The sequence below is a fragment of the Dromiciops gliroides genome, chromosome 4, assembly GCF_019393635.1.
Source record: "Dromiciops gliroides isolate mDroGli1 chromosome 4, mDroGli1.pri, whole genome shotgun sequence".
Classification (NCBI taxonomy): domain Eukaryota; kingdom Metazoa; phylum Chordata; class Mammalia; order Microbiotheria; family Microbiotheriidae; genus Dromiciops; species Dromiciops gliroides.
In genome coordinates this window covers 108,741,545-108,813,633 of record NC_057864.1, presented here as the reverse complement: position 1 = coordinate 108,813,633, position 72,089 = coordinate 108,741,545, and the positions used below count along the sequence as shown (strand labels likewise).

At 40.7% G+C, this 72,089-nt stretch overlaps 3 pseudogenes; all 3 read right to left on the bottom strand.

Moving 5' to 3' along the window:
* Nucleotides 1-25,092: 25,092 nt before the first annotated feature.
* LOC122754672 lies at nucleotides 25,093-25,612 on the bottom strand (annotated as a pseudogene).
* Nucleotides 25,613-30,770: 5,158 nt separating this feature from the next.
* LOC122726004 lies at nucleotides 30,771-31,180 on the bottom strand (annotated as a pseudogene).
* A 32,915-nt stretch (nucleotides 31,181-64,095) lies between these two features.
* Nucleotides 64,096-64,542, bottom strand: LOC122725819 (annotated as a pseudogene).
* Nucleotides 64,543-72,089: the final 7,547 nt, after the last annotated feature.

Sequence of the window (72,089 nt, the reverse complement as noted above, 5' to 3'; positions counted from 1 at the left end):
AGGAAGCCCTGTTATTATTGTGGAGAGGCTGAGGTTCTTGCCCTTCACCTTCAAAGGCCATCCCAGCTTTTGTTTCAGCCACAAAAGGGAAATGGCTATGTCCAAATGTTTTTCACAGGACAAAACTACTTGATTATTTTCCTGGTTCATCCACTGAGACTTTTCTTTGCTCACGTAACAGTTGCAAATAATATTTTTATAGCTCCCCTCTTCTCAGAGGGCCTCTATGCCCAGAAAATGTTCACATACTTAAATTAAATGGCTGACATCTATGATATTTGGCTTGTTTCCATTCAGTATGGGAGGGTGCAGTCCCTCTCAAAAAGTGTTAAATGTCTGGGTCATCTCCACTGAGAACAGAATGACCCAAATCAAATGAAGGAGAAGGGTTCTCATGTAGATATGAACAATGATGAAAATATGGCAGAGTTCACTGATTGGTATCATTCAATCTTATTCATTAAATATTTGTCTGTTTCCTTTGTCAGGCTTTTCAAAGATTTTTGTTGTTGTCATTGTTGTGATTGGTTTTTTTTTGTTGTTTATTTTTTTGTTTATGCCATGTCAATGCAGTCACAGCAGATCCATTATCTGGTAATAAGGCTTAATATCTCAGGGATCTGAGAAGCCATTTGGTCCAATCTGTATTTGGGTAGGATTCTTCTCTATCCATCAACATTGTGGGATCAACACTGCTACCTGAAGACCTCTAGTGAGTGGGAGATCTCATAAAATAATCCAATCTACTTTGCAGTGGCTTTGTTAGTATTTTTTCCCTAGCATGTTGAGCTGAAATTTGATCTTCTGCAATTAACACAGAGTTTCTGCTTCTGCCTTCTGGGCTAGACAGAGCAGGTCTAATCTATCTTCTCTATAATGATCCTTCAATACTTCTAGTCAGCTATCACATGCCCATTGAGTCTTTTCTAGGATAAAAAAATATTTAGTGCCTTCAAACAATAGAGTATGGTTTTCAATCCTCTCACTATCTTGCCTGCCTTCTTATGTACCTGCCCCAGTTTATCCTAAATTAAGTTGACTAGAACTGAACACAAATAGGATAAAAGACTATAGAACTTTTGGGGGGGAGCATGATTCTTTTAATGCAGTCTAGGATCACATTGGCTTTTTGGCTTCAATGGGGTTCATAGAGACCTGTAAGTTTACTAAATCCCTTAGCTCCCCTTGGGATCACTTGTTCAGCCACATCTTCAGGGTTGTCAAGTAACAACAAGCCACTTGGTATGATACGATGAGCAGATAAAACGAGCACTAACTAGGCTGATGTTAATTTATACTTCCACCAGCCAGCAGGAGGGGTTAAGCCTAAAGCTTAACCTAAAGAATACTAATCAGTTCTTCTTTTCTCTCCATTGGTTGACTGTGGCTCCAGGAAACAATCTGAAGACTTCAAATGTGAGAAACTGCTTCTAAAATACTTGAGAAAAAAGGAATTACCAGATCTTCAGACTGCTGCTTAGTATCTCCCTAGCCACCTTATAAATAACCATAATCTTCATAATCTTCAAATGAGACAATGCCTACAAATAACTCATGAGCATTGTGGAACTTCTTTATTATCATTGTAATCATGATTACTGTAACCAATGAATGATGTGGAGAACTGGCACTGATTCAGACTGAGAATTGGAAAGTAATGATAGACTTGTAGATCATCTCACTTAACAATAAAATGGAAAGAATACCCAGCAAGGATATAATATAGGTTCAGGTGGATATGGCACCACCCCACTCCCTATCTTCATATAGTACAGGTCAAATGGATATGGTAAATAGGATAATAATAGGACACCCAGAACTTTCTTTTTATCTCTATGTGACTATGAAGATGCATTAATGGTTAGAACCCTGGTCCCCTGGACAAATGATGTCTTAGGGATAGTTTCTCAGATGTGTTTTTTTTTTTGCAGGGCAATTGGGGTTAAGTGACTTGCCCAGGGTCACACAGCTAGTAAGTGTTAAGTGTCTGAGGTTGGATTTGAACTCAGGTACTCCTGAATCCAGGGCTGGTGCTCTATCCACTGCGCCATCTAGCTGCCCCTCTCTGACCTGTTTTTAATGGAATATGGTAGGTAGGGGAAACTAGTCTATATGGCAGGGCCATAGGTAAAACTTGTCTAGCCTAATTGGAAAGAACCTTAGTAGATATTATTAACATGAATCCCCAGTTCCTTTTCTTCCAACAGAACCTTCCGGAGCATCTGGGACATGTTTGCTAGTACCCTTTTTCGTTCCTAGCCTTAGTAATTCTATTTTCAAATAGTACCTTGAGGACACTATTATATCACATTATATTATACATGGAAATTTTTATATCATACACATGCATTTATTTACATTACACAAATACATGTATGTATGCATATCTGTATACATACATTTGTGTGTACATACGTGCTAATTATAGATATGGATATAGATGTAGATGTAGATAATAGAGATAAGGTAGAAAGAGATAAAGATATAAATACAGATATAGATGATACAGATATAGATATAGATGTAGATATAGATGTAGATGTAGATGTAGATGTAGATGTAGATGTAGATGTAGATATAGATATAGATATAGATATAGATATAGATATAGATATAGATATAGATATAGATATAGATATAGATATAGATATAGATATAGATATAGATATAGATATAGATATAGATATAGATATAGATATAGATATAGATATAAAAGTAGTATAGTATGTTCATTCTCTTTTTCTTGTCCGAGAAATCCCAAGTATCTGTCAAGGTGTGAGGATAGTAAGACGTATAACTTTGTTACAAGAGAGTTGGTATGTTATAGTAGATAGAGTGATCAACTTGAAGTTAGAAAGAAAAAGGTTTATATCCCTCTTCCAACACAATGGCCATGTGACCACAGGCAAGTCAACTCATCTCATTTAGTCTGGATTTCCCTGTCTGCAAAATGTAAACAACCATGAACTTAGTTCCCCAGGAAAAAAAGGTTTTTAGTTCATTCTGATTGTGCCTCACAGCCTCTTGCCATGCCAGTGAACTGTCTCCAAAATGACTATTTAACTATAACTTACCAGGATTTCAGTCACTCTTGAAGAGAAAGTAAAAGTATCCATAATAAGCTCTGTAAGAAGGGTTCTTGAAGCTGGTGTTACAGCATATATAAGATGTTTTGCAATCTGTAAATTCTAAGGTTTACTGTCTCAACAGAACTCTCTTACCTCCAAATCATTAATTTTCTTTTTGCAGGGCAATGAGGGTTAGGTGACTTGCCCAGGGACACACAGCTATTAAGTGTCAAGTGTCTGAGGCCAGATTTGAACTCAGGTCCTCCTCCGGGGCTGGTGCTTTATCCACTGCATCACCTAGTTGCTCCCCCCTCCAAATCATTTTTTTTTTTAGGCAATGGGGGTTAAGTGACTTGCCCAGGGTCACACAGCTAGTAAGTGTCAAGTGTCTGAGGCCGGATTTGAACTCAGGTACTCCTGAATCCAGGGCCAGTGCTTTAACCACTGCGCCATCTAGCTACCCCCCTCCAAATCATTTTTAACCCTGAATCCATCCCTCTAGGTCAAAGTCATTATCCAATTGAATACTCAACCTTGTCTCAACTCCTGTTATTTTCCAAAGTCTTGAATAAGAAAAGAAGATTATAATCCTATGGACATTTGTAAGGAAAGGGTACATTATTTTGGTTCTTATCCTGTGTGATGTTTAAAATCTATATTGTGTGATTGCCTTAAATTAGAAGCTTCAGCACCAGTCTTTGGGCATTAAACATTTATTAAAGCATACAGGTATTAACATGGAGTTCAGAAAGTTAAGAAAAGGTCTATCTAGCCTAGAGTTCCAGCCTGGTTGGGTTCTTCCTCAAGTCCTCCTCCATGAGCCTGCTTTAATCAGGAACTCCCCAGCAAGCTGATTGTGGAAGCTTTTTATAGGTCTGGAACAGAGGCAGTCCTTACACACTGCTTCAAGCTGATTGGTTGGTGTCATTCAAATCCATTGGTTTTGAAGGTGTTCTCAAGTTGAGTTCCCAGTCTAGCTTCTGAGAACAATACCTTCTTAAGGGCTAGCCAGGTGTGATTACAATCCAGTTAACTTGAAGTAGGCTAATCAGCAGTCAATCATTCTCACTTGATTCAATCAGTCTAGATTAATCTCCAGGTGGGTCCTTGAGTATCTGCTAAATCCCATTATTTCATCAAAGCTGAGAGAAGATATTTCCAAATTCTAGTTGTATAATGGTGTGGTGTCTTACAGTTCTCTGAGTAGTCCTTGAAGACAATATTGAAGGGGTGACCAGGTTGCCAAGCTGTGATGAATAGCTAACATGAAGGGCTATAGAATGAAGATCCAAAGTGATCTTGACAGGATAGAGCAATGAACCTATCTAATAAAATGAAATTTAATAGAGATAAATCTAGAGTCCAATCTTTGGAACAAAAACTCAATTGTACAAGTAAAAGATGGGAGAAACATGTCTAGACAACAGTTCACATGGAAAATATATGAGAGTTTTAGTAGATTTTAAGCTTGATATGAATTAGCAGTTTGACAATGAAGCCCCCAAAGCAAACCTGATTTGAGTGTATTAATTGGAAAATAATGTCTAAATCCTATCTAGAATATTGTATTGAGAAGAGCCCTTCACAAATTTGAACACATATAAAGGAGAACAGCCAGGATAGTGAGAAAAGTAGATGCCATATGATTATCAGTTTAAGAAACTAAATATTTTGGTCCTGGATAAGATTAATGAGGAATAGGCTACCTGCCCTTGAGGAGGTGGTGTGGTAATCTGAGCATTTTTACTGGCTGTCTCCCATGCCTAGAATTCACAACCACAGAATTATTCTTACCCCTTCCTTCTCCCTCACCTATCCAAATATAGTCAGTTGCCAAATCTTTATTCTGCTTACTCATCATATCATTTGTCCCCTTTGTTCCATTCTTACAAATTCTACCTTAATTCAAATTCTCAATTTTTCTTGTTTAAACTATTGCCATAGCCTCCCCATTGGTCCATTTGTATATAGCCTCTCATCTTTAATCCATCCTTTACTCAGCTGTCAAAATTATATTCCCCAAACAGGTATGAGTGTGTAACCCTTGCCCTACTCACTGAAAAATCTTCAGTCACTCCAGACTGCTACTAATAAAAAAATCAAACATCTTTACCTGATATTTAAAAACTTCTATGTTCTAGCTCCCACCTGCTTTCCTGGTCTTTGCATATTCATGCACTTCACATCCTAGAAAAACTAGAATGCTAGCTGTTCTTTACACAGAATTGCATATCTCACTTCTGTGGTTGATTCCAACATCTGGGATGCACTCTAAAATTTCTGTTGCTGTTCAGTCATTTTGGTCATGTCTAACTCTTTGTGACTCCATTTGGGGTTTTCTTGGCAAAGATACTGGAATGGTTTTCTATTTACTTCCCGGAGTCATTTTACAGATGAAGAAACTGAGGCTAACAGGGTAAGTGACTTGCCCAGGATCACACAGCTACTAAGTGTCTGAGGCCATATTTGAACTAATGAAGATGAATGTTCCTGACTCCAGTCCCAAAACTCTATCCACTGTGCCAAGAAGCCGGCTTTCTTCAAAGCAAAGATCAGTCATAAACTATCATTCAAGAACTTTTGTAATCACCCCTACCCCAGTTACTAATATTATATGAAGTTACTCAGTATGGCATCATATATACTTTGAAATTATATATATATATATATATATACACACACACACACACACACACACACACACACACACACATATATATATATATATATATATATACATGTATTCTCTATCCAGTAGAAAGAAAGCAACTTATGGGTAAGGGCTAAGTTTTTTTTTTCTTTTTATTCCCAGAAGTGAGCACAGGTACTTTCACATAGTAGGTACTTTTAAAATTATTTAATTTTTTGTTGAATTCTTTTTGTTTTGTTTTTTCTCTTCTTAGAGTCTGCTTCCATTGCTCAAGATTTTCTATTCCTCTTTAAGTGTTTTCTACAATACTCCTGCTGCTTCTTCCCTTGTGTTAGGTCCATGAACACCTCCCCATCCTCATGTCATACTCACTCTCTGGTTCTCAGGATCAGTGTTCCTTTCATCAAATTCAATGACTTTTTCACGGTCACAGAAAAAGTATGTGGTAGAAAGCAGGATGAAAATTTAGGTTTCTTTATTCCCAGTGTAATGCTCTTTTCACCATTATGTGATGTCTTCAATGCAGAATCAGGAATGATATCCTGAATACCAGATCACATACTCTTTCCATGACAACATAATACTTTTCATTCCTATATGTCTTTTTTTTTAGTGAGGCAATTGGGGTTAAGTGACTTGCCCAGGGGCAAGTTTCCTTTATTCTGTAACTCCATGGTAATAACCAGATAGGCGGATGAGGCAATATGGTATTTTAAAAAGAGTTCTGAATAGAGGAATCTAAAGATTTGAGTTTAAATCATGGCTTTGCTACTTATTAGCTTAGGTGCATTTTGGCAAGTTTCCTAATACCTATGGACAACAGTTTTTTCACCTATAAAATGAAGGAATTAGATTAGATACTCTTTAATCATTCTCTCACTTCTAAAAGCCTGTGATTTCCCTGACTTAGGTGAAAGTTCTTCAGAGTTCTTCATTTTCTTGGGGCCTACAGAAATGGAATTTTGTCCCTGTCCTGTCCACAAAAATGTCAGACAAATGATTGAAAGAAAATCATATTCTAATACAATTGATGTCACTATAATTTACTCTTATCCCTTCTCAATATGTTTTCCATAAAATGAACTATAAATATGTAAAAACAGTGGGGCTGGTTTGGTCACCACAACTTAGGGTGAATTTTATCAGACTTTTTTGTGCAACTTTGAGGACTTCATTATTTTCTGATCCACTATAGAATTTGTAATGGAGAAAAGGAAATATAAGCATAACTGGATGCACATCCCAGGTTGGGAGTAAGCATAGGAAGTCAATTGAAAAAGGTTTGGGGAAAGGATTGATAGGATAATAGGCCTAAAATTCTAAAGGAGAAGCCAGTTCAAGTGTGATCTAATTCCCTCATGAATGAAATTCCTAAGGTCCAGAATTAGTTGTATGCACATGAATCAACTTGGGCAGAAGTGATTCTGATTAGTTAGAAAAGAAGGAACTGTCAGCAGAGACTGATGTGTCTCCACTGGGAATTTATTGATCAACTCCAATGTTTTAAAGATAAGTATAGAGGATGGAAGTAAGGGCAGGTAACTAAGGATGAATACAGAAGCATGGCTTGATCCTAAAAAATAGTAACATGAATGATAAAGCTAAATAGCTGAGTCTAGTGAGAAAAGCTAAGGACAAAAAGTGGGGATTGTTAAGCCATGTTGAAAGCAGGGGAATCTTACAGAAGAGATAGGATTGCTGCTTAATGTAGATGGTGAGAGGTGGCTTTGACTATGGATTATATTGAGCAAGAAGAACCATTCAACTCAAATTTTGTTCAAGTTTTCTGTTCCAAAAAGAAAGATCTTCTAAGAAGTCTAGACTGAAAATAGTTAACAGAGAAGTGAAGCCCCAAATATATGCTATTCAAAATGACCAGACCAAGATACATCATAGCACAATTACCATCATACAGTAGGTGCTTACTAAATGCCTGTAGGTTGGTTAGCAGATCCTAGGATATTGAAAGAACTGGGAGATAAAATTGCTGAAACAATTTTAAAAGATCTTAGAAAATAAGAGAGGTATGAGTAATGGAAGAAGACAAATGTTGTAATATTCAAAATAAAAAGGGGTGGAATTAGCACATTATAATTTGATGAGTTTGACTTTGATTTCAGGGAAAATATCTAAAATGTATTATTAATGAGATGATGCATGAACATTTTGAAAGGGAAGCAGACTTTAAGAACCAACATGTTTTTCATAAAGAACAGATCATTTCAGATTAACCTCATTTCCTTTTTTTCAAAAAGTGAATTAGGCTAGTAGATCAAGGGAACAGAATACATATTTCAAATGAATATTTAGCAAATAATTTGGTAATTTTTTCATGTTATTCTTGTGGACAAGATGGAAAGATGTGGGTTGAAAATTAAAATAGGGGTGGAGCCAAGATGGAAATGTATAGACAGCAAACCAGCTAAACTCTCTCAACATTCCCCTCCAAACAACTTTCAAATTACACCACAAATTAAATTTTTGAGAGGCAGAGCCAATAAAAGTTCAGAGTGAGACATTTTTTCCAGGCTTAGACAACTTATGAGGACAGCAGGAGAGTTTTATGACATTGGAATGCATGCCTGTTCAGCACCCACAAAAAAAAACAAAAAACCATTAGTCACAGGCCTTGGAGGCAGGAGCAGCAAGAGCTTCAGTATTTCTCAGTCCAGGGATAGTAAGGGGGTTAGATAACTGGTCAGAAACAGATTTGGGGTGACTCTTTGCCTTCTTATTAGCTGGCAATGATTAGCAACTATATTGCTCATAAGCAGTTCTGAGTCAAAAGTCTAGAGCAGAGAGGAGACCTTGTGGTGAATCACCACCAGGGTACCTAGTCAGTTTCAAGGCATAAAGAAACAATAGCACTTGTGGCTGCAGGAGAATAGTCATATTTTCAGAGTCAGGAAGAGTGTTATTTTTGTGGCTGCCAGAGAAAAGGAGTCCTTCTTGGGTAAAGACCAAAGTATAGACCAGGAGAGCAGTGACCACACTTTTCCCCATATGACACTACTTTGAATGCACCAAAACCTTGCAGACCCCTAGAACTAGCTCTGAACATAGTAGCACAAAAAGCTTGAATCTTGGGACAATGCCTCCTTGCCCCTAGGTGAACAGAGCCCAAGTTTAACATAAAATACAAAGTTAAGAAATAAGCTGGAAATGAATAAATGAGAGAGAGAGAGAGAGAGAGAGAGAGCTTGACCATAAAAAGATAATACTTTCACAGGGAAGACCAAGACACAAACTCAGAAGAGAACAACAATGTGAAAACAGCTACAGCCAAAGTCTCAAAAATAGTAAAAATACAGCACATTTCTCTGATAAAGGCCTCATTTCTCAAATATGTAGGAAACTAAGTCAAAGTTATAAAAATAAGAGCCATTCCCCTATTGATAAATGGTCAAAGAATATGAGTAGGCAAATTTCCAAAGAAGAAATCCAAGTTATCTATAGTCATATGGAAAAATACTCTAAATAACTACTGATTAGACAAGTGCAAATTAAAACAACTCTGGGATACCACCTCACATTTAACAAAAATGATATGTCCTGGAAGAGTTTGAGGGAAAATAGCTACACACTAATAAACTGTTGGTGGAGTTCTCAACTACTCCAACAATTCTGGAGAACAATTCAGAATTATACCCAAAGGGCTCTAAAACTGTGATACTCCTTGACCTAGCAACTTCACTACTAGGTCTGTATTCCAAAGAGATCAAAGAAAAATTTTAAAAGACCATACGCACAAAAATGTGTATCGCAGCTTTTTTTTGTGTGTGGTAGCAAAGAATTCGATAATGAGGGGAGGTTCGGGAATTTATGAACAGCCAAAGAAGTCAAGGCATATGTTTGTGATGAAGTATTATTATGCTATAATTAATGATGGGGGGTGATAGAAAAAAAATAACATGGGAAGACCTATGTAAACTGATACAAAGTGAACAGAACCAGGAAATCACTGTGCACAGTAACATCAATTTTGTAATGATGATCAACTGTGAAAGACACTGATAAATACAATGATCCAAGACAATCCCAAAAGACTCATGATGAAAAAAAAATGCTATCCATCTCCAGAGAAAGAATGGATAAACTCTGAGTGCAAACTAACAAACTTAAGTATAACTTTCTCATTTTCTTTATATATTTTTTCTTTTTGCAATATGGTAAAACTGAAAATATGTTTTGCATGATTTCACATGTATAATTGATATCATCTTGCTTGCCTTCTTAGTGGGTGAGGGAGTAGTGGAAGGGAAAAAGAGAATTTGGAACTCAAATTTTAAACAGAAAAAATGTTAAAAAAAAGAAAAAAAGAAAAAGAAAAAGCAACTTAACAATAGAGGTATCTGCTATCTTCCCTGAATATATTACTTGAATATGATAGGGAACCTCCCAACATGTGTCAAATCTACTTTCAGTGATTTACACATTCATAAATGATACTGCTAGAAGGAATCAAGAAACTATTGCTATGACTTGTTAGTGTTAAACAAGAAATTGAAGACCATGGGGTCTAAGTTAGAATTTTCATTGTTGTGTGAAATGAAAACAAAGGCTTCAAAAGAGAAAGGTTAATCCAGGAAGTGAATAGTTGGTTAAGGATGGGTTTCTGAATTGATAAGACTTGACTCAAAATGAAGAAATTATGGTCTCTTCAATGGGAATGGAGCATACATAAAAAAGAGTTTATTCAGGGGGCAGCTAGGTGGCACAGTGGATAAAGCATCAGCCCTGGATTCAGGAGGACCTGAGTTCAAATCTGGCCTCAGACACTTGACACTTACCAGCTATGTGACCCTGGACAAGTCACTTAATCTTCATTGCCCCACCAAAAAAGGAAGAAAAAAAAAAGGGGGGGAAAATAGTTTATTCAAATGTACTTGCCTTGAATCTTACAAATTGAATCAAAAGGGTTTTAAACTTAAAAAGTAAGTGAGAGGGAGAACACCTACCAATATGATGATGATGATGACGACAACAACAATAAATCTTAATAAAAAGGAACCTACAATGAAATCTATGGTCTCAAATATCCACTCACAAATGAAAAAGAGAAATATGAGAAGACAAATATGACCTCAAATTCCAGCATTGAAACTTGGTGGGACAGAAGCCATGAGATAGCTAGGTGTCACAGTGAATAGATCACTGGGCTTGGAGTCAGGAAGACCTGGTTCAAATCCAATCTCAGACACTTAGCTGCCGTCTGATCATAGGGAAGTTACTAAAGCACTGTTTACTTCAATTTCCTCAACTGGGTATAATAACAGCACCTACCTCTCAGGATTGCTGTGAGGATAAAATGAAATAATACGTATAATTTTTTTTTCATAATGCCTAGGGCATAGTAAATGCTGTATAAATATTTATTTCCTCCCTCATCCATGATTAACATTTGGCTCTGGAAAAGTAGTTCTTATTTAAAGAAGGTTTATTTAAAGGAGTTTAATTGTGTAGAATTGTACATTAATGTGACATAATATTAAAGCAGAGGCAAGAAAATGAGGTAGAGACATTTTAGGTGACATTCTGCACAGAGAAAAATGGAATCAATGAGGAAAGCAGACATTTTTAGAACTGATTCCTATCAACAAGGACAAATTGGTTTCTGGGGTAGAAACAATGGGTACCTTGAGGGGAAGTGATCACTTCATCTTCTAATCAATGTTAGAGAGAAAAATGGGAAATCTAGGTGTAATTTATAAGATACTCTCAATTTTGGACAAGTAAATTTCAAAGGGTTCAATAGTAAGATGGAGATTCTTCCATGGCCTACTATTCTACAGGGATACTGGTAGTTCAGGAAAAAAAAGAAAAGAAAAAGAAAAAGAAAAAAAAAACTCTGGTATTTTGGGCATATCTTTTCTGGATCTAGCCATTTCTACCTTTGATAAGAGGGGCATCTAGGTAGTTCAATGGATAGAACACAAGGCCTAGAATTAAGAAGACTCATCTTCCTGAGTTCAAATCTGGCCTCAGACACTTAATAGCTGTATGACCTGGGCAAGTCACGCTTTTCTCCTGTCTAAAATGAGCTGGAGAAGGAAATGGCAAACAACTCTAGTATCTTTAATAAGAAAATCCTAAATGGTTTTGCAAAGTCAGATGTGCCTGGAAAATGACTGACTAAGGAACAACTTTTGATATGTGTCCCTTCCTCTTTCCTGATACTCTCTCTCTTTCCAGATTTGGACTTTTTCCAGAACCCTTGCACCCCTGTATCTAAAAATTTCCAGCTTCCTAAGTAATTAACATCTTTTTGCCTATGACATCAGAGGTGGGAAACCAATCATTAATCAATAAGTATGTAAGTATTAGTATATGATTATTACTATATAAGTATATAAGATCCTTTCCCTTTCTATGAAAATGAAACACCCAACTTTATGCTCCATTATAAAATGACCCTGTTCTTTGTAACTGACCTGGATGGGCCTATAGGGGAACTTGTTTCTTGACTCCAGGGCTGGCACTCTATCCACTGCACCACCTAGCTGCCTATTTCTTGAAAAATTATTGATTTTGATCTGAAGACTTGAGTCGTTTTGTTTTTTTTTAAATATCAAAGTGTTTTCCTTCACTGAAGACCTAGCAGAAGATGATAATGATGACAGCTAGTATTTATATAGTACTTTAAGGTTTGCCAAGTGTCTATAACAATTATCTCATTTTATTCCCACAACAACATTGGATATTAGATGCCATTATTATTCCAATTTTACAGATGATAAAATTGAAGCAGAGAGGTTAAATGAGTTACCCAGAATAACACAATATCTGAGACCATATCTAAACTCTAGTGCCCAGCTGCCTTACTTATATACTTGCTTCTTGTATATTCTCCCCCTGTCTTTTGTTATGCTCTACCTTCATGTCTGAAGTTAAGTACTTTTCATTGTGTGAAGTAAAATACACCCATAATAAAGGCCCATTTCTTTTAGTATTATTAACTGGTTTCCTTTTTCTATAATTACAATGGACTGAAACAAGAATTCATCCTAGAAGAGATGGGAAACTCTCCTGAAAATGAAATGCTGGTGAAATAAAGAGAAATCACTTTGATCCAACAAAGAGAACAAGATGCTTGCGTAAGGTATTCAGTGATCAACATAGATTCTTTCAAAGATATTTAAAGAAGATAAAATTAAGATAGATAGAAGATTGAGAGTAAATAAAAATCATGGAATGTTCCTATAAGAATAATACTGGTAGTGATAAAGCTCAAAATCACCTAGTGCTGGTTGGGAAAGTTGAAACCTGAAAAAAAAAGATTTTAGTTATATTAAAGGAAAAAATGGTGTTTAAATATAACATAAGATTTTTGTTTGGAGTGGTGGCATAATGAAAATGAATGATGAAAAAAGTCAGAGCTATTTAACTCTTATTTTTCTTCTGTTTTCTCTGCAAAGGAGGGTAATCTTCACATTGGAGAGAACATATCACAGAATGGGTAATACAGAGTTGAAACTCAAGATAACTGTGGACAGAACATAGATATTGGATGACTTTAAGTCATGAGGTCCAGAAGAACTACCTTCTACAGTATTAAAAGAACTGTCAGATATGAGTGTTAAGTGATCTTTGAAGGACTGTGAAGATTGGAAGAATTGTTGCAGGACTGAAAGAGGTCATATGTTCTAATTTTACAAAAAGTGAGGAGAATGGAGCTTGAAAACTATAGGTCTCTGAGTTTAACTTTGACTCCTGGTAAAATTCTAGAACATATTTTTAAAGGTATGGTTAGTGAACCATAAAAGGAAGCAGTGATCCCAAAGAGTCAGCATGGTTTCATCAAGAACAGGTCATGTTAAACTAACTTAATTACATTTCTTGCCTCCATAGATCATGGGAATCCTGTAGATATATTTTACCTGAATTTTGGCAAATAATTTCATGAAATCTTTCATTCCGTTCTTGTGGAATATTTGGATAAATGTTCTCTAGACAATAGCAAATAGTTAGATTTTGAAATGTTTTAATGTGCCAACTCAGAGAATAGTCATTGATTTGATTAATGTCAGCTTGAAAGAAGACTCTTGTGGATCTGTCTTTGGTACTGTATTGTTCAGTTCAGTTTTTTTTTTTTTTTTAATCAATGAGGGATAAAGATTTAGTTGAAATGCTTATCAAATCAGTAAATGACACAAAATAGGATAGATAGATGATTCATTGTATTATATATTCATGTTTTTAAAAAGAACTGATCTACATCTAAATAGGATAACATTTAATAGGAATGAATATAAAGTCTTAACATTGGGTTCAAAAAGCAACTTTACAAGTATAATATGAGGAAGTATAGATGGATAGCAATTCATCTGAAAAAATACATGCAGGTTTTAGTGGGCTGCTATTTCAAGAAGAGTCTTATATGTCTGGAAGTAATGGACATTTTGATTTTATTAAGAGATAAATGTTAAGGCCCAGAATGGTGATAGTAGTACTGGGTTCTGCCTTAAGCCTCATCCAAAGTAGTCCAGTCAGTTAGGGGATCCATGTTTTATGAATGGCACTGGAAAGATGGAAAATATGTAGAAGATAACAATCTCTTAACATATTCAAATATCAACCCTGACCATCTTCTTGCCATCTACCTTGTTACATTGCACATTTTGATTCAGTTTTTAAATGCTAACCCAAGAGCCAAACTGTTCCACATGGTGAATGAATAATTTCAAACACTCATAACTCTCCATATGCAGCTTCCCCCAGACCAACCAGATGATGTTTCATAGTGCACCCAAGCATCCATCCCAGCAATCTTCTGCCATCCAACCTGCTGCCATAACCTACTTCAACCTTGCTTCCTACTTCTTACTCTAGTAGCTTTAATAAAATCAACATTACATGATCACTATTATAACTTGAATCCATAAAGTCACCATTGAAATGTCAAATGTTAAGGGTTCTTCAGAGTAAGAGGTTCTGCCACATTCTTTCCCAGGAGATCTTTAAATTGAAGTGTCTCCCATCTTGTATATTTCAGGAATTTATTTATGAAATATTACCAAATCTGTCTCTACAAAACTCTGAAGGAAATGATACACAAAACTAGTAAGCCCTGTCTTGGGGAAAGAAAAGGAAGAGGCTCATATTATGTGTACCTATTCTAAAAAAGAAAACCTAGCTATAGGGACAATATAAAGGCAGGACAGATACTAAAAACAGAAGGACAAAAGATGGGGAGGTAGGGAAAAACCATTGTTATCTCCCTCTGTGGCCAATTCTTTTTATAGTTGTACTGCCTCAAAGCAGTGGCATGGGCCTAGGGACACCTGGTCAACTTTAGTAGTGTGAGAAGTCTGTACCACATGCCAATATGACACAACTAGAAGAATTAAGATATCTCAAATAATTATTTTCAGCTTTAATTCAATATATTAACCAGATATTTGTTACCTCCTGCCAAGGCAGGCAAACAAAGTCGACCATTTCTCCCCTCTAGCCTGGTGTTTGTATCTGGTAAACTTACTGATAGAAGAATTTAACTTACACCCTAATTGGCTGGGCTGTGCAAAGGTAATGAATATCTCTGTTATCAGGCAACTTATAACATATGCTAAGGGCTTATCCCACAAATCCAGGCTACATAACTTACTCTGACCCTTTGTGGCTCTAAAATAAAGTTAAAGGGCTAAAAGAGAACAATAATGCTCATTAGTCTTTAAAACCAGTTATGTCTCCTATATGTTTGGTTTCCCCAAAGCAGGGTCCAAAGAAAAATATCTTAGTGAGTATTAATGTTTGGACAAAACCCTAAAATACTGTGTTCAGTTCTGGGCACCACTAAACCAGAGAACAGCTAAAGGAATGTAACTTCAAATTCACACCAAATAAGGATCAGCTCCAAGGAAAGAAGATTATTTGGTCTATAAAAGAGAAGGCCCATAGTTCACTTGATAGACATATTTCAATACTTTAAAGTCTTCTCTGTGGAATTTGGATTAGACTTTGTGTCATTGGATTATAGGTAAGATGTTATAGAATTAAGATTTAGACTAGTTAAGGAAAAGAATTACTAAGCAATTCCAAAGTGGAATGGGCTTCCATACAATGGGCTCCTTCTCACTGGACATTTTCATGTAAAGGTTGGATAACTACAATGGATGAGTTGCAGAAAGGACTCATTTTTAGCCATAAGTTGGATCAAGGTTGGTGCTGAGGTCTCTTCCAAGTTAAAAATTCAGTGATTCTACAAAATAGATCTTATCTTAACCTTGTGATCTCTCTTTCAATCTCTCTGTCTCTGTCTATCTCATTACATTTTACCCCGTAGAATCTAATTGGTTGGTAGGAAGGCAATATGTATTTATCTCACTTTTTTTAAGCTATTGGGTACTGTGACATGGGCCTAGGCTACTTACTATGTCTGTTGCTTTAGAAAAGAAACATCTCAGTCTGGAGGGTGGGGTGAAATTGAGGGAGATTAACATATAGGGATAAACAAAATGCAAGAGAAGGGATCAAATGAATAAGTCAATGAAATCATTCTTCCCCATTTAAAGCAAATATCAAGCTGCTAAGCCCCAATACTTTAACCTAGTGAGAACACTTCTCTCTTGAATCAATCATAAGCTATAGACTAAGTGTAAAAACAAGTTGATCAGTTGGAGTGACATTACAAAGAAAATTGTCTTTGGATTGGCTAATGAAACTTGGTCACACCCTGTGGTTTGTCTATAAAATAAAGTCACTTTCAGATAAGATTTTGAGCAGCTTATTGTTGAAATAAAGGAATGGGGATATAAACAGATGAGCCAGAATGAATAGACAGACCAGGAGTGACCAACAAAAGGAGAAGGAGTAAGTAGGACTGAGTCATAGCAGAGAAAAATGAGATTGAAGAGGACTATTGGCCCCACAGGCACCCTGGAGCAAGAGACTCAGGCTGATGCCACCTCAAAACCTGAGAAAGTTTTTAGAAATTGTCTCTTCTCTCAACTTCAACTTTCAGTTTCTGTCTATTAACAGATATTCTATTATATTGGGCTACTTCTTTAACCAGATATTTGTGATAACCTGTATTTTGCCTCAAGTATATGAATCATATTTGGTTAACAAGATATAAATAAAAATAAAAATTAAGGCAAAGAGCCAAACCTCTGCCTAAATGTTAGGAATTTTCCTAACTGGGGGTTCAGCATGATTGTGATGATATTTCAAACTTTTCATTTAACACATACTCCATAAATGACCAGAGGAGAGAATCATGTGAACCTGAGAAGTCATTTTATTACTCGTTGGCGTCAAATAAGTCAATTATAATAACACAAGCATTAGATCAGTTTTACATAGCGAGCAATTTCCAAGTAAAAAGTGTTGTCCCAAGTGCCTTGCCATTTTACACTGACCAAAAAAGAGAAAACCAGTGAAAGTCCATGGCTGACAGCCTCCACGAAAAACATAGAACTTTCCTTCTGAGATTATGATGTGCTAATGAGCCTATAAGGGTGAGAGAGATGCACAAGAGGGTAAGAGAGCCATGAAGACTTTTGCACTTTTTTTTTTGTTTTTGTTTTTTTAGTGAGGCAATTGGGGTTAAGTGACTTGCCCAGGGTCACACAGCTAGTAAAGTGTTAAGTGTCTGAGGCCGGATTTGAACTCAGGTACTCCTGACTCCAGGACCGGTGCTCTATCCACTGCGCCACCTAGCTGCCCCTTTTGCATATTTTTTTTATGTGGTAAAGAAATTACTTCTACACTCCAAGCTCCAAGCCATTCCAAGACCAACGTTTTCCAGGCAGAAAACTGGGTCTAGTTATCACTATTCATCTAGTCAACAAATATTTATCAAGTGCTTACTACATGTAAGACATTGGGGATACAGGAATAGATGCAACATACCCTGTTCAAAGTACTGAGAATATGATACTCTATGGATAGGAAATGTGCACAAAGAGTTATGATATAAGAGACAGTGAAAATATAAAGGAAAAAATGTCCAGAGAAAATATTAAAATTTGAGGGAGAGGGGGCAGCTATATTTAAGTGAGGGAGAGCTGGGCAAGGTCACCAACCTCACTCTCTCCTCCAGAGCCATCCTGGTTCAGTGTCAAGATATGCATGAGGACAGATAGAGATGGTGCCAGATGTTTTAAGGCAATTGGGGTTAAGTGATTTGCTGAGGGTCACACAGCTAGTAAGTGTCTGAGGTGAGATTTGAACTCTGGTCCATCCCAACTTCAGGGTCAGTACCCTATCTACTCCACTACCTAGCTGCCCCATCCAGGGGTGAGAATTATCATAGGATGTGTCCTAGGTTAACAAACGTCAAATGCTGACCCCTTCTCAGTGTTTCTCTTCTCTCTCCCTTCTCTTCCTTTCAAACTGCATGCACTCAAACACACACACACACACACACACACACAGAGCTAGTAATATTTTTGGAGACTGATTTGCAAGGTTGTGGGTCCTAACAATGACTAATGCACTTTATGCAAGATCTACAGCTTATGGAGATAATGCTCTTCTCCATTTGGCAGCAAAGAGAGGTTCCCTGGCAGCATCTGGCTTGGGAACTGAAGAAAGGAGAAGAGAGATTGGAATTTTAAATAGGAAAGAATTAAAAATATCCTGAAAATGGATGCTTCCAGATGCTGCAATTTCTACAGATTCTGCAGATTCTGCATTACATCTCAAAGCAGGCCATTTCTCTTTCTCCCTCCACCTGACTGACTCAATAACATTTTCATTTCCATCAATGATTAAGGAAACTTTGAAATGCATCTCCAAACTACTTGAGAGGTTTTTTTTTCCTCTTTCCTAGAAGTGAAGTTCTAAGTTGCTGATCACATTTCCTCTAGTATTCATTCAAACGGTATTTTTTCAATATGTACTAAGTGCAAGGTACTGTGTGATGAACAAAGATGAATAAAACACAGTCCCTGCCTTCAAGGAGTTTATAATATTATGGAGGGACCTAACATACCCAGAGCACTGATTATTATTAAGTAGAATGTGATAACCAACCTAAGAGAGCAATTATCAAAATACTATAGGAATTCATCCAAGGGAATGATCTTTGCTGCTGGGGTGATCTGCAAAGTTTCAGCTTTTGAGCTAGGTGGCTAAGATTTTCATGAGCTAAAATCAGGAGAGGCAGATTAATGTGTTCTAAATAGGGTTAATGGCAGGAACAAAGGTAAATGAATAAAGGGACAAGAATGGAGGTGGGCCAGAGTTCCAGCAATAGCATCAGAGACATAGGAGACAAGTATTAAAAAGTAGAATGTGGGTGGCACCTGGGGATCCAGCAATTTTACATAATTTCCAGTGTCCACTCACGTTATCCTCCTTCACGCAGGTCTGTACTGTGCAGGTGTGAATTCTGTACTGTTCCATGGCACCATTTTCTTAGTTATTCTTGCTCCTAATTATCCATGTTCTAAGGCCCAACATCACTGCCAGTCCTCTATATTTTGACTTCTGGACTTGTTCATGTACTCGGTATTAGAATCTTCCTTCCCAACTTGATGTCACAACAAGTACAATGGAAGATTGCTTGATCACTATAGTGTAAGAAGATCTGGATTCAAATCTTGATTCTGCCATTTGCTACCTGTAAGACATTGGACAAGTCATGTCATCTCTCTGGCTTCTTCTACAACATGAATGAATTGGAAGCTACAGCATGGAAAGTCTTTTCCAACTATGTACATTTATGATGTTTATTCTGTCCCGGCTTTGGCTCTCCTCTGATTCCCTCCTTCACAAGATGATTCAGCCTTCCTCTGGTATTTACAACATGAATATGAGAAGTTTATTCTGTGGGCTGAAGGCTAACTTAAAAAATTCAAGACTCTGTAGTCAGTCAATTGAATAACAAGCATTCATTAAGTGAATACTGTGTGTGAGGCATTATGCTAAATGTTAAGGATACACAAAAAGGCAAAACCAGTCCCTGCCCTCAAGGAACATACATTATAATGGAAAGAGAGAAACTAGAAAATAACTAGGTACATATAAAATGGCAGTGAAAGGTAATAAGACAGTAGAGGGTAATCTGAGAGAGGAAGGGAGTAGAAGCTTGGGGAACCAGGAAATGCTAAATGTAAAAAGTAAAATTTGAGCTAAATCTTGAAGGAAACCAGGGAGACTAAGAGGCCACCATAAGATACTCCAAGAATGGGGAAAAACAACCAGTACAAAGCCATAGAAACAAGAGATGGAGGGTTGTGTGAAAGGAACAGCAAGGAGGCTAGAGTAGCCAGTGATGGTGTACACAAGGGGAAGTTAAATGTAAGAAGACTGAATTGTCAAAAGATTCCAGCTTGCTAATGGCATTAAATGTCAAACAAAAAGATTTTATATTTGACCTTTGAGGTAGAGGACTATTGTAATTTATTGAATAGAAAAGTGACACGATAGGAAACATGTTGGGAAGGTCACTTTGGCTACTGTGTGGAAGATGGATTGGAATGGAGAAAGGAATGATTCTGAGAGACCAGTTAGAAGGGTATTTGATAGTCTCAGTGTGAGGTGATCTGGGGGTCTGAACAAAAGTGGTTGGGTAGAGAAAAGGAGATGCATAAGAGAGAGATCTTTTGAAGGTAGATTTGACAAAATTTTGGATATGTGGGGTGAGTTGGAATGAGGAATTGAGAATGATACTAAGGCTGATATCCTAGGTGACTGGGAGGATGGTGGAATCCTCAATAATAGCAGGAAAATTGCAAATAAGGGAGGGTTTTGAGGGAAAGATAATGAGTTCTGTTTTGAACAAGTTTCATTTGAGATGCCTACAGGGAATCTAGTCAGAGTTGTTCAAAAGGCTGTTGGTCATGCAAAGCTAAAGCTCAGGAGAGAGGCTGGATAAATAGATTTGGAAATGATCTAAATAGAAATTATATTTGAGCCCATAAGATCCAGTGAGATCACAAAGTGAGAAAGTAGAGAGGTAAAACAGAAGAGGACCCAGGCAAGAGCCTTGGGAACTCTCTGGTTAGCAGGCATGACCTGGACAATACTATGATGCATGAGGGTTCAGCCTCTGGTAGTATTTGGGAATTCTATGGACAGGACACCAATGACAGTGACAGTGGCTGCACAAAAGACTCCAGACATGGTCACTTTCTATAATTTCAGGTGACCCTGATAAGTTGGATGACTTTTCTGAATCAGATGTTGCTATATATGACCTTAAAACTCTATAACATTTTTTGTTGGAGAAGTTGTGGAAAAATTGAAACACTAATGCATTGTTGGTGGAGCTGTGAACTGACTCAACCATTCTGGAGAGCAGTTTGGAACTATGCCCAAAGGGCTATAAAGCTATACATACCCTTTGATCCAGCAATACCACTATTAGGTCTTTTCCCCAGGGAAATCATGGAAAAGGGAAAGGGACCCACATGTACAAAAATATTTATAGCTTCTCTTTTTGTGGTAGCAAGAAATTGGAAATTGAGGGGTTGCCCATCAATTGGGGAATGGCTGAACAAGTTGTAGTATATGAATGTAATGGAATACTATTGTGCTGTAAGAAATGATGAGCAGGCAGATTTCAGAGAAACCTGGAAGGACTTTCATGAACTGATGATGATTGAGATAATCAGAACCAGGAGATCATTGTACACAGTATCAACAAAATTATGTGTTGATCAACTATGATGGACTTGATTCTTCTCAGCAGTACAACGGTCCAGGATAGTTCCAGGGGACTCATGATGGAAAATGCTCTCCAAATCCAGAAAAAAAAGAACTGTGGAATCTAGATGCAGATCGAACCATACTATTTCTATTGTTTTTTGTTGTTGTTGTTTTTCTATTTTGAGGTTTTTCCTTTTTGCTCTGATTCTTCTCTCATAGTGTCACTAATGCAGAAATATTTTTAATGTGATTATACATACATAACCTGTATCATATTGCTTGCTGTCTTGGGGAGGGAGGGAGAAAAATTGAAACTAGAAATCTTATAAAAACAAATGTTGAAAACTATCTCTAGATGTAACTGGAAAATAATAAAATATTTATATGGAAAAACAAAAAAACCTCTATAACATTTTTGGTTATATCCTGTCAAAGTGGGATTCCTAACATCTAGCATTAGAAGAAGGGCCATGAAATGTGGTTAGGCCTTTTTAAATTATAGACATTCTTCTACTGGCCAGTGTCACAAAATTCACAGGGGAACTACAGAACAACTTCTGAGACCAGTTGCATCAAGAAGCGTCTAATAGATGTATCGGCCAGCTCTAAAGGTCTAGGTTGGTGAATTCACTAATATTGTACATTCAGAGTGGTAAACCAGGATCTTAAATACAAGAAAATCTCTTTAGTAGAATAATTCTGAGAGTTTTAATCAATCTTGGAAAATTTTTCAGAGATCAGGGGGTGTTTCCTGTTCGTCTTTACGTAGAGAGATAACTCCACTTACACCCAATGGGAGCCCAGGTTGATTCGTTCATGAGCCCCAAGTACAGAGAACCAGATGCCTGCAAGACAAGCAAAGTAGTGCCTAGCTCCAATTGGTTCTTGCAAAACAAGGAGGAGAATAATAAGGGGCTTTGCAGCTACTATGGGAAGCTAAGATAGCATCAGGAAAGCTTCTTCATAAAAGGCTCAATAGATTCCACAGAGCCAACCACACACCCAATCTATCTCCTTAGCCATAAAATGGTAAACCAGACACCTATTCTTGCCAGTTTAACTAATGTTCCACATTCATTGTAATATCTATTCTTTCTGGTCAGCCTAACATTATTCAACCATTGGTGCTCTGCATGCTTTTTCTTATGGGCATAGCATGTGGGACAGTGCTCCCATCTAGGTCTTCACAAAAGCTACTTCAGCTTTAAGGCACTCTACAGGTCAGCACCCACTTAAAAGCAGAGCACACAAACCCCTACCAAAGTGTTTCTTTTGACAGACAGACAAGTGACATATTATTTCAAAACAGAAGACATTTAATCAAATAACATAGCAAGTAAAGTGACAGTTATTTTAAAAAGAAAAAAAAACCTATTCATATAAAGGGTATAATCAGTCACAAGTTACCATTTCACCAGTGGGGGAAATCACACATGTAGAGAGCATGTGTGATCAGGGAATATGCACTGGGGACACATATTGAAAGAGAGCATTTCCAGAAGGTATTGGAGATATAAAGACAAAAATGAAACCATCCTTGCCTTTGGTGAACTTGCATTTTTGTGGAGAAAACATTATGTACAAATGTAAGAAGGCACAAAGTGTGTATAAAATAAATCATAGGTCATTTCAGGGGAGAAGCTAGGATCAGGAAAGATCTAACATATGAAAATCTAAGAGACAAAGGTGAGGAGAGAGTGGATTCCAGGTATAGGAGACAGAAATATAAAGGCACTGAAATAAGAGATGGAATATTGTGTGTGACCAAGAAGATACTGACTATAGGAAGCATGAAATGGAAAAAATGTATAATAATCCTGGAAAGGTAGGTTAGGGCCACAAAATCACAGTAACCCATAAAAATCATTACACTTGTTTTTCCTATCTAGATGGCACAATTCCTGCTCCAACTTCCCATCCCACCCACACCCATATTTTAATTCATTCATTTTTACCTTAGATATTTAACTTTAGATATTTAACCTTATGATGCTTTAAGGTCTTGATCTGCCCTTGAAGTGAAGAATACTTGGAGGTGCTAGGTTGTCAATTCTCCCTCTCATCAGACCTATACTGTATGAATAATTCATTTTAATACGAGAGTAAAAGAAATCCACTGTTTCTGGCCCAAAGAAAGTAAAATGTCAGTTCAGAATGGTTAAGCTTGGCACTCTCTGAACTATATACACTAGCCTTTTACCTGTGTGGATTCATTGACTTAGAGAATCTTTTTTTTTAATGTTATTTATTTTTTGGGAGATAGTCCAAGCTCCTTATTTTATATATTAGTACACAATTGTAGGGGGACAAAGGTGAAGGTCAGATGACTAATGAGTGAAAGAACTAGCACTAGATACTATGTTTCCTGTCTCATAAGTTATGGCTTTTTCCATTACAACATTCACTGTCTCCATTTTGGACTCACAGGGAGGTTTGAATTTCCTTTTGGAGGTCTGAACGTGAAATAAATAGTAAAGAATAGTGATAGTATCTTGAATTTGTCTCATGCAGGTCTTGCAAAGAATCTCTTGCTCACTCACCAAGATTGGGAAATGATTAATGCTAGGAAAGTTGAATAGAAATCATAATCCTTCACTGGACTACCTGAGGATTTTTTGTGTTTGAGACAGAAAGAAAATAAATGAGTGGGAGAGTGAACTGCAAAACTAGGAGGTTGGAGTCTTCCCATAGCTTTCTTTTAAAACTTTCCCTAAGGGGCAGCTAGGTGGCACAGTGGATAGAGCACCGGCCCTGGAGTCAGGAGTTACCTGAGTTCAAATCCAGCCTCAGACACTTAACACTAGCTGTGTGACCCTGGGCAAGTCACTTAACCCCAATTGCCTCACTAAAAAAAAAACAAAAACAAAACCAAAAAACTTTCCCTAGGCATCTGGTACATATAGCTCTTCACATATCATCACTGAATCCTATAGAAATAGGTGGAAGATGATTTTTTTTTTTTGTATCCCTCAGGGTTATAGAGGAGAAATAGTTTGTTTAAAGAGGTACCTTCTGGGTGATTAGCTAGGTAATCTCATCAATCAACAAGCATATGTTAAGTACCTACTATATGCTAAGTACTATGCTAAGCATTGGATAAATAATGACAAAAATGAAACTGTCCCTGTCCTTGAGGGATTTACATTCTGTAAGTAAAGATAACATATGCATTTGTACACATGTAAGTATATTTATTATAAAATAAGCACAAGGTAGTTTTGGAACATAAGGCACTAATAGCTTGGAGCATCAGAAAGTGATTTGTGTAGAAGGTGACATTTGCAATGAGCTTTGAGAGACTAGGCATTTCCAAAATGGTCAAGTGGGCATCCATTCTAGGGATGGGGGAAGTCTATCCAAAGGCATGGAGACAGGAAGTAGAATGCTGCACATAACAGCAAAAAAGACCAATTTGGCTGAATAGTACAGTGTGCGAAGAGCTCTCTCTCTCTCTCTCTCTCTCTCTCTCTCTCTATATATATATATATATATATACACACATACATATATATATATACATACATACATATATATATAATATAAATTTATTATTTATTTGCAGCAAGCAGCTTTATTCTTTATTTTTTTTTGCAGGGCAATGAGGGTTAAATTACTTGCCCAAGGTCACACAGCTAGTAAGTGTGTCAAGTGTCCGAGGTCACATTTGAACTCAGGTCCTCCTGAATCCAGGGCTGGTGCTTTATCCACTGCGCCACCTACCTGCCCCCAGCTTTATTCTTTATTGTGGGCTCCGTTGGCCTTCTCCTGGGGCTGCTCCTCCTAGCAGTGCTTCAGGCTCAGCCTCTGGAACAGGTATTCTCTTAGCCGGGCCGGGTCCGCCTGCACATGGCGCAGGGTGGTCAGGTGGTCGCCCAGGAGCTTCAGCAGCCTCACCTCCTCGCCCAGGTAGTGGCTCTCCAGGAAGTCGCAGAGGTGCGGATCCCCTTGGCTGTAGCCCAGGGCATGCAGCTTCAGGAGGTCCTGGTTCAGGTCCTTCTCCAGGCTCAGGGCAGCCTCCATGGCATCCAAGCTGCGGCCCCCTCGTCTTGGGCAGGTTTCTGCACAGCCTGGAGGAGGACTCGGCCCCCACATTGGTTCTGGAGCCGCATAAGGCGCTCGGTGTCCTCGCCAGGTCACGGAAAAAATGAGACACCCTCGGCGGAGTGACATTGTCCCGGTCGAAATAGAAACCCAGGGACAGGTAGGAATAGGAGGCCTGCAGGTAGAGGTTGGCCAGGCAGTTGACCTTGGCCTCATCCTAGGAGGAGAAGTTTTGGCGGATCTGGGAGGTGGAACTCATGGCACCTACGGCAACAGGAGGAGGCCACTGGTCCTGAAGCTGTATGGTCTCGGAGGCCAGGGGCAGATAGTCCTAGAGGCGGATGGTCTCGAAATCGGAGATCGGGTGGTCCCAGGGGCTGATGAGCTACAGAAGGACGAAGATCTAGCGTGAGTGCAGCTGGGGGATCTCCGGGTCTGTTCTGTCCAAAACCTGTTGAAGCAAGAACCAGAGCCGGGAGACAAGGTCTCAAGAGCAATAATTTATGATAATTCTGGAAAGGTAGGTTGGAAAAAAAAGATTATGAAGGATTTTATTTATTTTGATGATTATTATGATTATTATTATTTTGGCGGGGAAATAAGGGCTAAGTGACTTGTCTAGGGTCACACAGCTAGTAAGTGTCAAGTGTCTGAGACGGGATTTGAACTTAGGTCCTCCTGAATCCAGGGCCCGTACTTTGTCCCCTGCACCACCTAGCTGCCCCATGAAGGATTGTAAAAGCCAAAGACATTCTAGGAAGTTACTGGAGTTCACTGAGTAATGAAACTTTTCCTTTGGGAATGTCATAACCTCTCTGAGCTTCAATTTCCTAATCTGCAAAACAAGGATAATATTCTTGTAGCATCTCACAGGGCTGTTATATGGATTATGTGAGATAACATCTGTAAAGAACTTTTCAAATCTAAAGGCACTATGTAAGCATATGTGATGATGATTGATGAGAATGGTGATTATGATGCTATTGCTGTTAATGTGTCATCTATTTCAATGAAAGTACAGCTAGAAATGGTCTGGGTCAATCAAGCCATTATCCTATTGTTAGGGATATAGAGCAGACCGATGATTTCATTGCTATAGGGAATTCCTGGATGATGGAATCTTTCTACAAACTTACAGCCTCAGAAAGTTGTTAGGCATGGAAAATTAAGCCAGTCATACAGCCAATCAACAAGGGTTTAGTAAGCACATATTATTCACTGTGGATGCAAAGAAATGCCAAAACATGGTCCCTGGCCTCAAGGAACTCACATTCTAATGGAATAAGACAATTCACCGATAACTCTCTCTCTCTCTCTCTCTCTCTCTCTCTCTATATATATATATATATATATATATATACACACACACACACACATACATAAACATATGTATATATGTGTTATAATATATATTATATTATATTTATATAAACATAAATGCATACATTGTAATTGGAAAGTAAACTCAGAAGGAAAAAACTAGCTATGGTGCCTGGCAAAGTCTACTACAGAAATGCAGATTTAAGCTGAGTCTCAAAGGGAGTTAGCAAGAAGAGGTAAAGATGAAGAACATACTTGGAAGGAAGGACAGTCAGTGTGAAGGTACAGAGACAAGAAATAGAGTGTTATGTGGAGGAACAAGTAGTCCAAGATAATAAAAATCAGAAAATGTGAGAAAAAGAAGTAAGGAGTAAGAACACTGGAAAAGTATAAAAGGGCTAATTTTTGAAGGGCTTTAAATGTCCTGAATAACACTTTTATTTGATCTTGTTGATAGTAAAAAGCCACTGGAGTCTAGTGAGTCAGGAAGCAGGTAACATGGTCAGATGTGTTTTAAGTAAAAGACTTGGGCAGTTGAGTGACAGATAGATTGGAATAGGGTGAGACAAATGGAGAGATTAACCAAAAAGTTATTATAATAATCCAGTGTGAGGTGCTGAAGAAACTTGGCAAGAGATTGTCAAGAGAGGTGCAGTGAGTAAAGAGAAGAGAAAGAATGACACCAATAGTGTGAGATTGAGTGATGAGGAGGCCACAAGATGAGGTCAATTTTGGATATGTTGAGTTTGAGATGTCTGAGATATCCAATTCAAGATGCATAAAAGGAAGTTAGTCATGTGGGACTAAATCTTAGGAAAGAGATTAAGCTAGATACAGACATGTGAATAATCTGCCAAAAGGTTATAATTGAACCTATGGGACTGATGAGATAACTAATTGAGATAGTATAAAGGAAGAAGAAAATAGGGCCTTGAAGACAACCATGGTTGGTGGTTATCACCTGGATGAAGGTTAAGAAAAAGCAACTTAAAAAGAGTAGTCAGACAGGTAGGATGTGAAGCAAGAGACAACAATGCCATAAAAATCTAAGGAGGAAGAGTCTCCAAAATGGATATCCAGAATAAGATCGGCAATGGTAAAGGCTGAAGAAAGATCAAGAATTATAACAGCTGAGAAGAAACCAATAGATTTAGCAATAAAGATATTAATAACTTTGAATTGAGTACTTTTACTTGAAGGTTGAGGTTAGAAGCCAGACTGCAAAGTTTTTAGAAGGAGAAGCGGAGGTACCTAGTAAAGATGTCTTTATCAAAGAGGTTTAGGTAAGGAGGGGAGAAGAGTCATAGATAAGAGCTAGTGGGGGTAGTCAAGTGAGGTTGGGTAGTTTTAGGTTTGGGGAGATACAGGTTTGTTTGTAGAAAGTAGGGATGGAGCTAGTAGAGAGAAAGACAGGTCTCAGAGATGAAACTTGAACTTAGGTCATCCTTGTTTTGAAGCATACTCACTGATACGCTGCTTCTCATATCCTGCCTGGAGTGAGGAAGACTCATCTGGCCTCAGACACCTACTAGCTATGACCCTGGGCAAGTCACTTTACTCTGTTTTCCTCAATTTCCTCATCTGTCGAATGAACTGGAGAAGGAAATGGCAAACCACTCCAGTATCTTTTCCAAGAAAACCCCTAATTGTTACAGAGAGCTGGAAAAGGAACAGAGAAACAAACAAATGGATGCATAAATAAATAAACATTGAAAGGAATAAATAACAACAAAAATTAAATCACTACTAGTATTATTAGTTATATTACCTTTCGTACAGAGTTGTTGAGGGAATCAAATGAGAATATTTACAAAGTACTTTGCAAATTGCAAAGTCCTATTGGGTTGTCAGCTATCCTTATTTTGAAAAGTACCAAGCAAGTATTTGGCCAAGAAATAGAATGAAGACTAGGTCTTCTGGCTTGGGTTCTTCCCACTTCTAAACCACCTAATTAACTGTTGCTAAAGAAGATATCCATAGCTTTCCCTTGCCCCTTTGAACCAAAGAGGGCATACTGACATTGTTGACAAAGAAACAACAGGCCATAAGGAATAGTTTTTAAACTCATGCCCTCATCCCAATGTACAACCCAACTCTTGGCATTGTTGACAGTTTTGGATGTGGGTTAAATGCATCAAGGGGAAGTCAATGCTACACCTTAAAAATTAATTGTTCAACTACCAGGTCATTTCAGAGTAATGCACCATGAAATTATGTTATTCTCCAGAAGAATTTCCATAAAGTTTAACATGCCATGACACATTCTTTTTTAGACTGGAGTTAGTTTAAAAAACAGTATGTAAAAAAGGGGATCTTGGGAGCAGAGGGGTAAACCTTGCTGTAGACATAGAAGCACTAATCATTTAGGTAGCAAAAGAGAGCCAAACTCTATGGTAAAGGTGATCCCATTACCAAAGCACATCCCATAACCCCACTAGCTGATAGCTGCAGATACAAACACTGAAGAAGTCATTAGTCTTGGTGCTACCTTACTGTTATTCACACTGGGATAATGAGATTATTGGAATATTTTTTTTCCTAATGAGAATGAGACGGAATACCTTGGTCTCTAAATGATTTAGTCACAGAGGGAACGCATTCGTCTTCTCTTGATTGCTGTCAAATGCTGGAAAATTGGAATATTATACTGATATTTATCATGATGGGCTATATTTTTTCTCCTTTCTTATTGTCAAATAAGATGAGGGAAATATTTGTTGGAGATGTAGACACTCATATAAGGTTTACAGAAAGGAAGAGAGGTGGAGAACTAGTACATGGTATTGAGGGCAAAAAATGAAATGAAAGTAATGTGGGAGATAACTTTTGGCAGCTATTTTTTACCCTTGAAGCTATCCCCTGATTTTCATTTCTGAAGGACTCCCTCCCTTTATAGCAAGTCAGCATTTGGAATTGATTGGACATTATTTAGATTTGGTAAGATAGGTTAACTTCAAGGGGAAATATGATATTACTGGATCTATAAAATGGGGGAAATAACACCTACATCACAGGTTTCTTGTAAGGAGCAAAAGATATAATATATATATATATATATATATATATATATATATATATATATATATATATATAGTGTTTTGCAAATTTTTAAGTACTATATCTTTTTATAATTAATAGTACCTAGTTAATTTGAACATTTTACAAAGAAATAATCTCATGGGAATGGAGACTTTCTTTTTTGCAGGTGGGAATAGGTTTTTGCCCTTAAGGCTTGAATATCTAGTCACTTCAACTTTTGTGTGGTGATATTTTCATCAAAATTGTTCTCTAAGCCATGTAGGAGCCCTTCATGGGCCCACCTCCTGTTCACTGACTAAAAGGGATTTTTACTCATAAAATAAACAATAAACATTTATTGAGTACCTACTATGTACCTAGAACAGAACTTAAGACTAGAAGGGATACAAAAATGCATAAGCCATGAGGCCTGCCTATGAGGTTACAATCTTTTGGGGGAACATAAGACAAGTAGGAATGGATATAAATGTGACTTTCATTGGTTAAAGTTTCAGTACTTATATTGTGTCTGTGTGGTGTTGTGTGACCTATCTGACCTTTGTTTTCTTAAATGATATGGAAAGACTTTATTTGTTGTACCAACCTTTAAGGATTACTGTAAGTAGAACACTTTATAAACCATAAAATGTTGTATGCATATGAACTATTACTACAAACCAGATTTTATCAGGAGGGAGTGTCTAGACAACTATTCCACTAAACTTTGCCTTAGGAAGTCAAGCCATATCTGGAATATTGGGTCCTTGTGTCACATTCTGGGCCCAACACTTTGGGAAATGCATTAGCAGGTTGGCATACATCCAGAGAAGGCCAAATGAGAGAACGTGACATATGAAGATTATTCAAAGGAACTATTTAGCTTGGAAAAGAGAAAATCTATGAGAGGCATGAGAGAAAATGGTAGATGATGCCCTGTTGACAACACTTGTTTTGGTTCTTAACTTTTGGTTCCTCTAAGCTAACTCCAAATAAAGGAATGGGATGTGTCATTATCACCAGAGTTGTCAAGTTCTTTTTTTAAAAAATAAACATTTTATTTACTGACCAATAGAGCAGTTCTAAAACCATAGCTTCTGAAAGAACCACTTGTTTTTGCTTGTCTTGTACCTCTCCTCAAACTTGACCTTGGCCTCCTTTCTCATCTTATGTTTTAGCTGTGGGTCATGGAACACATCCTTGATGACAACTCTTTTTTCTTATGGGATATCCACAGAATATCTGGTGGGCATGAGGTGGTTGTAGTGATAAACTTTCATGAAGGACTTGATTTTTGGTCTCTTGGCAATCTTCTTTTTGCCTATGCTGCAGTCAGCTTTTGAGGGTATCGGTTGATACCTGCCACCAAGGCATGGCTGCAGGGTCCGTCAGATGTCCCATCATCAGTATTCTTGACGATGATGGCTTTGCGCCTAGAGTACCACCCAGCCAGGATCAGCACCACCTTCACAGGTTTCATGAACTTGCCCATTTCTGGGGAGAGAACTCAGCAGGAAAAATCAGTGCCAGAGAGAACTCGGGCACTGCCGAGCCCAGAACTAGCTCCAGCTCCTTCAGCCTCCCCAAGGGTCCACATCCCCACCCATCCCACAGGTCTGGAGGCCCTCGGTTCCTTGCTGAGATGGGGTCTGAGGGCCCTTGTTTCCCGTAGGGCACGGATGGTGGTAGATCCTACTGCTGCCCAGAGCCTGGGACTCACCAACCCAGAGTTGTCAAATTCTAATAGGAATTCTAATAGGCCATTAACCTATATATAAAGTTCCCTGATGGTTGCATATTGACTTAGAAAATAACATTTTTGTGTTTTTATCATATGTTTAACTTATTTTATTAAATATTTTCCAATTACATTTTATTTTGGTTCAGTCTTCAGGAGTTTTGTGGGTCAGACAGCTTGTCTGACACTTCTGCACTAGACTATTTTTTGAAAAATACTTTCCAGCTCCACTTTTTTTACTTCTTCAATCAATAAATTAACAAGCACTTCTTCAACACCTTCTCTCTGGGCCAAGCACAATGCTAGGCACTGTCAATACAAATCTCTCTTCTCTTTATTCATTATCTTCAGAAGCCAGTGGTATCACATCTGAATAAGCATTACTTAGTTTTCTAACGATTCTAAAATTGCTGATGCACCTAGTCAGAGGGATGATAGTGAGTTTTACATTTATGATTATTTTTGAATAAAAGAAACCTGGTATCATTCATTACCTGTTACAAAGCAATGTGGCAGCTGTAGCTTAATACTTCACTTTGTCTCCTTTCTCACCAATCACCATTACAATGTCATCTTTACAACATCTTCCTAATATCACTTCCTTCTTTCCTGTAATTGGTGGACAATGCCTTCACGATTTCCCAAGTCACTAATGAAGTGAAACAAGGCTGTGTGTGTGCTCCCATGGTATTTAGCATGATATTTCCAGTCATGTTGCCAAATGCCTTACAATGAGGACAAACATAGCATTAAGGTCAGCGACCACACTGATGGTAAATTCTTCAATTTGAAAAGGCTACAAGCCAAGACTAAAGTAAAGGGAGTATTTGTGCATGATTTTTGTTTGCAGATGACTGTGCACTCAATGCAGACTCTGAAGCTGAGCTGCAACAAAGTATGGATCGAATCTCTGCTGCTTGTGATAATTTTGGCCTAAGAATTAATACAAAAAACAAAAAACCACATGTGCTCCATCAGCCAGCACCACACCATCCATCTGTGGAACCATCAATTATACAAATGGAGAAGTTTAGAATATTGTGGATAAGTTCACTTACTTTGGCAGTTTATTTTCAGGCACGTACAGATTGATAATGAGGTTGATGCATTCATTGCCAGAGGTAGCTCAGCATTTGGGAGGCTCCAAAGGGAAGTGACCTCTGGAATTCCTCTTCCACAAGCAAGTAACATAATATACGAGACACTGAGGTCCTCTCTTGAGCTAAACTATGAAGCATTCAAACTCTCCTGCAGAGAGTACACCTCTGATGGGCTAGCCACATTCTTTGAATGCCTAATGTATACTTGCCTAAAAGACTATTTTATGCAAAACTCAACAGAAGGTAAGCACTCATGTAGTGGTCAGGAAAAGCACTATAAGGACACTGTCAAGGTCATGAAAAAGTGGGAGAGAAGGAGTCTCCATAATAAAGGAAGTTACTTTCTTGTAGAAGAGGTATTGCAGAGGTCACAGCTGAATGGGTGAGTGGTGTTTGGTTGAGACTTTAGGGAGAGAGTTGAGGGAGATGAGAATAAGTAATCATATCAAAGGAATAAGGAATGAGGTATGAATGATGACTTAAATGGGTTATGAATCACTGAGATGTGTTGTGACAGTGTTCATTATTGAATGGAGGGTACCACTCCCCTTCCCAGAGGAAGCTGGAGATCAGTCAGGAGACAGCCCATAGCATGAGATGGAAATTCTGTGATCAGGTGGTCAAATGTGAGACGCTGTTTCACTACCCCTCTTCCTTCTGAAGACTGGAAGTTAGAGGACAGCAGCAGCAAGAAATGGAAGTCAACCTGCATAGGAGGAGGTGGAAATTCTACTCCCTACCAACTTTCTTCTTCCCTCATAGAACAGGCAAAGAGGAGAAAAAAAACTCGAGGTCAAAAGGGACACATGAGTATGAAATTAACGTAGGCTGTCCAGAGGCAAAACGAAAGTTCCAGAAAGGACAATATTAAATGTTAATGTGCCATTTATCCATATATAATTGTAAGGACTCTTTGTCCTTTTTTTGTTTGTTTTGTTTTTTGTTTTTTAGTGAGGCAATTGGGGTTAAGTGACTTGCCCAGGGTCACACAGGTAGTAAGTGTTAAGTGTCTGAGGCTGGATTTGAACTGAGGTACTCCTGACTCCAGGGCCGGTGCTCTATCCACTGCGCCACCTAGCTGTCACTCTTTGTCCTTTTTTAACTTGTGTTTTGTGCCTTACAGTGGACTAGACACAGTTGGAGAAAGGGATGAAGAATATGATATGGACCTGCCCACAAAATGTTTATGGCAAGTATAAGAGTAAATATAATAAAAACTAGAATGTGTTATAAAGCAAATGTTGATTTGGTCTTCAAGGAAAATTTGAGGAGGGAGAAATCACTTTAATGGAGTGAATCAAGGAACGATTCTAGAGTATGTGGCATGTGATCTCCCGCCCCGCCGGGAAGGCCAGGGGATTATTGTCCTGTGTGTTCTTGGAGACTGTGGTAATTAGGGTCATAAAATGCTCAGGAAGAGAAGACTTTCACTTAGATCTGTTTTTACTTTGTAGAAAACTTTCCCATAGGGAAACTGAGCCCTGGCTCAGTTTGCCCCGCCCCTGGCCGCCCTAACTCAGCCTCGGCTCAGCTCGCCCCGCCCCGGCTAGGTCCACCCCGGCCCGCCCCGGCTCGGCGCGGCACGGGTCGGCACCGGTCGGCACGGGTCGGCATGGCTCGCCCAGGCGCGGCACGGTTCGCCCCAGCGCAGCACGGCTTGGTCCGCCCCAGCTCAGCCCCGGCTCAGCCCCGGCTCAGCCCCGGCTCAGCTCGGCCCGCCCCGCCCTCGGCGCGGCATGGTTCGCCCCGGCGCAGCACGGTTCGCCCCAGCGCAGCATGGCTTGGTCCACCCCGGCCCACCCCGTCCCGCCCCGGCTCGGCGCGGCACGGGTGGGCACGGGTCGGCACGGGTCGGCACGGGTGGGCACGGGTCGGCACGGGTCGGCACGGGTGGGCACGGGTCGGCACGGGTCGGCACGGCTCGCCCAGGCGCGGCACGGCTCGCCCCGGCGCGGCACGGGTCGGCACGGGTCGGCACGGGTCGGCACGGGTGGGCACGGGTCGGCACGGGTCGGCACGGCTCGCCCCGGCGCGGCACGGTTCGCCCCGGCGCGGCACGGTTCGCCCCAGCGCAGCACGGTTCGCCCCAGCGCAGCATGGCTTGGTCCACCCCGGCCCACCCCGTCCCGCCCCGGCCCGATAGGGCTCACCCCGCTCAGCCCGCCCCGCCCCTGCCCGGCCCGCCCCAACTCAGCCCTGGCTCAGTTCGCCCCGCCCCTGGCCGCCCTGACTCAGCCTCGGCTCAGCTCGCCCCGCCCCGGCTAGGTCCACCCCGGCCCGCCCCGCCCCGGCGCGGCACGGGTCGGCACGGCTCGCCCCGGCGCGGCACAGCTCGCCCCGGCGCGGCACGGGTCGGCACGGGTCGGCACGGCTTGCCCAGGCGCGGCACGGCTCGCCCCGGCACGGCACGGGTCGGCACGGGTCGGCACGGGTCGGCACGGGTCGGCACGGGTCGGCACGGGTCGGCACGGGTCGGCACGGGTCGGCACGGGTCGGCACGGATCGGCACGGCTCGCCCAGGCGCGGCACGGTTCGCCCCAGCGCAGCACGGCTTGGTCCACCCCGGCCCACCCCGTCCCGCCCCGGCCCGATAGGGCTCACCCCGCTCAGCCCGCCCCGCCCCTGCCCGGCCCGCCCCAACTCAGCCCTGGCTCAGTTCGCCCCGCCCCTGGCCGCCCTGACTCAGCCTCGGCTCAGCTCGCCCCGCCCCGGCTAGGTCCACCCCGGCCCGCCCCGCCCCGGCCCGGCACGGGTCGGCACGGGTCGGCACGGGTGGGCACGGGTCGGCACGGGTCGGCACGGGTGGGCACGGGTCGGCACGGGTCGGCACGGCTTGCCCAGGCGCGGCACGGCTCGCCCCGGCGCGGCACGGGTCGGCACGGGTCGGCACGGGTCGGCACGGGTCGGCACGGGTCGGCACGGGTCGTCACGGGTGGGCACGGGTCGGCACGGGTCGGCACGGGTCGGCACGGGTCGGCACGGGTCGGCACGGGTCGGCACGGCTCGCCCAGGCGCGGCACGGTTCACCCCGGCGCGGCACGGTTCGCCCCAGCGCAGCACGGTTCGCCCCAGCGCAGCATGGCTTGGTCCACCCCGGCCCACCCCGTCCCGCCCCGGCCCGATAGGGCTCACCCCGCTCAGCCCGCCCCGCCCCTGCCCGGCCCGCCCCAACTCAGCCCTGGCTCAGTTCGCCCCGCCCCTGGCCGCCCTGACTCAGCCTCGGCTCAGCTCGCCCCGCCCCAGCTAGGTCCACCCTGGCCTGCCCCGCCCCGGCGCGGCACGGTTCGCCCCGGCGCGGCACGGGTCGGCACGGGTCGGCACGGGTGGGCACGGGTCGGCACGGGTCGGCACGGGTCGGCACGGGTCGGCACGGCTCGCCCCGGCGCGGCACGGGTCGGCACGGGTCGGCACGGGTCGGCACGGGTCGGCACGGGTGGGCACGGGTCGGCACGGGTCGGCACGGCTCGCCCAGGCGCGGCACGGCTCGCCCCGGCGCGGCACGGGTCGGCACGGGTCGGCACGGGTCGGCACGGGTCGGCACGGGTCGGCAGGGGTCGGCACGGATCGGCACGGCTCGCCCAGGCGCGGCACGGTTCGCCCCGGCCCGATAGGGCTCACCCCGCTCAGCCCGCCCCGCCGCTGCCCAGCCCGCCCCAACTCAGCCCTGGCTCAGTTCACCCCGCCCCTGGCCGCCCTGACTCAGCCTCGGCTCAGCTCGCCCCGCCCCGGCTAGGTCCACCCCGGCCCGCCCCGCCCCGGCCCGGCACGGGTCGGCACGGGTCGGCACGGGTGGGCACGGGTCGGCACGGGTCGGCACGGGTCGGCACGGCTCGCCCAGGCGCGGCACGGTTCGCCCCGGCGCGGCACGGTTCGCCCCAGCGCAGCACGGTTCGCCCCAGCGCAGCATGGCTTGGTCCACCCCGGCCCACCCTGTCCCGCCCCGGCCCGATAGGGCTCACCCCGCTCAGCCCGCCCCGCCCCTGCCCGGCCCGCCCCAACTCAGCCCTGGCTCAGTTCGCCCCGCCCCTGGCCGCCCTGACTCAGCCTCGGCTCAGCTCGCCCCGCCCCAGCTAGGTCCACCCCGGCCCGCCCCGCCCCGGCGCGGCACGGCTCGCCCCGGCGCGGCACGGTTCGCCCCGGCGCGGCACGGTTCGCCCCGGCGCAGCACGGGTCGGCACGGGTCGGCACGGGTCGGCACGGGTGGGCACGGGTCGGCACGGGTCGGCACGGGTCGGCACGGGTCGGCACGGGTCGGCACGGGTCGGCACGGCTCGCCCAGGCGCGGCACGGTTCGCCCCAGCGCAGCATGGCTTGGTCCACCCCGGCCCACCCCGTCCCGCCCCGGCCCGATAGGGCTCACCCCGCTCAGCCCGCCCCGCCCCTGCCCGGCCCGCCCCAACTCAGCCCTGGCTCAGTTCGCCCCGCCCCTGGCCGCCCTGACTCAGCCTCGGCTCAGCTCGCCCCGCCCCGGCTAGGTCCACCCCGGCCCGCCCCGCCCCGGCCCGGCACGGGTCGGCACGGCTCGCCCCGGCGCGGCACGGGTCGGCACGGGTCGGCACGGGTTGGCACGGGTCGCCCCGGCGCGGCATGGTTCGCCCCGGCGCAGCACGGTTCGCCCCAGCGCAGCATGGCTTGGTCCACCCCGGCCCACCCCGCCCTGCCCCGGCCCGGCACGGCTCGCCCCGCTCAGCCGGCCCCGGCCCGCCCCCGGCTCGGTCCGTCCCGGCTCAGCCCCTGCTCAACCCCGGCTCAGCTCGCCCCGCCCCGCCCCGCCCTCGGCTTGGCACGGGTCGGCACGGTTCGCCCCAGCGCAGCACGGCTTGGTCCACCCCGGCCCACCCCGCCCCGCCCCAGCTAGGTCTGTCCTGGCTCGCCAGTCCCGCCCCGCCCCAGCGCGGCATGGCTGGGCTCTGCTTGCCCCAGCCCGCCCCGCCCCGCCCCGCCCCAGCGTGGCTTGGCTTGCCCCGGCTTGGTGCGCCCCGGCGCGGCTCGGCTAGCCCTGGCACGGCTTGCCCCGGCTCGCCCTGGCCTGCCCCGGCCCGCTGTAGTTACCTGAGGGGTATTCTAGGAACAGTTAATAATTAATTTTAAGTCAACAAACATTTATTAATCATTTACTATTCAGAAAATATTATAAACAAATATGCAGTCCAAATTTAGCAGTAGAGACAAGTATCAGCCTCTGTTCCTACCTGAGAAGTAACATTCCTTATTGGTCTTACAGAAATATCAATAATAATAATAACAATAACAATAATACCTAACATTTATGTAAAACTTTAAGGTTTGCAAAGGACTTTGCATATATTAACTCATATGATTTTCATAACCCTGGTATTATTATGCTCATTTTACACATGTAGAAACTTAGGTTGAGAGAGGGTAAGTGACTTCCTCAGGGTCACATGGCTAGAAAGCTTTTGAGGAAAGATTTGTAATCAGCAGGATAGAGCCCTGCAGCACTTTATCCATTACACCACTCAGTTTCCCCATCATTCCAGATGCATTTGCCATGACCCTCTGTGGGTGTGGAGTTGCGTACCTATGCTTTAATGACAATTCTAAGGAGAGTACTCTTCTTCTCTGTCTCCATTTCTTCCATAAACTTCATGAGAGAGGGCTCTGATCTGAGTTTTGATACACTGTTCTAAGAAATAATATCAGGTCAGCAGAAACAGATACAGACAGACCTTCTGGCAGCAGCAAACAGCCTAGTGGACAAACAACCATTGGATTCCATATCAAGAAGCATCTCTGTATTTGTGCTCAAAATATGTTTTGTTTGCAATGATTCCTTAATATGCTGGCAGCTCTCCCCAGGAATTGAGAGAAAAGCTGATGCAGGGAAATGGCCGAGGGTGGGAGAAATGGGTTCCCACCAAAGTGATTTGCACAATTTTTTCTTCTAAATTTTTAAAGCAGATTTATGGCTCTAGAAAGTGCTGGCTGGACAAAGCTCTTTCATACTGTGGAATTTGATTTTTCCTTCCCTCATTTTTAAACTTCCCTATCATTTTATCCTGTCCAAAATAATGTCAGGGGTACTTAAATGCCCTAGATGCCCAGTTTATTGCTCTGAAATTGTGCTACCTTACAGTTTGCCTGACCATGCCAGGGCCCAGCCCTGCATGTCCCATAAAGGGGCTGTGTAGTGCCAGATGGAAAGAGAGAAGACAGATCCAGTGAGAATCCTCACAATGAGAGAAAGGGAAGATCTTGCCGGATGGGTTGGATGGAAGCCCTGCTCTGTGCCACTCCCCCCACTCTGGAAAAATAAAATCACAAATGAGAACAGCTTAATGGCCAAGAACCAGCTGGAGACAAAGGGATGTTAGCTTCAGGGAGGGAGTTGTGAGACAGAGAAGGCTCAGGCGAGATGCTCAAAAGTCTGGACTACCATGGACAGCTGCCATCAGAGAGAGATGGCCCCCAAAGAATTTCACAAGCCTTCAGAGCTGGTGCTTCTGCTTCAGCCCAGGGCTTGGAGAAGTCAATAAGATGAGGAAGCACCTCATACCTCTCTCCCTATCCATTTAGACACACTGATTATCTCTAATGACCTAATATTTAGAGCTCAGATCCATCCCTCAAAGCAAATCAGAGAAGTCATAGACAGCTCTATGACTCCTCATAGAGAAGATATAGTCAACTTATCAGCTGACAGTTCTGAGACCTTCAGTTCAGAGGGGCTATGGAAGAATGTTGAAATAGTGTGGAAAGACTTTAGTTCAACAAATATTTATTAATGACATATTATGTGCAAGGCCCTTTCAAAGCTACCAAAAAAAAATCTATCATACCATCCTAAAAGAACTTGCAACCTATTAAGTTATGTGATATGTATGTAAATAATACAAAATGGAATCTAAGTGCACACAAAAAGTATAAAGAAGAATAAATGAGAATTCAACAGAGGGAGAGAAAGATTACCTTTGGAGGGAGGTAATTGGAGAAGGCTTCTTGTAGCAGATGGCATTTGAAGAGTGGGAAGAATTTGAATAGGAAGAAATGAGCAAAGGAAATTTTAGATATAGGGAATTGCATGAGAAAAGGCCTAGAGGTGGAAAAGTGTGCTACATACTGGAGAAGCTGATGGTAATATGGTTCTGCTAGAACATTGTGTATATCAGAAGAATAGTACAGACAGTTTGCATTACACATATTTGACTTTACAGAAAGAATTATGAAAGAAATCCTCATTAAAAAAAAAACAACACCACAAACCTATCGTTAATTTTGCTGTTCAGTATTGTGCTCAATCTCTTTACTCCAGCCCGTCACCTCATTTCAGCCTCCCAATCCTACCCTCATTTTCCCATTAAAAACCCTCCAAAAGGCAGTTAGGTGGCACAGTGGATAAAGCACCGGCCCTGGATTCAGGAGGACCTCAGACACTTGACACTTACTAGCTGTGTGACCCTGGACAAGTCACTTAACCCTCATTGCCCCTCAAAAAAAACCATACCTCCAAGTGAAAGCAGAACAGACTTGCAGAGAGATAGATCGCCATCCCCACAGCCCCATGTTCAAGGCTTGGCTTAAGACCTCTCCCTCTACTCCCTTTCCTTCTCCTTCTCCTTTACTCTGTTTCTTTCTTTTTCTTTCCATTCCTCTTTCCCTCCTTCCCCTTCTCTCATCTGAGGATTCCCCTCCCCTCCCTGACTTAGCTGCAGCTCTAGTTCATGTGTATCACCATGAAACCTGAGTGCAAGCTTCAGGAAATCCCCCTCCCACACTGTGAAAAGATCAAGAATCTAAGAGGGCAGGGAAGGCTGCTGAAGGGGCAACATGGGGTCTTTATTTTATAGATCCTGAAAATTCACTCCAATTTTTGGCTCAGTCAAGTAGGGAAAATCTAGGTTTGCAGTGTTGGGAAAAGCTGCTCACATTTTTCAACATTCAATTAGATCTTCAAAGATTAACAGTTATAGATAGGGGCAGCTAGGTGGCACAGTGGATAGAGCACCTGCCCTGGAGTCAGGAGGACCTGAGTTCAAATCTGACCTCAGACACTTAATACTTATCAGCTGTGTGACCCTAGGCTAGTCACTTAACCCCAATTGCCTCACCAAAAACAACAACAAAAAAACCCAGTTATAACACATGAAATGGTATACTGTAGTTGCAGGAATCCTTAACTTGGAGTCATTAGACCTGAGTTCAAAGCCCAGTTTGTGTATATATATATATATATATATATATATATATATATATATATATATAGAGAGAGAGAGAGAGAGAGAGATAGAGTGTATGTATATATGCATGTGTATACTGCATGTTTTAATACATGTATTATGTACATGTCAGTATATACATGTAGACATGTGTGTTTGATATATGTAGTATGCATGTGTACACATGTACATGTGTGTATGCATATGCATATATATCCGCTGAGTGATAACAGATGAATTACTTAACTTCTCTGAGCCTTAGTTACCTTATCACATAGATAACACCCCTTTTTAATTCAGCATGATGTTTTGGGGTAGGAATTCAACCACATCCTGATCCCCAACCTAATATGTCCTTCTATTGCTGGTCTAACTTGAGACAAACAAATTCAAAAGGAAAAAATAAACATGGTCACATAACCTAAATAATGAAGTGAATCCAATAGCAAAACATATAAAGCACCCACATATAAAAAGACCCAAATATCTTATATCCCTAGAGAAATTATAATATATAATATAATATAATTCCCATTGATTCCTGTAATTTCCCAGCATAGTGTGAGAACAAAACCGCACTTTACTGAAGGCTGAAGGGGGAGTATATAGTGAGTCTATTTTGAAGTATTTCAAGGCAGGCCAAAGACCAGCCAACAGCCATTGCCTCAGCTCTGTAGTTATGACTTACAGAGGATTCTGCCTTTTGGGATGCTGCGGCAATCTTGGACACATGGTATATTCTTGACTACAGCTATGTGTCCTGCTTTCACTTGCGCAGCATTTATAGTTCTACATTATATTCCCTTTACATGTAAACATAGTCTTTGTCTGTGGACATCATGGTGTGCTCACCATGTTGTGGACTCACACAGCCTTCTGAGTAATGTAATCCCTCTTTGAGTAGGACTTTCCTGGCCTCAAGATATAATTAATAGAATCCATCTACATATACTCTATATTTTCAAATGTTTTAGTAATATTTGTAATACTTACCTAACAGGGTTTCTTGGGGGGAAAATATTTTATACCTTCAATAACCACATGAATGTGAGCTATTATATCTGTGCCTCTTCTACCTGAGGACTCTTTCTTAGATACTTTGTTGTTGTTCAGTCATTTCAGTCATATCTAACTATCACCCCATTTGGGGTTTTCTTGGCAGAGATACTGGAGTAGTTTGCAATTTCTTTCTCTAACTCATTTTATAGAAAAGGAAACTGAGGCAAACAGGGTTAAGTGACTTTCACAGAGTCACATAGCTAGTAGGTGTTTGTGGCCAGATTTGAACTTAGGTCTTCCTGACTCCATGACTACCACTCTCTCCACTGTGCCACCTAGCTGCCCACATTCTAAGATATTTTCATAGTCCAAAGAGTCAACAATTGATATTGTTGAGCCATTTGTAGGGGTTGGGAAGGTGTAAAATTAAGCCTCTTTACCCAACACACTGTCCCTTCCTCCCATTCTTCTCCTGGTAGGGAGTTGTCATATCATGGTAACTGTTAAGGAGCCAACAGAGAAAGGAGGGTTAGTTTACAGAGCAATGGCATGTGTCTCACTTTCCAAACCTCTGTAGATGCTATAGCTCCTAGAAACTTCATATTAAAGAGGAGTTTTCTTTTCTTCTTTCATCTACTAAAAAGGAAAGAAAAATGGTGCCTTCCTTTCTTTCCTCCTCCCTTTCCTTTTCACACACACACACACACACACACACACACACACACACACACACACACACACACTACAGTCTTATGCCACCAGTACTAGCTCTTCTCTGATGCATGAGACATCTTAATAATTCTAACACCAGGGGTGGGGGGAAAAAGAGGAAACAGCATGACAAAACACTTCTAGGCCATTTTGGAATTAATGATATTTTTCAGGAACGATCAATTATATTACTTAACTGGGGAGTGCAGATTATAAAGAGAAATATAATTAGTGGCAAATGCAGTGAGATATATAAAGACAGATAGGTGGGCAAAGGAATAGGAGCTCATCAATTCTTTCAGGTTCTGTCAGGGGATGTGGTCATTCATTATAAGACTCCATCAGAGTGATTGGAAAGAGAAGGAAAATGTATCCCAGTCATTACCTGCCTACATCTGGAAGGGTGAACACTAGCCTCAGAGTCAAGGGTCCTGTGTTTTAACTGGCTGTGTGACCTTGAGCCAGTTGCTTAACACCCAAGGACCTGGGTTTCCTTTTATGGTGGTGTGAATAATGTCCTCATGTTACAAGGTGTATTTGGACCCCTTTGTGTTTGGGTACAGACAATATTTTGCTATTCATTTACCTACCTTGTTCTTTAGTTTGATTCATTTTTAATCAAATTCATTATCCCACCTCCTTTTGGATTCTCTGGGTATACCTGAGGTAAGCATCAGGTTGGGGTTCAGGATACAGTATGAATAATTATCACCCTAAATATATTAGACTGAGCTCCTGGAGAACAGGGACTGTTTTTCCCCTTTTTATCCCCAATGCTTAGTGCACTGTATGAAATATAGTAGGAACTTAATACATGCTAGTTGGCATAAATGTAAGGATTATATGAGATACTAGATGTGCAAGTGCATTGGGCATTTGTGCCAAAAGAGCAAGATCACTTGATGTGGCAGGGCATGTCAGGAAAGAGTTGAGAATGTGTTGAACATCAGATAAGCTGGTTCAAATCCTGCCCTTGTCAATTATTTAATGTGCCACCTTGTATAAGTTACTTAAACTCTCTGGTCCTTAATTTCATATTATGTACCATGAGGAGGTTGGGCTAAGTAACCATCTAGTTCTAAATCTATAATCCTATGATTCTTAATGATATAAAAAGTTAACTAGAAGAAATGTTAGAGATCATATAGTGGGTTGAACCTAGATGATCTTTAACATTTCTTCTTGCTCTAAATCTATGATAATAATAGTAGCAGTGGTAGTGGTGGTGGGAAGAGGAAGAGGAAGAAGAAGAAGAAGAAGAAGAAGAAGAAGAAGAAGAAGAAGAAGAAGAAGAAGAAGGAGGAGGAGGAGGAGGAGGAGGAGGAGGAGGAGGAGGAGGAGGAGGAGAACTAGTTAACATTGATGTAGCACATATATATCTATATCTATATCTGTTTCTGTATTTATATCTATATATAAACTTATTTGATCCTGGAAACATTGCTACAAGGTAGGTGCTTTATTATCACCATTTTATAGCTGAGAAAGCTGAGCCTAAGCATAGTTAAGTGACTTACCTAAATTCATTCAAACAACTAGCAAGTGTCTGAGGCAGGACTTAAACTCTGTTTTCCTCACTCTAAGTCCAGCATTCCACACAAACTCTCTATATAACTTACTGGATATGCAATCATCAATTAATCATCAATTAAAGCATCTTTGTCTCCATACATTCAAAACAAAGTTAGCTCTTCTCTGGGACTAGAATGGCCTGATTGCTGCTGGAATTGCCCTGGTTAATAGGAAATTATTTTGGACTGGCATACCAAGAATACTTCCAGTATTCTTGACTGGTAACATTCTCAGACAAGAAGGCCTTGGAAATAGAGACTAAACCCAATTGTCCTGGTTGTATTACTTGATACACTGCCTGAAGAGGAAAGAAACCAGCTGAGTCAACAGCCACAAACCTATAATTTGAGTAGCCAAGAATTCCACAACATCTCTACTCCCCCTCTCAATCTCCAGGCCTTATTCTGCACTCTTCATTTCGTGCTCTCCCTCTGCCTAAGTATTCCTTGAGTTTTTTCTCTTTGAATAAGTGTATTTGCAATCTCAGACACACTTTGCAGAAATAGAACTAGCATTTCCAAAGTCACTGATGTTGGAGATTGTTCTACACTAGAGATGCGGGTCATTGCTGAACGCTCTGACATAAACACTATCAGACTTGCAACCCTTGTCTGTTTTCAAGTGAAATGCTCTAAAGCAATATTTATAGCAAAATTATGACCTCAAGGCATCTAAACGTAATCCATTTTTAAATCTCATTTTTTCCCTCTGAATCCTTCAATCTAATTAGGCACACATCAGTATATTATTACGGAGAGTAATCATTCCTTTCTTCTAATAACATTCATGGATAATTTTATTTCTCATTTCCAGCCTCCTACTCCTGTGGTGTAATTAGTGTCTTTGGCACCTCGTGATGCTCAGAATGAGTTGCAGCTGCTAATTGCTAATTGAAAAATTAGAAACTCAGTTAGAAAAAGGATCTAATTAAAATGAAATTAGATAAAATCCCTTCAAACTGGCTCCTTTCTCTTGCTTTCCTTTGCATTTTTTCCCTGCTTCCCCCTTTTGTGACCACAGAACTATTAGCACTTACAAAATATATGTAATTGTTGGAAGTCAAATACAGCTCCACAGTGGGCTGTACAATGGCCTTTTATTAGCGATCTGGAGGGTGGGGAAGCAGTAAGGTATATAAAAGAATGTGAACTTAAAGAAAATCTAGTCCTTTCTCTACCCTTAACTTCCCACATCTTTCTTTTATGGCAGACTTTTTTATCTTTGTGTATTGTGTGTGTGTGTCTGTGTGTGTGTGCGCGTGCACGCATGTGCATATCATGAATGTCTAAGAGATCTCTAGATCCCTTCTCAGAATGTTTTTTTAAATGCATGATATCAAATACATCTATTTACAAAGGAAATCAATTATATTGAAATAGTTATCAAAATAATAAAAGTTTCACATTTAAGACCATTTGAAATCTATGAACCCCAGATTAAGAACTGTGTGACAGATTTACACATAAGACTTTCTAGAGGGATCTTATGTATGACTACCTGTTGCTGTTGTATAGGCCTTCTGGATTGCATTGCATTGCATTGCATTGCATTGTATTTCATCGTAGTGACCCTCCAGATTCCATCTAGGTGGATGGGACAGGGAGAGTGGAATCAACCTTAATCAATGTGATACTGATTAATATCCCAAATAGATGTTGCAATCATCAGTTATTTTTATTTCACTGCATTTCTAAAGCTTGCAGTGGCCACATGCCCAGCTCAGAATCATTTACTCACATTATTATGGGGACAAAGGAAAAACAGAAAAATGTAGTTTCTGCCTTCAAGGTGCTTATGCTCAGCTGAGGGGAGAAGAAACAAATGCACTGGAAAGAACAACATACTGTAACAAACAGTGTGTCATTTAGTACTGAATTATAGGATTCAGATGGTAAATGTGATAGGGATTCAGAGAAGGGAGAGGGAAGACCTAAAATGGGGGAAAGTTTTGTGGAGGGTCCCTGGATGATGCACAATATTTGTATAGGCTAATGAAAGAGAGCAGGAGTATGTCAAGGAAATAATTTAAGCAAGAGACATGTTTTCAGGACAGTAAGGAGGCCAGCCTGATTAGAGTGAACTATATACTGGGGAATAGTGAGAAGGAAGGTTTGTTATGTGATCACCTAAAAAAAAGATATTGTGATAACTAGGAGGCAACATAGATTCACTACAGGCAAGTAATAAATACTCCATGCCACTAACTTCCTCTATTGAAAAGGATACTTAAACTGGCAGATCCAGGGAATTCCATAAAAATGGTATACTTAGCATTGAGGAATTTGACAAAATCACTTATATCTTTATAGAGAAGATAAGGAGAGATGGGCTGAATATTTGTACCTTTAGGTGGATTTAAAGCTTCCCAAAATATTGGTTCCAAAGCAGGTTGTTCTGTAAATTATTTTCCACCTAGATAAAATTCCTTTGTAGCACACAAAAGGGTTGTGCCCCCTGCCAAAACTGTTCAACATTCTTATACTATCTTCTCCTAAAAAAATTGTTTTGTTTTTGATCACTGCCTCCATTAATGTGCCTTCACTCTTATTACCTCCTCCTCCTCCTAGCGCTTCCCCTCCTACATCTCTGTTCAGTAAGATGACTTTCTATACCCAAGGATGTGTGTATGTCTATTAATATAAGGATATATATAATAAATATAAAATATTTAAAAATATTATACATGTATACACACATATGTATCTATATATTAATACTCACACGCACACATACTGGACAGCCTGTGCTTCATTGGTATCTTTACGAGGTCATGAGAATATGAGGAAAGTACTTAATATGTTGAGTGACTTTCCTGGGGCAAACTTGTGGAGGTTGGCATGGCAATACTCTTAGGTTATGGACAGTCATGAATAGGGTACCGTCTGTACCATTAGAGAGATCATGCACATCGATGAAATCACAGATTCACCAAATACCAAGCTTGAAGAATCTAATGATACATTGGATTATAGCATCAGGATTGAAGTAGATCCACATGGGCTAGAATAATTAACTGAAACCAAGATGAAATTTTTTAGAAATTAAAAATATTTTTGCTTTTGAGATAATCTATCAGTTGCTCAAATTCAGCAGAGGAAAACCTGGCTTATAAGGAGTTTTTTTTTTTTCCTGGCCTCTCCTCTCTTGGTACTACTGCTGAGAGGATCTGTGATGCTGACTGAACTAGGAAATGGGGCTGGGGAATTGGACAAGAATAGGAATGGCATAACAATGTAAGCAGGTTTTAGATTCATGGCACAAACCACTCAAAATCAAGACAATATTGATGATTCATAAAGGGCCACAGGCAACAGGTAATATCTGAAAGAAAAGAAAGGTCAAAACCAGGAATCACAAAGATATATGAGAAGGAACTAGCAAGAGATGGGGTCCAGGGTTTAGGATCCTGTAGTTCAGTAGCAGGAAATGAACAGGGTGCCAAGTCAGACCTAAGAGTTATCTCAACTTGCCACATTCAACCGATTTGTGAGGACATGTGTGTTTTTATGTTCAGTCTTGTGTGACCAAATACTCACATTTCTCCAGATGTTCCTTCAGCTATGGAGCCACTACTCTAATACCCTAATTGTGTTCCATGGCAATGGCCAAGTCCATTTGTTGTCAAACACAGTTTATATGGAAAAGATCTGGAAGGTCTGGTTGATTACAAGCTCAAGATGAATCTTGAGTGTGACACAGCTGTTTTAGGCTGCATTGACACACAGTGTCAACATATTCTGTGTTCAGAATACATCTAAGATATCATTTTACATTCTAAGCATCATATTTTAAGTGGGATAATAATAAACAGTAGCATATTCAGAGTACTCGGGATAGAGGAAGAGAATGTAAAGTGGAATAATATTGGTGAGGATGAGGATAAGGATCCATTTATATGACAATTTATTGCTAACAACATCCTGACAGCATGTGAATAAGTTCTGCCTCTAATACATATTGGCCATATGACTCTAAATAAGTCATTTAACCTGTCAGTGAATATAGACATCTCTAAGACTATAAATTGTGGAGAGAGTGCCAACCTGAATTGATAGAGGAGATTCCTCATGGGGCATTCCTTATACCAATAAAATTACTGGTCCAATTTATAAGAAAAAAAAGCTTTACCTTCATGATTCTTTCTGAACTTCATACTTATCTTGTTAGGGAGATTGTGTTGTAATAAAAAGAGCATTGTACCAGAAGTCAGACACAGGAAATTATACTCAGAATAAACTTCAAAGGCCACCTTGGTTGACCAATACCTGAAGAATAATTCCTTTGGAGAAGAATACCTTACAACTTGAAAACTAATAGTGATAAATGTAAGGTCTAACTCTTGTGCCTAGCACATAGTAGGTACTTGATAACTGCTTGTTGATTGAATGATTTTGACATTGCAAAGGGAAAAAAAAGTGTGGTCAAAACCAGTTCCTCTCTATAAAACATTTATCCCTTTTCTTTTTCAGCTGAGCAGCTTTGTTGTCTGGGTGATCCCAGATCTTCTTACATAGAAGTAGGAGGAATAATGAAAAGTGGTATAACCTGTGCACCAGATAGGGCATGTGCTTGTAGTATGGTCATTGATATCCTTTCCTCCACCTGCCGAAGCCCAAAAGATCAGCTCACTCAAGCTCTATAACTTTCTACAGCCCTAGTCACAGATATGACATGTACCTTCAGAGCTTCGAACTATCTCCTTGTCTCTACTGACTGTGATCCTGATGTATCTTTGCTTGCCTCTGCATGCCACTTGGGTTAAGCTTCAAGTTACACTTCAAGTCTTCCCTTGTGTGAGTTAAAATGAGGCAAATAAAGCCATGTTGCTTTTAGCATTTGCTAATGAGTCCGTCTATTCTATGAAATCCCCCAAAAGGTAACTGCAGGGAGAGAAAGTGAAATAACAATACAAAACTTTTTGTAACAAATAGGTTTTTCAAAAATTTGGTCAGTATTTGCATTTCTATGACCTGTTGCACTTTTCCAATTCTCCATATTTTTTCAAAGTTTATTGGCAGTATCTGAATAATCAGATCTTCAAGTTTTTGGTTTTTTTTCTCCAGAACCTGAGGATACAATTCTGGTCCCAGTGGATTGAATTCATCAAGGTCAACTTGTTGTTATTTAGTCTTTTTGAGTCATGTCTGATCCTTTATGATCCCATTTGGGGTTTAGTTGACAAAAATACTGGAGTGGTCCGTCATTTCCTTCCACAGCTCATTTTACACAGTTAAGTGACTTGCCCAGGGTCACACAGCTAGTAAGTGTCTGCAGCCAGATTTGAACTCAGGTCTTCCTGACTCCAGGCCTGGGGCTCTATCTATTGCATCATCTAGCTGCCCATTCTTGAGTCTAGAAATCAGAAAAACAATAAATAAAACTCTCACTTGTAGCATTTAACAATCTTCAAGGTATAAGTGCTCACAGTGAAAAGGTAACAATCAGGTCTTATAAGTCAGTTTTAGTTGGTTGCAGCAAACCTTTGATGGTGGTGCAATGTATTCCTTCCTTTTCTTTATATATGATTATGTTGTTTATCTCCAAGTGGTTTCCTTTTGTGGGAGTTAGCCATAAGGAGTTAGTATAATGTCTATGTCATTCAAGAAAAGGGATAGATCTGGAGAAATTACATTGGTCTTTCTGGGACTGTGGATCCCTCTAAAAAAACTGGAAACTCATCCTGTGAAAATGTCTTTTAGGATAATTGACTTCTGGCCCTACTAACTAGAATTTATCTGGAATGTGGCAAAAAGATACAATACACATTGGAGCAGCGATTACCTCTGAAGCATTCCCTTTCCCAAAACTGGTAAAATGTTAGAGGAAAGAGCTTATACTAACATCTAACCCCAACATCTCTATCTGTCCAAATTCCATTCTTCCTTCAAAAGCTAGCTCAAATATCACCTTTTCTCTCTAATCTCCTGATCTACCCAGTTAGAAACAATCTCTTCTTTCTCTGAATTACTATAGGTAAGTAGGCCATCAATAAAGAATTATTAAGCTCTTGATTTATACCAGGCACTGGGGACACAAAGAAAGGCACAAATAGTTCCTACCACTCAAGAAACTTCCATCCTAATGGGGAGGCAGCATGTAAATAAATAGGTGAATACAAGATATGTAGAGATATGTAGAGAGTAGATGGAAGTCAATCAGAGAGACACTAGAAGCTAGGAAGACTGCAAAAGACCTCATGCAGAAGGTAGGATTTGATTCAATCCTTGAAGGAATTCAGGGAAACTAATAATCAATGAGGAGGAGGCAGAGTACTCCAGTTATAAGGGGGGACAGACAACTAGGACAAAGAAATAGAAACACAACGTGGCACATCATGTTTGAGGAATGATAGGTAGGTCAGAGTTTCTGGATCATAGAATACATGAAGGGCAACCAAATATAAGAAGACTGGAAAGGTAAGAAGAGTCAGGGTTGTGAAGAGCATTAAATGCCAAACAGAAGATGTTATATTTGATCCTAGAGGTTAGAGGGAAACAATGAATTCCAGTGATCAGGGAGTGACAAGATCAGATCTTTAGTTTAGAAAAATCACTTTATGTGTGAGGTGTGTTGGAATGGGGGAAACACTTAAAGCTAGGAGTCCAATTAGAGGGTTATTCCAATCATCTAGGTGAGAGATGATGAGGGCTTAAAATAGGGATTTGGCTATGTGAGTAGAGAGAAGGGGAAATAAAGAAGATATGTTTTAAAGGTAGATGAAACAAGATTTGGAAATAGATTAGCTATGTGAGGTGAATGAGAATGAAGAGTCCAGAATGACACTGAATTGGTGAGCCTGGGTGACTGGGAAGAGGGTGGTGCCCTGAGAAGTTACCAGGAAGTTCAGAAGAAGGGAGGTTTGGGGAAAAACAGTCCCTTTTTGGACATTTTGAGTTTGAGATAACATCATTTTATATGTACATTTACTATAGAAAGAATTTAATCCATCCATCCAACTCTATGACCATCCAACCATCCATCCATGCATCCATCTATCCATCTATTCCTTCAATAAATATCTATGCATAGGTCTTATCTCCCCTAAGACATAATTTCTAAGCTCTTTCAAGGAAGGAATTGAACCTCCTCCATTATCTCCTAATGTCTTTCAGGGACTAGATAAATATCTGTTCTATCGAATGCTTTAGAAAAAGTTACTGCTTTTGGTGAGAGGTTGGACTAGACATCCTCTAGGATCCATTCCAACTTTAAGAATCTCTAATTGTCTTACATAGGCAGAAATTTTTTCTTTGGACCAAGGTGATAGGAATCAGAGACTAGAAAAAGGAAAAGAAAGTTTCATATTTTCTTTCCTCATTAAGCTTCTCATATTGAATCATTTGTCTGCTTTGTTGTGTGTGAATATTTGTCAGTCACCACAAGCAGTGGCCGGGTCCCTGCTATTTTGGTGGAGGAAATGGGAAGTTGTAAACCGTAATTAGAAGTGAAGTGAGATGTGTGACAATCATCAGTTTGTCACTTTTGTAAGGAGCCTGAACAAGTCAGAAAGTGAGCTGGGAATTGCCCAAGGTATCAGACTCAACTTCAATTTTGGCAGCAGCTGCCAAGGCCTGAGGCTGTTGCTACTGCCACTAAGAAGGGAAGTATGTCCTCTTCTCCACTGGCTCCCTGGTTTTCTTTTTAAAGCAACACCCTCCCTAACAAAAAAAAATTGATAATGCTTGATAATCTTCCATTACATTCTACAGTCCAGCCACCTCTGAAGAAGGGTCTGATAGCTGCTTAATATCAAGATAGGAGCATCAGGAAATTACCCTAATTCTGCACCTGTGTTTAACTTACTAGTAAGCAAAGTGAAGGAGCAGAGAGACCTCACATTCAAATCCAGGGCCTTACTACTCGGCACCAACACAGCAGTTTTATGGAGTTAATTTAAAAGGTTCACTTTATAGTTTGGATAGCTTAATAGCTTCTTGGGCTTCAGACAGATCTATATCTATATCTATATCTATATCTATATCTATATCTATATCTATATCTATATCTATATCTATATCTATATCTATATCTATATCTATATCTATATCTATATCTATATCTATATCTATATCTATATCTATATCTATATCTATATCTATATCTATATCTATATCTATATACCTATATCTATATCTATATCTATATCTATCTATCTATCTATATATATATATATATATAATACTGTGGTAACATACTACAGTTAGGGGGGTGGGAGGGATGGACAAGCGTCTTTATCTCCTATTCTCCCTCCTTCATTCTCCTACCTTCTATTCTCAGCCTCTGTCATTATGAAGTAAAAAGGCCACTAGATATATAGTAAGAAGGCACAGGTATCAAGTTGACTGTCATCTTTTTTTGCAAAATGAAGAAGTTGTGCTTTAGGGAAAGAACCTTAGGGTTCTTTCAATTTCTATAATTCCGTGAACCCAATGCACTTTCATCATTGATTTTAGGATGACACAGCAGAATCCAAGTATGTGGGTAGGGGAAGAGGAAAAGGGCTTTTCTCCTCTTCATAGAATGCTGGATTTATAATCTAGAACCTAGCTTTTTTATCATAAAAGTATTTTATTATTTTCCAGTTACATGTAAATATAGTTTTCAACATTTGTTTTCATAGGATTTTTAGTTCCAAATTTTTCTCCCACCCTACCTTCCTTCCCCCTTCCCCACATGGAGCCTAGTTTCTTAAACTGTGGATCATAACCCTACATGGGGTCATGTAACTGAACTGAACGTGGAGGTCATGAAAAATTTGGCAACAGTAAAAGGCTATGTATAACTATTTTATATATTTATATACCCAGGCTAGCACAAAACATTTCTTGAGTCAAAAGGGATAATGAATGGAAAAAAAAAGTTTAAAAAGCCTTGATCTAGAAACCTGGGTTCAAATGCTGACTTTGATGCTTTCCATGTGATCATGGGAAAGTAATTTAGCCCCTCTTGAGCCTCAGTTTCCTAACTTACAAAAGTGAAAATTACCTTTCATATCTACCTGAGAAGTTATGGATAGAAAATTGGTTTCAGAGTTGAAAAGAACTGAATACAAGTGTTGCTACCTCTGACACATGGAATAGTTGAATGGACAAGGGTAAGCTAGGTTGTGCAATGGAGAGATAGAGTATTGGTCCTGGAGTCAGGAAGACTGGAGTTCAAATACAGCTTTAAACACTATAGAAGCTGTGTGACCCTGAGCACATCATTAACCTTTTTTGTCTCAGTTTCCTCAGCTGTAAATTGGGATTATATATAACAGTACTTACCTTGCAAGGTTTCTGTGAATATCATACAAGATAATATTTGCAAAGATTTTAGCGCAGTGCCTGACATGCAGTAGGCAATATATAAATGTTCATTCCTTCCTTCTCTCATTTAACTTCTCAGTGCCCCCAGGTAATTTTCTAAAATAGTGTATTACAGAAAAACTGCCAATCTGTATAGGTGGATTTGGTAGTGGATTGCTATATGGGTGAGTTCCTTTTGGATCCAACATTTTGAACATAGTTTGAAGCTAGCCAAACTTCATTCATGAACCTTTTGGCAGTCTTTCTGATTCTACTCTTTGTCACCATGAATTAGCTGCTTCCTCACACTGGAACTTTCCTCAGCACATGGGGCCTTATCACTATGAAAAATCCCTCTGTCATATGAGTCCCATTTCCCCATTGTTTAAGTTCCTTATAGGGCCTCTGTTTGGGGATGGGACCAAACCAGCCAAGTTTCAAACTGAGTTTGACTATGGACTTTGCTGTCATGCTCCCAATCAAACAACCTTTGCCCTTTTAGCTCCCTTCCATATGTTGTTTTCTTCTGTTAGAATGTAAGCTCTGTGAGGGTGGTGTTGTTTTTCTTTTTTTGTTTGTCTTTTTATCCTTAATACTTATGGTGCCTAGCACACCGTAAGATCTTAATAAATGCTTGTTTTCTGCTAACAATGAAAAGGATATCTGCACCAGTTTTCTGCACTGAAGAAATCACAGGTCTTGACTAAAAGAACCAAAAATAACCTACTCCATAAGGCTTATATGAGTCCTAAATAAGATGATGGTTTCAAAGTATTTTGTGAGTTGTAAAATGCTATCCTGAAAAAACAAACAAACAAACAACAACAACTATAAAAACAACAAACTTAACCATTGATTTCACTGGAAGTTGTCTAACTTCCAATAAGAAAATTCCCTGTGATCATGCAGTTGGGAACCACCTCCGCAACTTAAAGAACTTACTGAACACTGAGAGTTTAAGTGACTTATTTGGGGGTCACACATCCAATATATGTCAGAAGCAGAATTTGAATCTGAGTCTTCATTACTCCATGGTCTATTCTCTACCCCAAACTATGCCAAACTGCCTCTACAATGCTATGGGTATCAAATGAAATCTCTAAAATGTTTTGTAACTACTAAAAGAGTATACAGATATTAACAATTATTTTACAAATGTCAGTTATTATTATTATTATAGGAAATCAGTCTTCTCATCTTGTTTGATGGAATTCAGAGAGAATTCAGGTAGAAATTGTCTGAAAATAAGTATCTATCCCACTACTATTCTTTTATCTTTAATGTTCTACAGACTCTTGCACAGGTGGATAAAATAACTCTTTTTTGTAGCTGAATAAAAGTATTAAGATGTTTAATCTATTAGGTATTATTATCTACATTGGCTTATTTTCATAAACTTTAATCCTAATACATCCCTGAAAGCCTCCTCGGTGAATCTTCTGTACCATTACCTTCTTATTCCCACATTATTTGTCAGGGATCATAAATATAGATCTGGACCTAACCTCAGAGGGCATCCAATCCAACCCTCTTATTTTAAAAGTAAAGAAACCGAGACTCAAAGGGTGTAAATGCCTTGCTCAAGGTCACATAAGTAGTCAGTCAATGATGAGATTTGAACTTGCTATACATGGATTCTTCCCATTAAATTTGATTTCAGGGTGCCAGGAAATTTCTTAATGTATTTAACCACAGCTCTTTGATAACTTTTATGTTCAATGTGTCATGCCAGGAATAAACCAAACTATTTTCAAATACCGCCTTTATCCATTGGTTCAATATGTATGACCTCATTGCCCATCTTTACTTGGCATATTAAGAATTTTGCACTTGTTGAGTACAAATCACATTTTGACATTTCTGAATAAAGATTATGCCAAATAAAGGCTTTATTTGATATATTTTTTCAGTACAATTAAGTAGCTTTAATGCCATCTGCATGCATCAAATTAATAATAAGGTGTTTTGGTTTGATTTTCTCTTTACTTTAGGAGCAAATGTGGTCCTATTTAAAAGATATGATACTGGATTTAAGGTTATATTGAACCCAAATAGGCATAAACTGTCTCTCTAAAAAGATGCTATTTTTATATCAATGTTTCTTATCATTATTGTGTTAGTAGCATGTTTTAAGTAAAGACCAGATTTCCATATAATTTGAACTACTCTAGTGTTCTTACTATACTTGGATCTATTTTATATATGTGTAGTATATTATCATTATTGTGAAGGTGTGGGGGTTAATTGAATCAATCAATCACACATTCCACCCTTATTGAAGTAACTAATGAGATTGTATATTCTGATACCTTTATCAGGTGAAGATGCATTTGTTGAATCAATCAGGTATATGAACCAGGTGTAAACAGGCCTAGACATCTCCAATCAATCAACCAATCAATGACATTAAACTAATGAATGCCCTGTCATGCCCTGTGGACCTTCTACAAAATAGAAAGTCAGTTAGAACCTAAGATTGCCTGGATAACAAAGAGGAGAGAATATCTCAATAAAGCCCCTGAGAGGGAATTTAGGGGGGGAGGAAGGAAAGAAGACTTCTGTCTCTTCCCCCCCTCATAAAGTCAGAGGGAAAGCTTATGAACTTGAGAAAATCAGAGAATTTAGACTGCTAATCATTGCCTTAGCAGCATCTCCAAATAGCAGAGGCTAATGACAATTTGTTCACAGGAAACTGAATCTAACCTAGGCCAACTGAGGAAAAGCAGCTTTAAGAATGACAAGCAGCTTGGAAGAAATCCATGCCATTCTGAAAGAGAAATTCATGAGTACCCACATGGAAGAGAGAAAATGACTTCCAGTAATCAGAAACTGTGAGTTACTCCTTCTGTTGCATGAACTCTCTAAGCTTGACCCTAAACTTTCCCCTGGTCTCTATATATACTGGTGGGAGTGTTATAGATTGGTGGAGGAAGGGATGGATATTTTCTACTCGCTATTCTTACTATACTACCTTAGCAAATATCCCTTTAAAAAATTAATTGTCGAGGGCAGCTAGGTGGTGCAGTAGATAAAACACTGGCCCTGAATTCAGGAGAATCTGAGTTCAAATCTGGTCTCAGACACTTGACGCTTACTAGCTATGTGACCCTGGGCAAGTCACTTAACTCCAATTGCCCCGCAAAAGAAAAAAAGTTAATTTTCTGACTAGCTAATTGATATTAACTAATAATTTTTGGAGTGCATTGGTGGGGACTCATAAGAGATAACGATAGAAAGATATTGCCAAAAATAATAAAAAGAAAGATATCGCTGCCCCCCTCATCATGATCCCATAATCAGTCAATAAGCATTTATTGAGTATCTACTCTATGTCAGGCACTGTAATATGCAATGGCAACAATGCAACAAAGAAAGGCAAAAACCAGAACCTTCCCTCAAGCAGCTCACAACTAATGGTAGAACCCCATAGATCTCTGAGGGGAGAAATAACAGCCACTTTCTGGGGACCCGACTTGCTAGAGCTAGTTGGGGTTGGGAAAATAGCTACTGAACCTGTGTTATGTTGTTGTTGTTGTTGTTGTTGTTGTTTTAACTACTAATGTTAATCATTGTTTTTAACTCTTTATCTTCAGTGAGGATCAGTATGATATAGTGGAAAGATACTGCTTTGGGAGTCAGAAATCTGTGCTAGTAATTGGGTGTTTGGCCTTAGGTAGGTTATTTAACTTTTCAGGTTCCTCTTCTGGATGGTGAATGGTGGCATGTGGAGGAAGGAGGGGAGCATAGAGCTCAATCATCTCTAAGATCCCTCTTAGTTGCAAACCCTGTGATCCCATGAGACTGGATAGACATCAAGGATTACTCCATCTATGAGCTTCAAACAGGAGGGCTTCCAAATCTGTCATTGCACACGTGACATGATTCTTTCAGGCAGAGTGCAATGGGAATGAATCATTATACATTAAAGAAAGGAACTGTATAAGTGGCATGCCTATTCAAGGAGCATCCCTTTGGAGAGGCAAGTTCTTCCGGGTTTCAACTAATCTCTCCCTTGCCTCTCCCTCTGTATGTCCTGAAAACTAGAGCAAATGGCAAAGTCACGGCTATTCAGCATCATTGTCAGAAGGATTTTCAAAGAAAAGGTGACATTGAAGGTTTTGAGATTCAAGTCACTATTGACTGGCAGAGATGTTCCAGGGAATGGAATTCATGAAGGGAACAGATATAAAAAGGTCTGGAGACTGAAAGTCCTTCATTATTGGTGAGCCTCCCATCTCAAGGAAACAGGTCACTCTGCTAATTATCTGTCATGTCAGCCTGGCTTACCACAGAGATAGAGAATTTTTTTCCTTCCCTGGGTTTTCAAATTCATTTATGGATACGTGAAAATAGGAAGCAGGCTGCTTTCTTTCCTCATGCGCCCTGATTCAAGGAGAACCTTAGAGAAAGCTTGAAACGAGGGGGAATTGGTGGAGTAGCTAGCTGACTGGACCCATACAGGCTCATTTTCTGCAAGATCAGCTGGGTGAGTTACTACCCAGGTAGAAAGCTTAGCATGAACTTCTCTAGTCTTTCACTGAATTATTGCTATACTCTGATCACCAGCACCCCAAGCATATATCATAACTATGATTTTTTTAAAAATCTGGAGCAAAACTAGTATTTGTTTTGCTTTATTTCTTTATTTGTTGGAAGGGTAGAGAGGACAGGAGGGTGATAATGGCAGCTACAAAAGGGAGAGTTCAACTGTCAGTATAGTTGCACTGGGAAAGAGACCTATCCAACCCTTGCCCCAATCAGGGATTGGGAGAGGAAGGAAGGACAAGGTAAAGACACGATGGTCACAGGATCCTGGTAGCCAAGGGTAGTTTAGGCCAGTGATGGATGAGGAAAGAGGTGTGAATGTGCTGATTCCCATGAGAAGAATGTCATCTAGGGGAGAATGTGCGCCCCACCCCACAAGGAAGAAACATGCCATTGCACATATTGCAAATCTCCATTTACCCATGCTAGTTACAGCTCTGCCTAAGAGTATGGCAGAATTAATGCCTTATTCTCCAGCAAGATGTGCTTAGCATTTTATGTAAGGACACAAGTACAATCCATCTCAGATAACTCAAAGATTCAAACACTTAGACTAATAGATTGTTAATCTGGAAAGACCTCTAGAGATCATTTTATCCAATTCCCTCATTTCACAGATGAAGAAACTGAGTCCCAGAGAGGTATAATATCTTGCTGAAATATTATTATTATTAATACATCTAAAGAATATATTATTATTGTTATCATTTTTATTCTTATAGCATTAGAACCCAGATCTCTTGTATTCTAGCCTAGTATGCTCACTAAAGTACCATACTGCCTGGTTAAGTGGATTGAAAATATTTCATGAAATTCAAATCCATTTTACTGCAGTTTTTAAAAAAATAAGGCATATTATAATTTTTAAATTCTCCATGAGCCCAGTGGGAACATTCCTAGATTGTTGGTCACAAATAAAACATCTCTGCTCTAGCTCAGTAAGGGACATTTCCCAGTATGCATGATCTCTGTACTCTTCCTCCACAGTCTGACTGGGCCCCCAGCATGTTGGCTTAAGCACTTTCCAGACCTAGCCATAGATCATAAAAATGACTCCTTATGTGACACAAGCAGATTGCATGTGGATGCATCTCCTAAATCCATATACCAGCCTCCAATAAGTCTATTCTGACAACAAAATGTCAAGATTATTGGGTGTTCTGGACTTCTGTCAACTCTACAGTTAATCACAAACTATCTCAGCTGAGACAAAACTCTCCTGTCCCTACTTCCCGACTTGGAGCACAAATGTCTACAGCCAGGCCCCATAGAGGATAATGTTGTCTTCTAAGGGATTCAACGTGGGAGGGGGTAGGCTGAGCAAAGGCTAAAATTGAAGACCAGCTGACAAATCATTTCCTTTCCTTTAAAGTCCCAGGAGCAGTATGGAAGTCACCCACATCCTGCTCTCTTTAAAAAAGAGAGAGTGAGTTTCCTGTGAGCTAAAAGGTAAAAAATACTCTGAACTTGCTGCAATGATGACCTTAGATAAGTCACTACTTATCTAGACCTCCCTAGATAGAAATCTCTTCATCTGTAAATAATTAAGGGAGTTGGACTATATGGTCTCTGAGGTCTCTTCTGGTTCTATCTCTTTGAGGCTGTGATACTATTGAAACTTATACGAGGACTACATTAGTGACCTCCAAGCAGACCACTGAAAGACCACCCATTGGGTACATTGGAATAGGAATTCCTTTTGAGTATAGGCTTCAATAGGTGGCTGCTGAGGTGCCTTCTAATTCTACAATCCTGTGCTTCTATGAATGCCTTACCTTTCCACTGGAGAACATTTTACTACACTGATGGTGTTAGAGGAAGCCTAGTCTAATGAATAGAATCCTGGATGTGAAGTCAGGAGGATTTGGGTTCATGACCTGCCTCTGACATGGATTAGCAGTGTGACCTTAGGAAAGTCATTTAATTTCTGAGAACCTCAGGCAACTAACTCTTTTGGATTTTTCTACTAAGCTCTGACTAAGAAGTTGGTCCAGGTAGTACCTCCATCTTGAGTTCCTCTTGTCCAAAGATTAACATTTAAAATGTGTTTTCCTCACAGTAATTCTATGAGATAAACAATATCCCCATCTTACAGATGAAGTAACTTAGGCTCAGGAAGTGTGACTTGTCCTATATTATATACTCTATAACTGTCAGGGGAGGATTTGAACCTGGGTCTAATGACAGTAAGTCCATTTTACTTTCCATACCACCTCATATGACCAAAGTGTGACAAAATGTTCCCATCCCCACCCTCCAGCTGTCCCACTGGAATGTCAGATGGCTAAGCAAGGTTGGCTTAGCTCAGTTAATGGGCATTGCTTTAATTTCTCCCCATCTCTTCCATTTCTGGATAATGTTGTTTCCTGTAAACTCTCCAAGTGTTTCATTATCAGCCCATTTTCCATTTGATTTTCCCCCTATCTGGCTGGCAGTTTCCCCAATACAGTTAGAAATTACTTTGAGTAGCTTCCCTTTAACTCAGTTAATAACACCCTCCTTCCAGTGCTGCATTTGGCTTTCTCCCGAGCTCATCTCAGCAGTGTCATGATAAGGTCACTCTACATTAAATACTCCACCATTCAGAGCCTGTAATGGGAGCCCTCCCATAACTATTTTTGTTTTAACTTCCATAGAATGATGAGTGATGGAGACTCATGGCCCTAAGTATCATTCTCTGCATGTTAAAATATACTAGCCAAGGGCACAGGGAGAGTAAGTAAGTCACCATAAGAATGAGTTGGTTGCATACATATCTGGGGGCTTTCAAAATGCTCTTCACTAATAAGCACTTCTCCTGTAGGCGTAGTTTGCAATAGAGTGGAAAAAATGTCATGGTCCTTTTCAAGCCTCAGTGCTGGAAATTTTGGAGAGAGGGATCAGAGCTGATTTTCAGTGCTGTCAGTCAACCATCAAGCATTAATTAAGACCCACAGTGCTAGGCATTGGAGATAAAAAGACAAAATTAAATACAACCCTTACCCTCAAGAAACTTCCATTATATGGGAGGAGGGTAGATAGAGCATTCACAGATGATAAAAATATTTTAAGGATAATTGATGGTATAGAAAATAATATTTATAGCTAGTTATTAACTGTGTCGGGGAGGAGTGAGAAAGGAGAGATGAGATTGGGGATGGCTTCAAAGAAGAGGTGGTATCCAAGCTTAGGAAGAAGTGAATTCCAGGTTTGGGGAACAATTTGTGTTGATCCATACAAGCAGGAGATTGAGTACTAAATTAGAAGAATTCCAAGCAACTCAGTCATATAGAGTTTATGAAGGAGTGTAGTATGAAATAAGGGCAGCACGGTAGGTAGGATTTTGATTATGTATGGCCTTCAATGCCCATGGAAGGGGGTCTGCATTTTATCCTCTAGGCACGTGGTGTCAAACTCAAATAGAAACAAGGCCACAGGTATATAAGGATCCCGGTTGGCTACATAGTGACCTAGAAAGCCACATATTAACATTTTCTATGTTTTATTATTTTTTATTTATTTTGTTAAATATTTTCTAATTACATTTTAATCTGGGTTGGGCCATACTCAGAAGTGCTATGGAAGTAGGAAATTGACATCTCTGCTCTAGGCAATAGGGAGCTACCGACACTTTTTGAGCAGGGGAGTTCCTACAGAATGGCAGCTGTGTAGAGGAAGAGAGGGAGACCATAGGTATGCAGACCAATTCAAACCCTCTGAAATTATAAACCAGGGTTTTTAGAGGAGATGCTGATGCTCTCAGCAGAAATAGGGAAGTTGTGTAGGTGGGTTTAAGAGGAAAAAGTAATGAATTCCATTTTGGACAGTGAATTTGAGATGCTTACAAGACAAGCAGGACATATTCAATAGGCAGATGTCATTGAAAAACTCGAGATGAGTAGAGAGATTAGGGTTGTATAGAATGATTCAAGTGTCATCTATACAGTGATGACATGTGAACCTATAGGGCTTCTGGAGATCTCTGAGAGATCTAGTAGAGAGAGATAAAAGAAGGCACTGGACAGAACCCTGGGTAGTACAAATACTAAGAAGGGAAGAGATGGATTATAATCAAGTGAAGGAGACTGAAAGGGAGCTGTCAAACAGGCTGGTTGAAGGAAAACCAGGACGGTCAGAGGGAGACAGAAAGAGAGACATACAGAGGCGGGGGGGGGGGGGGGGGGGCGGGGAGCAGACAGACACAGGGAGACAGAGAGCGAGACACAGAGAGAGAGAAAGACAGAGAGGGAGGGAGGGAGACAGACAGAGAGACAGACAGAGACAGAGAGAGAGGGAGGGAAACAGAGCGACAGAGAGGCAGACAGACAGAGGCAGACAGAGAGAGAGACAGAGAGAGAGAAAGAGAGAGAGACAGAGAGAGGCAAAGAGAGAGAAAGAGGCAGACAGAGGGAGAGAAGCAGAGAGACAGAGGGAGAGGGAGAGGGCGGGAGGGAGGGGGAAAGGGAGATGAAGAGAAAGACAGACAGAGGGAGAGAGACAGAGACAGAGAAAGAAATAGTGACAGAGACAGAGACAGAGAGATGGGGATATAAAGATAATAGCAGAGAGGCAGAGACAGAGAGAGTGAACCAGAAACAGAGAGACTGAGACACAGGAAGACAAACAGAAATATACAGAGACAGATATATAGAAAAATATAGAGAGATAAACAGAGAGAGACAAATACACACAAAGACAGAGACATAGAGAAAGAGTGCTCACTGTCATAGGGCATTCTGTTACGTTATTTGATTAACCCCATAAAATAGTTAAGTATGAAAATATTGTTCCCATATTTTACAGGTGAGAAAGTTGCTATCTCCAGAGGTTAAGCGTTTTGCCCATGGTCAGCTGAGATAGCATATTCTGAAGTTTGGATTTGAGCCCAGGCTTCTTGACTCCAAGGCATGGTTTCTACTATACAATGCTGCCTTGCCAAGTATGTATAAATGACTACAGTAGTACAAGTATTAACTAACCCAATTTTCTAGCTAATGAAAGAGAGGATAATGAAAATAGATGGGTGGATGGACAGGCAGATGGGCAGACAAAATACGTATTAAGCACTAACTGGGTGCCAAGCTCTAGGGTTACAGATCCAAGAAAACAAAACAATCCCTACTCTCAAGGAGCTTACATAGGAAAAGGTGAAGACAACATATAAAGAACTTAAAAGTGGGATTCTGGCTTAAGGACAAAGGGGGGTCTCCATAGGGTGGGGAAGTGCAGCAATTGGGAGAAGGAATCAAGCTGGGAGTAAAGTGAGTAGTAAAGCTGGGGCTCCCCCAATAATGGTGATCTTGTCCAGGGACTTACCAGTCCCTGGAAAATCAATAGGTTTGCAGATTTAGAGCTGAACAGACTTCAGAGGCCATTTTACCTAAGCCCCATATTTTATGAGAAAACTGATGCCCAAAATTAGTGCCTTCGTTATGATCTTCTCATTACTCCATTTTATATGTACCTCATGGTTCAGAACTCCAAGCTCTGAGCTTACCCTGACTGGAAGCAACCTTAGGGCCTCTCCAAAATCATAACTCTTTGGCACATTTTGCCCCAATACAGAGCCGATTGTAGGAAACCTCAGACTATGTCTTGTATAGCTCACGTCTAGGTTTCTATAGAAATTAATATGAGTCTCCATCTCCTAGATAAACACTAGAGGTAACAAGGAAGATTGGGTACAGAGTAAAGGACATATTTTAATTCACCTCACCAAAATATAAGAAAACAGATGATTCACAGCAGCCCATAACAATTAATATCATTCTCCTTCCATGTCTTAAAAATTCACTTTCTCCCAGGATCTGATATAGTCTACCCACTTTGACCCTCCTGGGCTCACAGAACCACCTTGTAATTTGGACTACCCTTGGAAGGGAAATAAACAAAATCTTAGGTGACTCCTATCCCCTATAATGTGTAGACCTTCCTCAAAGTATTTTGATTTTTTAAAAAAAGGAACTTTTAAAGTCGTTCCACTGAGATAGTTTCAGCAGGTTTTTTTGTTTTTTTTGGATCTGTTTGTTTCTGCCTTCCTCAATAGCCTGTCATAAGGAAACCATCAGTAAAGTCCAGTGATGTATACTTCTACCAAAACTACTACTACATAATTCAATTCAATTCAACCACCATTTATTAAGCATCTACTATGTGCAAGGCACTGAGGGTACACAGGGTAAAGGAAAGATTCCTTGCCCTCAGGAATCTCATACATGGTGTCTTAAAAGTCTCAGCAGTTTTTTTTTGTTTGTTTTGCTGTTTAATAAAGACATTTGTTTTATTTGATAACATTGGTTTTATGCCACAAGGACACAAGCTCCACCAAAACCCTTAATCTTTTCCTATGCTCTTCTGCTGAAGAATTTTGCCTTCATGGCGACTGGCTGCTTGGGGAGTTTCCCTTTTCCTAGGCCTTTGTAGTACCCCCACCGCACAACATCAGTGATAGGGGCAAGCCCCTCCTTGCTTTTGGCAGCATTAATCCTGGTCTGCTCACTGACCACTGTCCACAGCTTATCAAGGTGGACAGTTGGGCAGTAGCTTTGGTTCTTCTTTAAGTGGTAATGCCTCATACCCACTTTCCCAAAGTAACCTGGATGATATTTGTCGAAATTGATGCGGTGATGGTGCAACCCTCCTGCATTTCCACAACCTCTGGGGTGCTTCCGGTGCTTGCTGATTCACCTGTGGACATGGCTGATGTGCCCACTGAGCTTCCGAGTCTTCCTTAGTCAGGAAGGCATACATATCACACGCTGCTGCAAAAGAGAAAAGGTGAGCAAAGTTTTAAGCTATTAAAGAGCCTTAAGTTTAACAGAGTAAAACAGCACCAAGACTTTCAGACCTCTATGTATTCTACTGGGGGTAATATACCCAGGTACTCCCTCTGAGACCATTTAAGGTTGGAGGTATTCATGTAAAAAATAAAATCATAGTTATATTTCCCCACATCAATCACTGAATTAAATTGTAGTGATAATTTTCTTAGCAACTTTAATTTTCTTTTTAATTTATGGAATAAGACATGCATTTCTATAACATAGTACAATAAAAAAAGATGATTGTACATGAAACTACAAATCTACTATGCACAACTTATTGTCGTGTAAATTTATTTTTATTTTTTCGTTTCATTTTATTATTTTTTTGCAGGACGATGAGGGTTAAGTGACTTGCCCAGGGTCACACAGCTAGTAAGTGTCAAGTGTCTGAGGCCAGATTTGAACTCAGGTCCTCCTGAATCCAGGGCCAGTGCTTTATTCACTGCCCTCCCTGTGTAAATTTATTTTAAAAAAATTTTTGGCGGGACAGCCAGGTGGCACAGTGGATAGAGCACCGGCCCTGGAGTCAGGAGGACCTGAGCTCAAATCCAGTCTCAGACACTTAAAACTTACTAGCTGTGGGACCTTAGGCAATTCTTAACCCCAATTGCCTCACAAAAACCAAAAAACCAAAAAACAAAAACAAACAAAAAATTTTTGACAGCTTTTCAAAACTTTTAGATGACATAGACCATTACTATTGAACTGTATTTACATAGGAACTTAAAAAAAAAACAACACTCAATAAGAGATTTATCTCTCTTATCCTAAGAGTATCTCAGTGAGATATTCTCCCCATTTGTATAGGTGGGTAAGTAAAAGGCCAGGAGATTCACATGATTTGGCTCAGGAATTAATGACCTAAGATCCCTCCTAACTCTCATAGTCTGATAAATCTCATAATTCTTCAACTTTCCAATGAACATTCTTGGACAGAGGGAGCAGCTAGGCTTCTGAAGCTATCCCTATTCATTTCTGACCTCTTGGGAAGCAGTATATACCTTCCATAGTATAGTGGAGTGCAGAGCAAAGAGGACTGGCTGGGTAGGAGGAAAGAGTGTGGTGGTGCTTTCCTTCTCTATCTATACACTGTGCCTGACTGTTGCAGACTGCTGTTCAGTTCCGGGATTTCATTCTTGTCTCCTAGCTATTTTAGTAGAATTTCAGCAGGCTGTGCAGCAGCGCAGAAATGCCACACTCTTTGCAAAAGCCCAAGGTCAGCACAATTTCTTCCCAGGGAAATTGTAACCTTTCGTGCTGAGATTGGGGAGTCTGAGTCAGAAAAAGAAAGGAAAGAAAACAGGTTATTTGGAACCCTCTTTCTCTCCCTTCCCCTTCCCCCCATCCTTGTCTCTCCAGGGCCCAGAAGGTGGGATTGTAATTGAAATTGCTTCTTTAGGTGGAGATTGAATGACAGTCTCGCTCTCCCACTACTCAAAGCCATGGAACTGGGTGCAGATCACACAGTGTACTTATCCTTGAACCACTCTGTCCATTCCACAAATAGATTCATCCATGTAAAATTAGGTAGCAGTCTTGAAGGAGGAAAATCACCAAAGGGCAATGTAGCCTAAAGGGTGTTTATGGAAGAGACTGGAGGCTTTTCCCAGGAACAGAGCGGTTACGACATATCTCTTCTCCTTCTGGCTATAGTTGTAGCAGTGAATCCCCAGTCCCTTGGTAATTGGGGCAAGGATAAAGGGGAGGTTAGAAATGGAATGTATAAAAACATCTTATATCTCTTTTAGGACTTTTGGGGCAACAATTGTTATCCATTAATTGCATCCCACCTCCCCTCCCCCAACAATTAATGCCCAATCTCAATCTCCACAGACATATAATCAAGGTAACCCACATGTCCATTCCTAAAGCAAAAGAATGAAAGTTATTGCAGTGATATATCATAACTGGCAGACCTAATGTGTGCTCAAGGGGAAAGGGACCTTCCATCTTTGTTTTGATCAAGTCTTTAGTTCCTTTACACCTTGCAGAAACCTAAGCTACCAGAAAATGGACAGCTTTATCCAAAAGTGTTATCCATTTGGGAGGAAATATTGTACTGACTTTATAAACCTCAGCTCCTGATGCGTACTTTTCTGCATCACCTTTCCATGTTTTATGTCTCTGGAGTTTAGAGATAGGAAATGTTAGGACTTTATCAGTACCTGACTACTCGATAAAGAGCTAATTCTGCCAGAGGAGTCAAGACACTTTCCAGGAAATGCTCCCAGGAGAGAGCTGTTCCATTTCTCCAGTGGTGAGACACATTTGGATCTCTAAATATCTAACTAAGGAAAGGACCCTATAGGCATCAAGCTTAGAGAAAGAATGGAATGAAAGGCAAGATGACAGAAAGTTACATAATGCTGAACCAGAGAAACCCTGTGCTCAAACTACACTGTGGTTGTGGAGATGTTGGCTAGGAGTGGGGAACTAGGGGGTGTGAGATAATACCTCTCCATAAGATCTTTTTAATTCTCTGAGGCCCTCACCCTTGACTTGCAGGGGGTGATGGTCCCTGATCTTTAATGTCACATGACCCTGACTGGCCTCTGGGATTCTTGAATAAGCTCAGCTTTCCTGGCCTGGGCAGTAGGAAAAACAAACAGACCTTTCTTTCTCTATCCAATGAGACAAGAGAGTTTTTTAAGCTTTTCTAGGGAATTAAGGAGGGAAAGCAACATAAAATAAGATACAAAAGCTTAAGTCAATTCTACATAAGTGTAGAGATGTTCTTCCATTTAACCCTGCCTGACCTTGCCTGAGGGATGTTTCTTTTACAGGTCCCTCAGGTAAGATTTAGTCTATGAAGTCACCATGCCAAAGGTACTGCATTTTCACTGAAACAGCTTATATCCTGCAAGAATCTGGGTCATTAAGTAAGCTAGCCCTCTCTTCTCAGCTTTAAGATCAATGGTTTGCTCCAGTCTGACAGCATCCACCTAAATATTTCCCCAGGATTGAAGGAGGAAGAGGAGAAATAGCATTCAGGATTTGTAGATGACTGGCATGTCCTTTTTTTTATTGAATAGGCTTTACTGTTCCCACATTGACTGGATCACCAAAATCCATGCAGTCAAAAAACTCAATATTCAGGGAAGAATAGTGGGAGGGACTCCTTAGGGAGTCCAGTGTCTTCCAGCTTAACTAATACCTCAATGTATCAGAATATCATCAGTAAAGGCTCTGACTTCTATCCAGTTAGCTCTATATTCTTATTAGCAAATAAGCAAGAGTGATCCGTACCACGTGGAACTACACATAGAAATACAGAGAAAAGAATTACCTTGATTTCTGAAAGTATAATAGCCATACTCAGCAAGGAATTGATAAGGCAATGAGGATGGTGTGAATAGAAGGGAGCATGTGTGTGGCCCCAGTGGCATCCTGTCTAGGTAAATGGGGAAACAAGTAAGTGGGGAAAAAGTTAAGCAATTACCATGTGCAAATTGCTTTGTTAAACGCCCGGAATACATATAGTAAAACAAGAGTTTCTGCTCTGAAGGAGCTAACTTTCTAATAGAGAGACACACTATACATGTGAGGCTTCAGCCACAAGCCAGATGGAGAGGCCCAGCAGTCCTTAAAGTGCATCAGCAAGGCAGATGGCAATGCATCTTCTTTACTGTCATATCCATTAATAAAACATATCTATTTCTGATGTTGAACCATTTGATATTGTCAAGGAATTTGGTGGTAATAACCTTGTCATTCTGAGTCCTTATGACTATGACTGCTGAGGAAATACAGAACCCACAAAAGCACTGGACAGATTGGTTGCATTTCAAGAGTTGCTCCCCTGGACAATTGTTGTGGGGGCTGGGCTGGAACCAGATAAAAATGGCCTAGGGGTGAGGAGAAACATTACTATTCCTGAGGCTCTTGCAAGTGCCTGCTGGCTGGTGGCATTTTTGTCAGTAGTTAGTGTTGGTGATGACCAGTTGTTGGTGGACAGTTTATCTTAGTGGTGGCCCTGGACACCATTTCTGTTCTGTGACTTCACAGTGGTTTCAGTCCAGGCTTCCTAATTTCCTAAACTTTAATCTCACTCTCCCGATTTGACTTGTTTTAACTTGACTCAACCACATCTCCAATTCCATTAACTCATAACCTGGTTCCTGCCTGTGTTTGCCTGCCCTCTTGAACTTGACATCAGTCTCTCTGTTTTCTCAATTCCTCAGTTTTCTCAGTCATCGCATACACAGTGGTGGGTTCATGTATTCCCTATCCAATTCAGCATTTTCCAGCTATCCATAATAGCAATGGTACATGTTCATGGGAGTACACACATACACAGAGTCTCTTGAGGATCAGAGAACACAGCCTTCAACAAATATTGTGATCACTGATGTGGAAATAAATCAGAAAACACCTGGAAGAAATCTTCCTTAAAACATTTCTGGCTTTAAATAAGGAAAAAGAAAAAAAAAACACTCCACCAGAGGTGGAGCCTCATTGGGCCAGACCCTGAAACTACAACAGATCTTTGACATGTAGTATTGGATTGTTCCAGTATAGTTAATATTGAGAGCATTCTGAAACCGTTTGCATTCATCACAATAGATGCCACTGTTTTAAATATATGAATCACAGATGTGTTTATGGAGCATTTGTCACTGTCCTCATAAAGCACACAAGGTAGGAACATTGACAGATGGGAATATCAGAATTTAAATCTTCTTTCCTTCAAACTCAAACAACCAGCTGTAATGGAATGTTAGAGCCATTGTCATGGGTGCCTTCATACCTTTGCTCTTCTCATTCTTTCCTCAAATTCTATGCTCTCCCACTCCTACTACCACAAGCACCATGCTCCTCCAAGAAGCAGGTAAGATTGTACCTCCTTCACAAAGCTTTTTGTGACTAGTCCAATCTGAAGTATACTTAGCAATTACTAGCTGTGATGTTGCCACTAGTCCTTTCTAAGAGTAGGACCAGGTGGTGGACAACCAGGGGGTGAAACTAAGAATACTTCATGGTGCAAGATACTACCAGTGGGCTGGCATGGTTGAGGCAGGATAGCTTCTGTGGTAATGTCTCAGGCCAAAGGAAATTATTTTAAGGAGGTGGGTGATAGGGAATAGAACAGGCAGTAATCAGTAATCAGAACAACTGGCATGAAAGTAAATGAAGGCATTGGTCCTAAAGAGTATGTATACTGCCCTGATGAAATCCAAGGGGCAAATGGGAAAGTAGCCTGAAATTCAGGCCATAGTTCAGATAAACAAGTTGTCCAGAAGGGTCTGACCTTAAACAAAGAACTTGTGCACAATTTGTTATGTTCAGTGCACTGTAGCTAACACTACTCTTTGGAGCTATAGTGCTGTCTCCCTTTGGATTTCTCCAAAGAAACTTCAGCTGTGGACAGCTCCCAGCCACCATAGCATTTCTTTCTTCACATGGGAGAGCTATAACTGAGCTGAGGCACATGCTATTTTAATTTGTTCATTATTTTTTTCACAGGTACATGTTTTGTCTCCTCAAGTAGATTGTAAGATAATAATCATAACATTTATATGGCACTTTGAAGTTTGCAAAGTGCTTTACATTCATTTTCTCATTTGATCCCTAAGGGGAGGGACCTTGTCTAAAATTTCTTTTTAGCCCCAAGCATCACACTCATACTTGTAAATGGGAGATAAATAAAGTCAATGGTAAGAGCATATTCATAAAAAAGATTTATATTGGAGGATTCTATTTAATGGAGCTGATAGCACATTCTCAACCCAGTGGTGCCTGCAAAAGTCAGGATACAGTTATTGATTCACTACAGACATAGGCATCTTCTAGTCTCAAAAATCTGAGAGATAATGACAATTATTAACAGACACTAATGATCTCCTCAAAGGCCATGTCAAAAGGGAATGGGTTGGGGGCAGCTAGGTGGCACAGTGGGTAGAACACCGGCCCTGGATTCAGTAGTACCTGAGTTCAAATCTGGCCTCAGACACTAGCTGTGTGACCCTGGGCAAGTCACTTAACCCCCATTGCCCTTCAAAAAACCCCAAAAAACAAACAAAAAAGGGGGGAAATGGGTTTATCCATAGTGAGAGGAACATTGGAAGAGTTTCCATGAGAGGTGTTAGAATTCCCTTTGGTAGAGATTTTATTTATTTATTTTTTTAAGAATAGAATTTTATTTTCCAAAATATATGTAAAAACAAATTTTAACATCAATTTTTTAAAAAAAAATTGTTCCAACTTCTCTTCCTCTATTCCCACCCCCACCCACTAGAACTCAAGCATTTCAAAATAAATTATACATGAGTAGTCATGGAAAACATTCCCACATTAGCTAGGTTGTGAGAAAAAAACAGTCAAAAAACTCCCAAAACTTCAGACTGAGGAATTGTCAAAGAGAAAAAACATTTTTTTTTAAAAAATGTGTTTCCAGGGGCAGCTAGGTGGTGCAGCGGACAGAGCACCAGCCCTGGAACCAGGAGCACCCGAGCCCAAATCCGGCCCCACACACCCAACACCCACCAGCCACTTGACCCCGGGCAAGCCACCCAACCCCAATTGCCTCACCAAAAAAGAAAAAAAAAAGAAAATAAAAAAATGTGTTTCCATCTATTTCAGATACTATCACTTCTTTCTCTATAGATGGGTTGCCATTTTCATAGTCCTTCAGGGTTATATTGGACCATTGCCTTGCTGAAAATAACCACATGCTTCCCAGCAGATCATTTTACACTATTGCTGTTATTTTGTATACAGTGCATTTCACTCTGCTTCAGTTTATGTAGGTCTTTCCAGGTTTTTCTAATAGTATCCTGTTCATCATAACTTAAATAATGTACCTTAAACTTGACAAAGAATTTTCTTCATATTAGCCCAGCAAAGTCATCATAACTATTTCCCTCCATCCTATTCCCTTCCCATGATATTTACTCTATTTTCCATCTTCTTTTAAACTATTCCTCCTCAAAAGTATTTTACTTCTGACTGTCCCCTCCCCTACTCTGCACTACCTTTTTTTTCACCCTTCCTTCCTTATCCTCTTCCCCTCATACTTTCCTGTAAGGTTAAATAGATTACTCCTCCCAACTGGGTGTGAATGTTATTCCCTCCATGAGCCAACTCTGATGAGTTTAAGGTCTTTGAGCTAATTCTATGTTCCAAATTTTCTTCCTCCCTCTCTCCTCAACCCTCCCTATGAAATCAAGCAATTCAATATTTCATACTTGTGCCGTTATGCAGAACATCTTCACCTTCCTTGAAAGTATTTTGCTTTTTACTACTCTCTCCCAGAATCTGCCCTTCCCTCTTTCCCCTCTCCCCCCACCCCCTTATCTCCCTCCCCTCCCTCAGGGCAAAATATATTACTATACCCACTTGAGTATGTATGTTAGTCCTTCTTTGAGTCAATTCTGATGATATTAAGGTTCAATCACTCCCCAATTCCTTCCCCCTCTTCCCCTCCCCTCCATAAGCTTTTTTCTTGTTTCCTTCATGTGAACAACCTCTCC